The sequence below is a fragment of the Nesoenas mayeri genome (genome assembly GCF_963082525.1).
Source record: "Nesoenas mayeri genome assembly, chromosome: 4".
Classification (NCBI taxonomy): domain Eukaryota; kingdom Metazoa; phylum Chordata; class Aves; order Columbiformes; family Columbidae; genus Nesoenas; species Nesoenas mayeri.
In genome coordinates, this window is record NC_137540.1 from 73071297 (window position 1) to 73143385 (window position 72089).

General features: G+C 37.6%; 1 long non-coding RNA gene across 1 annotated transcript; it reads right to left on the reverse strand.

Moving 5' to 3' along the window:
- Nucleotides 1-15640: 15640 nt before the first annotated feature.
- Nucleotides 15641-55945, reverse strand: LOC308039781. The gene is made up of 4 exons (XR_013922061.1): nucleotides 55843-55945; nucleotides 32544-32874; nucleotides 16214-16311; nucleotides 15641-15760 (listed from the first exon to the last, which is right to left on the reverse strand). It is a non-coding gene; the product is annotated as an uncharacterized lncRNA (long non-coding RNA).
- Nucleotides 55946-72089: the final 16144 nt, after the last annotated feature.

Below are 72089 nucleotides of genomic sequence, written 5' to 3' on the forward strand. Positions count from 1 at the left end.
TGATGTGATTTGAATCACATTTTTATTTTTTTTCCTGCTGGCTTTCCTAGACCTTTTTTTCCCCCAAGTTATCTCACTGGTGACCCTGTTGTACGTGGAGGTTGTATAATGCATGCTATACACCTGTACACAAGATAAATTCATTCGGTATGTGACAAAGTTATTGTAGAACAACCCCCAGCTGGAGTGAGATTTTTCCAGTGTGCTCTTCTGAATTTTAACTTTGCTCCCATGGAAGCACAGGGAAGGTTTGCCTTTAGCATTAGAGAGGCTAGAACAGTTAAAAACAAGGGAGTTGTTTTAATAATTAAGCGGCTGATTTTTCCAAGTGTTCTGAAGTCATTTTAGACTGCTATGTGGAGGTCAAGAGAAAATGTATCAACAGCCATAAGCCTTAAAAAAGGGTACTCATTAAAAAAATCACAATTTAAGTGTGTACGAGTACATGAAGTAAGCGCACAAGCTAAGTTTTGAAAGTGCAGCATTGTGTAATGGTGCAACACATGTGCATAAAATCATAACACTTCATCACGCCCACATTTTCTTTCATCAGATAAATCGGTGCTCTGTTTGAAAATCTATATAGTACAACTGTAAGTGCATGCAAATTACATTCTTATATGCCAAATCTCACTAGATTTCTGAGTGAAGTGGCACCTAAGTCAGAATAATTTTGGTTGCAAGAGACCCTCAGGATCATCCAGTCCAACCATAACATAACTTTGGCACTAAACCATGTCCCGAAGAACCTCATCTAAATGTCTTTCAAACATCTTCAGTGACTCCACCACTGCCCTGGGCAGCCTATTGCAATGCCTGACAACCCTTTCCGTGAATAATTTTTTCCTAATATCCAATCTAAATCTCCCTGGCGAAACTCGAGGCCGTTTCCTATTGTCTTACCACTTGTTACTTGGGAGAAGAGATGAACACCCTCCATGCTCCAACCTCCTTTCAGGCAGTTGTAGACAGCGATAAGGTCTCCCCTCAGGCTCATTTTCTTAAGGCTAAACAGCCCCAGTTCCCTCAGCTGCTCCTCGTATGAGTCCTATGAGGTGTTGGCACAGCTTTACACACCACCATGGCTAATTCCTTTATAAAAGGGAGACTTGTCCTGGCAACCATCACTGAGATACATACAAGCAAAAGAGGATCCCACTGTGCTTAGTGTTTCCTGTTGGTTATTTCTGGAAGACTTCTTGCAACTGATAAAATATTTTTTTTTTATTCTGATTTCTGAGAGGATTGATTGTTCTCTCACCATTTTTAGAGAGTCATGGCCATGAAGTATGTGTGCTTCCACATGAAAGAGATAATTGAGCAAATTTCTGAAACGTAGATGTTAATACACATCAGAGGTGTAAAAATGAATCTAACCCTATGCGACTCCTATGATGTACACAAGAAATCTATGGCAAAGGTGGATGGTGAGCTTTAGTCATTCATGCCTGTCTGACAGTCCTTTTTCTCCTCTGTACCGGGGAGGCTTCTGAACACACTCAAAGTGATCAGGACATGCCTTTAATGCCTAATATCAAATAAATGCCCTCTAATTTACCACAAAGAGCAGTGCAGCAGACCATTGTAGGATGCACACAGATTTGGAGAGCATGGTTGTGTTTCACACAAGCACAGCAGATACAAGCATGTTTTGCTACCTTTAAGTTTACCAAGCACCTCGGTGCTCTTGGGAGCTTACTCTGTAGAGCTCTTTAAAATAAACCTCTTTACCCTTCCTGTGATAAGCTTGGCTTGTGCTTCAGAAAGAGGATGCACCCATTGTTATTTCATTCACATCATCCAGCAGCCATCAGGTACTAAAGGACTTCTGACTCCTATCGACCCAGACATCCTTTGAGCTGACAACTAGAGGTTAAACGCTTCTTATCCTACCAGCATACAATTAACAGGGATTAACTAGTACCTGTGCCTCTCTTCCGACCCAGGCACACACACAAAACAAAAAGAATTTGGTAGTGAGTGAAAATAACCGAAATCCTGTTGACACATCTCGCTTATTTGACCCTTTAAGCTAACAGGCATTTAGTTTCAGTGGGACTTCAAAATCGACACTGAATAGGATTCCCAGTGAGTTAAATTCCTTGGCAGGTAACCAGATGATGCACTATATGTCTAGTAAACCCATTTCCACACTACATTAGGGATTTATCAAGGCAAGCTGAATCAATTCTCTACAAAAACGAAGGAATCTTGAGACAATTTTGTGTCTGTGCCTTCAGTTGTTCTTCTGTCCCTGGTTAAGATTTATAATTTGGCAGCCTATTTCTTCGAGCTGGTATTGAGTTCAAAATGTACCTTTCTTCCATAGTAAAAAAAAAATAATAATAAAAAAAAATTCCTCTTTTTTTGTTAAACAATGACTATAGAATCACTATGCTTTATAGCTCAACTGAATTGAAGCACTAAATTGCTATATATGTAATTCAAAGCTGTATGCTGTAGCTCTGCAAACTAATCTGAAAGTACCTCCAGATCATTGTTTGTCAGAAATAGCACTTTATGTCTTTACATTTTCTTCTGAAAGCAGCGCTATTCTGTATTATAAGACACGGTGACAAAGTAAGATTTAGTATTCATATCTTAATAGATTTTATGCTTTTTCAAAGTCATGTAGATTGCATTACTTTCACATAGTAATATAAGAAAGGAAAAGAAAGGCATCCTATACATGAGTTAGTGAATGTGTTTTTTAAATGTGGGGTTTGCTAGTATTTGTTGCAATTTCAGGTACTTAGCTTGACCATTTTCATAGTATTTTGCTGACCAGAAAATTCCCACGTTCGCTTTATTGAGAAGTATGTCTTGAAATCTTGCTTGAAAAAGGTGTTTCTGCTTTACCGTTTGTTAGTTTTCAGAATTTTCCAGAGAATGAGCAAATATTTCTTGTTTTGGTTTTTTTTGTTTGTTTTTTTAATGGTATGTGAGCACATGTCTGTGTGTGAAGCTGTTTTGTTTCTGAGGGAAACAGTTTTGTGAGACTAGACGAGGAATTTGATCTTCAGGTCACTCATAGTATCATATGCAAGTATCCTCCATGCCTCTAATAGAGTATCAACATTTTCTTAATTTTGTTGGAAGGGAAAGGGGGAATGAAAGGGCAAGGGAACGGGAAGAGTGTTAGAGGGCAGAGCTTGTAGATCACAGAATTTCCAGGAATCCTTCAGATCTGGGATCACTTTACCCCATCCTACTCTGCCCCAATAGTGACTCCAAATCCCTTTTCTTAATGGTTCAAATTTTTTTAAGGTTCTGAAATAGCTACACAGATGTGCTGTGCCTTGCTACCCTAAGAAATTGTTCATTTTGTGTGATGCTTGAAAACATTTTATAAGAAGTTTCTAAACTGTTAATACATAATGAATAGATTAGAAAAGTTTTCTAAATGAATTTTTGTAATCTTAACAGAAATATGCACGCACTTTGGATTGTGTTCCATAGCAATTAATGGATCTGATTTATTAGAGGAAACTATTCCGTAATTAACCCCATATCCATTATATGAAGTTATAGAATATGTATGAATGTATGAAAAGGTGCATATTGCATGGTGCTTTGGACTACAGGGAGGTACATATCCCAGAATTAGAGGGTACTGACAGAAGCACTTCGTGGAAAGGAAATGATCAGCACTGCTCTGAAATGTACTGAACATTGGAGCAGTAATTCTTACATTTTGTTGTGGCTTTTTTTTATTTTTTCCCCTGGCTTTGACAATCTGTCCCATAATTCAGGCAAAGATATAATATGTGGCAGAATCAAATGCTCTTTTACAAACTGCTGTAGGGTTTGCCTTTTCTATCTTCAAGTATCCAACCAGGCTCTTTAGTTTTTCTAAATCTTCACAGTTCCAAAATATTCTTTTTTACTTTGACCTAAAATATGTTCAATCCTCAGCTTTAAAATTGGAAAAAAAACAAAACAAAACAAAATAAAACAAAACAACTAACCAAATTATGGGCTTCTGAGAAGATCACCATGATTTTGAGTCAGCAATGCTGACAAGTACCTCTTTTATGCACACTTAATTGACGACTATGACCCTGCTGTATGTGATTGAAAAGTTAAAATTACACTGTACAGCTTGATTCTTCTTTGCTTCTTTTGACATTGCTTGGTCAGATACGAGACCTTAAAAGCTACAGAAGCTTCAAAGGCTATTGCAGTGGAACCCACCTGCCAGTTATGATAATCTCTAAGGAAGGAGACTCCACAACCTCCTTCATATGGTTGGATATCTCATATATAATAGTTTCTATCCTTACCTAATGACTACCACATGAGATCTTCTAAATATGTATACATTTAGAGTATATCACAAAACAAAGAATATATCTTTTTGTTAAACGTTACTGATTTGAAATATTGCTCTAATGTTTTCTTTTCAGTAGTCTGTGTAGGAGTCCTTCAAATTCATTTACTTCAAGCACAGCATTCGTTATTGTAAGCACATTTTTCAGATTTGAATTTAGTTCTGATTTATTGTCTGCTGTTTGTTTTCCTTGTTGCCTGGGTTATTGCCTGTACAAGTAAATGTCTTCAGGATACTTCATCATTGCTGAGAATCTGTGATAAGATACTAAAAATGTCCTTTCCAGACTGACTGCTAGATGCATTAGGTATTGCATATATTGTGACTTATTCTTTCAGAAGTAATGAACAAGCTGTTCATCCTTTTGTATGTAATGCAGATAATTAGGTCCTTTATTAACCATTATTTCCTGTGGAGAAGTATCTATGTGTCCTTTTAATTTAGAAAAGAACCTGCTTTTCAAAAACTGCTTGGCCTCTCTAGTTAGTAACACAGGTCTTTGAAAGGACCTCATCTTGAGCTTTATCTCTTTAAAACAGGTTAAGATTTTCTTTTTTGCATCAAGATGCTCCATATTCATAGAGGAGACCAGGCATTGTTGTGTATTACCTCAGCTACTTAGCTGACATCAACCCTTTCACCTTTCTTGATCTCCTTGCTTTAAATTCATCAGGGTTAAGAAATGTCTTACCTCCTTTAAGAATTTACCTCAGAGTAGATATTGTAGCATAGACGCACATCTTTAGATAGCAGTTTTGTTGTAAAAGTACGGGAAGGGGTTCCTCAGTTTTCTTATTTATTATATTTTCTCGTTTCTTACATGCCCTTCAACCTGAAACTTTTTGCAGTCATACTCTATCAGTAAACATTTAGTTCTCTTCTGTCTCCCTGTATCTCTGTATGTAACTCTTTCTTCCATTTCTTCATTACTACTTACTAGTTCTCAAAAGCTGCATCCAGAACTGGAGATCTCATGTCTGAGATGAGGAAATGGAAGTCTTATTTAATAGAAAGTAAGTTATCTTCTTTTTGTTTATTTTCTAATTTAAATCCATCTGGATAGTACAGACTGAAGATTTAACCCAGAATTTAATGCTGGGTTTCTGCTCTGCAGAACAGAGCTGTAAATAATGGAGCAAACAAGAAGGAAGGAGGGAGGAAAAAAAAAATCCTTCCAGCATTTTTGCTGATTTATCACTGTATTATCTTTTGTCTAAATGAAGAAGGGAAAGAAAAGGAAAGGAAAGAGAACATACCTGCTTGTCACTGAATCCACCTGTCCTGTACATCCTTCAGCAAAACTTCCAGACTTGGGGGCTCAAAATCTGCAACTTTTGCAGAAAACAAGTCATTTAGCAAAGGGAGTCTCTACTGAAGGTCCTCCAGCCTCTGCTGCTCCTTCTCTAATCTACTAACAACACAGAAACCTAGAAAGAAATCATTGCAGACTGTATCCTTCAAGTACTCTCCATCACAAAGAGGTAGCTTTTGCAGTTTGTCAAGCCAAATATAAACGAGGATGATTACCTTACAGATCGAACCTTACGCAAAGGAACCTAAAGTCTCTCCTATGTCACTTTATGCACATTTGAACTGGAATCCCTCTTACCAGACTCTTAATGCTGTTATCGTAGAATCATAGAATCATTGCGGTTGGAAGAGACCCTCAGGATCATTGAGTCCAACTGTAACCTAACCTGACTCTAGTACTAAACCATGTCCCTAAGAACCTCATCTAAACACCTTTTAAACTCCTCCAGGGATGGTGACTCCACCACTGCCCTGGGCAGCCTGTTCCAATGCCCAACAACCCTTTCTGGGAAGAATTTTTTCCTAATATCTAATCTAAACCTTCCCTGGTGCAACCGGAGGCCATTTCTTCTTGTCCTATCACTTGGAAGAAGAGACCACCCCCCCCATGCTACAACCTCCTTTCAGGCAGTTGTAGACAGTGATAAGGTCTCCCCTCAGTCTCCTGTTTTCTAGGCTAAACACCCCCAGTTCCCTCAACCACTCCTCATCAGACTTGTGCTCCAGCCCCCTCATCTGCTTCGTCACCTCCTCTGCACTCTCTCTAGTACCTCAATGTCCTTCTTATGATGAGAGGCCCAAAACTGTTAACAGTTTCAACTAATTTATTTCAGGAAAATGTTATCTTTTAGCACCATTGTCATAAAAGATCACTTAACTCTAGGTTGATAAAAAGGAATCATCATAAAAATCCTCATTAAAAAAAAACACAAAAAACATCTAAGATAAAGGCTTGTCACTAAGAATTGAGCCCACATTCCTCCCCTTCTTACCATCCTTCCTAAACTTTTGGGATTCCATACAGGTCAGATTTAGGCAAAGATGTAGCTTCTGTACTTGGATTTACCTTCTTACATGCCAACACTGTTATCTCTATATATTGTGGAAGTAAAATGTGTGTGCATGTAATGTAAAACAACATTAAATTGTAAAATTACCTTTTCTTTTTTTTTTTTTCAAAATGTGGTTCAGTGTTAATATATTTATAGAAAAAAAAAAAGTCTTATTGTGCAGTATTTCTTCTGTTTAGGGTATCTTCCAAGAAGATTGTCTGGAAGACTTTTGGTTGCTTTTAGCTAATTTGCTGTTTTCTGGTATGCTAAGGAGAATCTACTGGAACAATTTATCAGGTGAAGAAAGCAGCAGTCAGGAAGTTTTGTCTGTAGCTGCATACTAAGGAAAGGCTAACAGCTGTCAATTAGTTTTGTATTTTGTAGTTCATTCCACTTGGAGTAAATGGTGTCTGCCTCATTTGGGGCTGTTGCCTTCAGGATCTTAGAGGGCATTGTGGTGATTCTCCACTCAGTCCAGAATTCAGAACTATTAGCAAGCTTAGCAAAACCTTAATGACTTAAGTGGTCTAAGTGGAAAACAATGAAAATAACATGGTGGTTTGAATGATCTCATCCTAAAGCATTTTTGTTTCTGTCCACTGAAGCATATGGAGTCCTGATGGAACTGAATTGAACTGTAACGTCTGTTTTGAAACCACCTTTTATTGATTCTACCCTCACACCATCACCTCTGAGAACATAAAAATATATTGTACTGTTCCGATTTTCTTGCATTACTTTCCATTTTCCAGAATGTGTTTATTTCTTTATTTCACATTGTTCCTCTGCATCCGAAGCCCTAAATGTCCAGTTTGTGTTCTATGAAATCTTATTTAAGGGCTTTAGTTTGTATTCCTGAATATAACTTAAATTTATTGCTTGTTTAAGAGGACTGGTGAAGAGATGACAGAGCATAACATTTTATTCTCTTCTTTCCTTCAAAGTTGCTCCCTAGTCATGGCCTTCTCATTTGTGTTGCTCATAATGATCTGAAACTGGTCATCCGAACAGGATTCAGTTTTTAAGGCTTTTTTCCTTCCTACTAAAATGGCAATAAAGGGATATGGAGCAGGGTGAAAAAGTACTGGATATTGACTCTTTTAAATATGAATATCCATAGAAGATTGTGTATTTATTTAATAGTATTATTGCTGCTATTGCAGTAATAAAGGCTATGCAAGATGTTTCCAGGTGGTAATTTTGTTTGTTCATCCATTCAGATTGCTCCAGAATGGTAATTTTTCCTCCTCAACCCATTTTGCGAGAGATATTAAAATGGCCTCAAGCATATTTCATCAGAATCACTGAAGCTTTGATTTTTTTTAATATCCTTGATTTATCCTTTAGAATTCCCTGTGACCACTGAGATTTGGCAAAAAAATTTGTATTTTTCTTTGTAGTCCTCATTATGAGTTTGTGTTACTCAGTAAAACTAATGGTTAATTTTTGTCCTTTATATTCTTCTTCCATCAAGTTTACCCACTGTGTTGTATGTGATGCCATGTTATGTGATTAATCATGTGAGAAAAGAAACAAAAGGATATATATATGTATTTGTATAAATATATTTATGAGTGTATGTTCCGACATGTCTGGATTTGAGTTAGAAGTGACCTTTTTGCCTTGTCAATTAGAAAGCGTGGATTTCTGTTATCCTGGAGCCAGGGTGCTTTCAAAATTCAGCACTTGATTATGTGGTTTGTTGTTTATTGCACCTTTTTGTCCTCCTTTCTGTGCAGACACAGAATTGAAATAAATCCCAGGTTTCAAAGATGGAGCAAAAAGTGTAACGCTTTTACACTATTTCTCATTCATAAAGCTGACCAGTTGCTTGCCAGTACTTGTATTTGTTTGGATTTCTTGTGATGACATTTATATTTAATTTTACTGGCTGATGCAACTCATTGCTTGCCAGTACTTGCATGTGTTTGGACTTGTGATTAAATTTATTTTTAATTTGAAAGTCACTTTATTTTACAGAAGGGGCAAAAAAAAGAGCACTGTGTGTAACTCCATGGTGTCTTGCACCTCCATGCATCATTTATACAGGTGCAAAAAGAAGGTAGAAGGCTTCTGTTCTCAGCTTTTGTGGTTTCATTCCTGTAAAGATGCAGAATCTCCTTCAGAATAAAAATCAGCTGGCAAATGAGAGCCATTCTGAGTTAACCAGAAAATACATATCATTCTTTGCAAAAGCTCAGAAGTTTGTGTTTGGCTCCCCAAGGAGAAATTTTATCTAAACAAAAGCAGTATTGGTATATCTTGAGGTGAATTTTCCATTAACAATAAATATATTCTTCCTTCCTAAGCTCCCTACATAATAAATGGAGATGCACTTACCCTGCTCAACCTGATTTGTGTTTGCCAGCAGTTCAAATATTCATCTTGCTTTGGTTCTACTAGTACTTGTGATATGAAAAGTCTGTATCAAAATTGGCAGTGAGCTTTTAACCCCTTTTCGCCATTGTCTGTCAGACACTCCCTTAATTATCGCTGCAGGTGGAACTGGAATGTCTCTCACTCAGTATTAAAACCTTCACTCTTGTTTGCATCTTGAATTAAATCAGCCCTAAAAGTGATGCTGTGATTTAACTGAAATTGTTGCTCAAGTGCAGACAAAACAACTTTCTGCTGTACATTATTATCTCAGGGTGAAAGTGATATTGCAGAGAAGTAGCAGAATGGATCTGGACTGACTAAAACCCCTAGAAGAAGCCCAGACATGGGCTAAAAGAGTTTATTTCTCTTTTTTTTGGCCTCTAAACCACAGATGGATGTAATTCTTGTTCTGCGTAACAGCTGCATATACAGCAATCCTTCAACGTGCCTTGTTGAGACTTTTTTATCCCTCCTATTTTTCATTGTTACTATCTTACTATCCTTTACAGGTTGCAAGCAGGAGGCATAAGGAAAAAGGGGGATGTCTTTCTCCAAGGGAAATGAGATAATTGTGTAAGAGGTCTTAGACCAATGAAGACAAACTTCATGAAATAAAGAAGTCCATTGAACAGCTCTCAGGAACCCAAATCTTTAGTCTAGTTTCTATAAGCCCATGCAAATATTTTAAATGAAAGTATCAATTAATATTTTATTGGAAGGTGCCGTGCCCACATAAAGTTAGTGGGAATTCACCTTTTCTTTCAGAAGGTTTCATAAACAATCTGCTGTATTTGAATTACCCAGTGACTCAAATTCCTATGGAGCTGGACTTCATCTTCCCTTTCTTCTCTTGCTTTTGTGTGGACCAGCTGCCCTTGAGCTGCATTTAAACTAATCAAGGCAAATTGGCCTTTGGTCTGTGCTGTAGATACCCCTGTCCTTTAGGGAAGGCAGTGGCAGGTGGGGATGAATACAACTCTGTCTAATGTACGGTTTCTTGTTTTGCTCAGGCTTGTAGCCCCATATCTGCAAACTAGAGAGTAAATCAAGTAATTCTTTAAATATGTCAAAACGTTGCATGAAAGGAGAGAGACTGTTCTGAGTACCTTCGTTGTTCTTGCTTCCATTTGCAAGCTAATGCCTAGTACCTAAATCTGTCTTAATTAAGGATGTTTCCATTGAGGTGGAGAATGCCTTTCATCTGTATATCCATTAATCACATCCTCATTAACTTAACTAGTATAAGGATGTTTGCCTCAAACACATTAGTGCAATTTTTATGCTACTGTCTGCAGTCATTAAAAGGGGATTGTTTTCCCTACCCATAGTGGATAAACCACTAAGTGTGGAAACGTTAACGGCTAGAAAGGGTATATGGGATAAGTTGTAATCTCTAGAAATTTTTAGAGCGTTTTACATGCTGTCACAAACTAAGAGCCAGGAAGCAGTTTGATAAATAAATGTGACAAATGGAAAAAGCAAACAAAATAAATAATAATGCTTTAAATTATTAGACTATTAAACCAGTTAGAGCCAGTGTGACATCCTGCACAACATAGGCCATAGGAATTGGGAAGTAATTAATTTCTCTGGGCAACTAGCTACAACTGAAATTGGTTATTATTTTATATTTCTGTGTTCAGTCTTACTTTAAAAAAATCATTTAAAATGAATGAAGAATCCACCATAGCACAGATCAAATTTTTCAGTTGTTCACTATTAAATTATCTTTCCTATTAAAAATAGAGATTTTTATTCCTCACCTAAATGAAATTAGCTACAACTTTCATTCATTAAACCTTATCGTAGGAAATGCTTTGAAAGGGATTTCAACAGATTGTCTGGTCCATCCTTCGGCTTCCTGGCAGAATCAAATACAAGTTTCCCTTGCTTCAGGGCAGGATTAACTCTATCTAAACCATTCTTAACTGGAGTTTGTCTAAACTGTTCTTGAAAGACTCAAATGATGCTGATTTCATAATCTCCCCAATACATCTGTTTCAGTACTTAACTATACTTATTTTTAGAAGTCTTTCTCCGGAGGTCTACCTTGAATCTCTGTTTCAGAACTATAAGCCCCTTATTAGTTGTTCTTTGCATTGTGAATAAGGAAAACAGATTAGTTCTTTTTTCTTCCAGTAGACTGATGTAGTTGAAGACTGAACTTGCTCTTCCCCCCACGACGTTCAGCTTTTATGTACTAGAGTTAAATTCCATATACTGTAAACTTTTTGTCAAGTTCTTCATTCTGTAATCGTGATTCTGGTCTTATTTGGAATCTCTCCATATTTCCATTGTTAGTGGTGGTCAGCAGACTTGATTCTCTTATCTACAAATGAATATGGCTCTCATTCTTAGTATTTTTTAATGCATGTGGTGCTAACATCAGCCTTTTGAATTGTAGTACTGTGCTTAAATTGACTTAATTAGCCAAAGAGAAAGTCTCATGTCCTATAAAACTGGTTTGTGCTTAATGGACATACGTAAAATCTGGTTTTCAAAGAACTGAATTCAGTTTCACCTGCTTCAAAAGAGGGGCAGTACTATTTTGGCTTAGGTCAATCATAGAAAGATACAAGATCCAGGTTCTCAGGGAACTATTATACTTTGTTCATGATCTTGGAGGTTGGAAACTTATTTCTTCCCCTACAATATAAGAGAAACTTACACCAAGTTGCCATCAACTTTTTAGAAATGAGTGCTAAGTTCTTCACTAAAAACAATGTGCAGGTAGACTTATAGAAACTTAGAAGTGCCATAAATCTCTAGAAAGCTTATAAAATGGACCACCATCCTGCCCTTTTTTAGCATCTGAATACAGTAATTCCAAAGATGTGCAACATTTTCAGTTTATGGTCACATATAAACTGGCAGAGGACAGGCACATTTTTGGAAATAACTATTTCTAAGGTGAGATTAACCTTACCTGATACTTTAAATAATGCTAGGAGAGGTGAAGGTGGGGGAGAGAAAGCTTTGGGAATTCCTTCTTTAGAACACTTGCAATTTGTGTAGGTGTCTTCGGATGTTCTTGCAAGCCTGTGGTTGCGATCAAGGCTTAGACTGAAGGCAGGGTCATAGAAGGAGCAGGAGCAGCAGTAGAAGAGAGTGTCTGAAGTCATATGAATAAGGTAGTAGTATTTTTAAGATGTTCCAGTGAATCAAGATATTAAGCTTAGGAAGGAAAATGAAGTGTCTGTATCAAAAAGAAGGATAGATGTGATATTTGGAAGTTGCTATGGAAAAGAGCACTCACATCATCCACAAAAGTGGGTATCTAGGTAACACCTCCAGACAGAGCTATAAAAATGTTTCTTCTACCTTCCTCCTTCTACCTCAAAGAGATACACTTATCTCAGGCCATCAAATACCTTTCCTTTCCTATATAAACTATGACAAACTTAAAACCAGTAGCACAGTGTGCTAAAGTCTCAGGGACTTAAATTCTGCTGAAAAGGAGACAAAGAGAAATCAAGGGTGGCTCAGATTCTTCTAGTAGCAGGAAATTTGTGTAGATGAAAATGCACAAATGAAACAAATCTATTGATGTGAACACCCTATTTCAGGGACAGTACCTTGAATGTCGCATTTTCACTCTGCTTGCTGTTTTATCTCCTCCTACAGCTAAAAACTTTTACCTAAACTTCTCTCTTTTTACCTCCAGGCCTCTTCTTCCAGTGCTCATCATTTGAGACTGAATAATTCCCTCCTTTTATTTATATCCTTACCTTGAAGATATTTATAGACTGAGATCATGTTGCCCCTGAGCTTTTGCTCTTCCAGACTCCATAAATTTTTCTTCCTTACCTTCTGTCTTATAATCTTCTAATTCTTGTATTAGTTTTTTCCCTCATTTTGTATTTCCCTACATTTCTTCTGTTCTTTCCAAACAGTGGAAAAATATGCTCCCAAACTATAGTTCTGATGTTTTTTTCTGTTATTGTGGCATTCTGTTTTTTTTTAATTCTTTAATCTAAATAATTGTAAGCAATTATTGTTATGCTCTTCCTCTTTGAAAATAAGTAAATAGCTGATGCCAAATTTATTAAAGCTGTCTATAATTATACAAGAGGACAACATAATTTAGTGTGCATGAAACAGAACTCTTCAAAGTTCTTTTTTTTTTTAATCTGGTCATGTATAATGAAGTTCTCAGTTATGAAGCCTCCTGAAATCTCTATGATGAGAGCTGCTTCCAGGAAAACAACTCTACAGGTCCTTCCTAGTTCATGCTCCTGTATTCATGTCATGAAGGTCTCCAAAAAGGTAGATAAATACAAGTTATTAGGATCTTTGCAAGGCTAATCAGATGCAAATATTTAATCTTTATTACACAGAAAATGACATCCACTTATCTAATGGTCTCTTCTGGCTTTAAATTCAGTAAATGGTATCAAATCCCTTGTGCGAACACTACCAGAGTGAATTGAACAGTTTAAGTAAAATTTTTCACCTTCTAAGGTTATGATAGAAAAATTGGTGTTCCTCTTGTTTGTTTAAGGGCTAGTGAGAAATTGATGAGTCTCCAGCAGCTACCGCTTTGAAGTCTTAAACATTTAGCTCAAAGAGCAATATTTCATTTTTATAATGTTGTTTACCCCTGACTGTACAGGCTGAAATCTTATTGTCAGGCCAAGGAAAATCAACTTGCTGTGAGATTTAGGAGATTTTAAAAACACATAAGTAAATAAAACCTTGACTAAAACAAATTGAATATTGAGAATGCATATATAAACAGTACTGTTAACAGATTTGGGTTTAAAAATATTATTTGGAAACTCAGTAGAGTTGGAACAGAAAACTTGTAAATGCTTATTCATTATTGGGATCCCAACCTGAGATTAAAGCTGTTTGAATTAGACTTAAATTTAACATTTCTGAGATCACAAATGAAACACCACCTCTTAAGGGCTACATAAGGGTAACACAGAAATGCCATGAGAAATGTTCTGTCCTATGTAGGGAACATTTCAGGAGGTCCCACAGTCTTCTAATATCCTAATACACTCTGTGCATTAACAGATTACAATAAAGCTGATTTTAAAGCATAATGTGAAGAGTACAGTGGATAGGTAAAGAAGTAGTGCATTGGAGACCTAGGTTCTCCTGTCACCACTGCATGTCAGGAATCTTTGAGCGATGTCGGTGTCATTTTACCTCAGTTTACTGTAAGTTAAAAGACTCATGATGACCTTTACAAAACCTTAACAACTGGCTAGAGCTGGCAGTTAATATATTCGAACCAGGAAGCACTATTATCACTATTTGTTTATATAGGTGTGAAAATGTTTAACTAGAACAAATAATAGCCAAGAACTTCACTTACACTCCTCTTTCAGGAAGTGCCTCAAGTCTGCTAGGTAGACTTAAACAGAAAAATCAGTTCAAGTTGTTGCCCAGGAACTGAATACCATGTTTTGGGCTTGATCCTGGACCCCTTTGGATCTGCAAGAAATACCCAATATTAGTATTGATGGGAGACAGGAATATGGAACAAGGAGTATAAAGAAAACACTGAATGAGTGGTTGAGTACAGAACACTGCTACAGATCAAACCAGTCATCTGTTTATGAGATTTAGTTTTATTTGTAAGGTAAATTCTGATAGATGGCCTGTCAGGTTGATAAGGTTACTTCTGTAACTTTATTTTACCCATAATGTATTCCTGCAGTTTGGAATATGATTGAGAACTTCTGAGTGTAAACCTCTTGGAAGACAGTGAAGGGTGAAAGCATATGGAAAGGTGTAAGTTGTTTAATGGGTGAAATACAGTGTGGGAACTCAGGAGACCTGATGCATTTCTAATTCTGGCACAGTTCTGCTTCATCAGTTTCAGAGTGACACTTCATTTATCGGTACTTCAAGTACCCATTCACATACAGAAATAATAATCCTCACATCAGTCAAATCTTTCTCCCTTTTCTTTTCGTATTACAAAAACATGACAGCAGGACTATGTCTCAAGAAGTGTTTGTACCTCATCTATCACAGACAGTCAAATAATATCAGGTTGGAAGGCACCACAAGGATCATCTGGTCCAACCTTCGCGAAGCACAGTCTAGACAAGATCATCCAACTGAACCTTGAAAGTGTCCAATGTTGGGGAATCCACCACTTACCTGGGGAGATTCTTCCAATGGCTGATTTTTCTCATAGTGAAAATTTCCCCTAGGTGTCCAGTAAGAATCTATAGGAGTAACTTGTACCCGTTACCCCTCATCTTTTCGATGGGACTCCTTATAAAAAGGGAGTCTGCAAAAGGGGCTCCTTCAAACACTTCTGCAAGTACAAATTAATTAATATATTCCCCGCAGTTTTCTGGAAGTGATCTTAATTACAACATTTTTCAGAAACCTCCATATTTTTCATTGATGTAAGTACAATCAAGCCGTAAGAACAGGAAAAGAGAAAGAAAACAGGGACACTTTAGAAAAAGACATTGAAAACCTTAGTGTGTTAGATGAAGGCAGCTTTACTTAGGAAACTCGAGTGAAAAGCTTTGTGACAAGAAAAGGACTTTAGCAGGATACTTTAATTTCTTTTTCCTTGTTTGGTGGTACTTTTTCTTGAGGGTTTAATTACCAGGTTGATTAGAAGGAAGGAATTTGTGTTCATAATTGGTACTTATAAAAATCATCTTTTCCTTCTTGGTCTCCAAATGAAAGATGGTCTCTGATGTCAATTTAACTATGAAGAATTGAATAAGAGAGCAAAATATACTACCTGGAAGTGGAATTTTTATAGTATACAGAACACATATTAAAAGTCAACTTAAATGTATTTGTTATGGTCAACAGAACCAAAGTTTTTATTAATTATTATTTTGTATTTACACAGTTAGAAAACTTTATGTTAATTATGAAAATGGCATATTAGTACTCTGTATAGCAGTGTGGTAATCAGCTTTCAGGATTCAATGATAGTGTGCAGCTACTCTTTAGTGATATGGAGTCTTCTGTAAAGGAGAGTTTATTTCTTAAAAAGCAGCTTTCAATATGTAAATGGAAAAAGTCCCCTCTATATCAGATGGGATGTGCTTACTGCTGATAGTTACATACAGTTTTTTTCTTCATTAAACAAAGACAGGTGGGTTAGAAAACAGCAGAGCTTCTGAGGAAAGGAACAGAGATACATCCTTACCCAGAACACGTACAATATGTTCAGCAATCTTGGAACAAACTCTGAGGTTTTAAGATAACAGTGACTCAGTCAGAGCAGTCCAGATCATTCCAAAATTCCTGAAAGAGCAGAAAACAGAATAATGTAGTTTTTTCTATACCAGTCAATTGTTATCGCCACACTCAGCTTAAGGGACTTTTTCCTCTCTGCTATGCAACTCACAGCTAATTTTTCTTCAAAAGACTATGGTCATTGACCAAAAGAAGCAGTCATTATGATTTCAGAGACATCCATGAAAATCACAAAATCTGAGCCCAGAATGTAGTTTAGATTGAGAGACTGACTTTTATTGGGCTTGATGGTTCATGCTTTCTCCTTACCTTACTCTTTAACTAAATGAATTTGGTGAGTCAGTGTTTTCCTCTGTTTGACACAATGAGATTTTGTTAGAACCCTTGATCTGTTTCGTCCTCACCCTCTCATTTCTCTGCATACTGATTGCCTGTTCTTTGTGTGCAACCGCTGTTTTTTCTTCCTTTTCTCTCTTCTTTGTCTTTGCCTTGGATATTGCCTTTTTCTCCATATTTCTTCATGTTTCTCTTTCCCCGTCTCATCTTTAAACTGGGTCTGTAATGTTATTCAGTTGTTACTCTGTTCCCTGCTGTGCCAAAATTTCCACTTCTTAAGAAAACAATGGCCCGCTTCTGCTGGCAACCATTGATTTCATGTATACAGAAGAGAAACTCCACTTTCTGCACAGTACAGAAGCTGCTGCTTTCTACCACTGTGGGACAACTGCTGTAATATTATCTTCAATAGCACAACGCTGCCTGAGTCTGTCCAGTGGTAGACACTGATCGGGAATTTTTATTTTATACTTCGGAGGAGCCCTCAGGCAACTATACCAGCTGAAGCAGGACAAGAATAAGAATATGGACTGCCCAGGGAGCATTCCTCCTCTGCTCTCATTTATGAGAAAGTGTCATCTCTCTTGCCTGGTCTTGTTTCTGAGTCGCAGGTTGGTGAGATAAAGACTCACAGTAGTGGTTCATGGCCTGTAACAGTTCAGAGACAATCTGGGTTCCTTGATGGGTGGGAGAGGCAATCCTGTGATTCACAATGTGGAAAAGCCAGAAATCAAATGCTTTTTCTTTGGCATAGTTCTTACAGGAAAAGCCTGCTTCAAGATATCTCTGCATACCGGTAAGGTTAGGAAAAGGGGCAGCCAGGAGTGAGAGAACAGATTAGGGACTAACAAGGGAAGCTGAACATGCTCAACTCTGTAGGGTGCTGAGAGAGTTGGCTAATGGGCTTGGGAGAAAACTCTCCCTCATGTATGACAAAAACATAGCAATCAGAGAAGGAAAAATATGTTAACATTGCATTCATTTTATTTAAAAAGCCAAGAAAGAAACATGGAAGAGAATAAGCTGATTGAAAACAGTAAACACATTTTCCAAGGACAACACAGGCTTGACTAACCTGGTCTGCTTCTGTGATCAAGTGACTGGCTATATGGACAAGTATCTTCACATCATATTTATATGCATGTGTATGTGTGTTTGTGCATGTGTTTCAACACTACATTTGTAGTCCTATACATCTTAGATGACTATGAAGTCACAGGCTGGAAAAGTAGTTGCATACAGTTTTATTTAGGTGATGTTTGAAAGCTTATTTAGTTGGGTGTATTTATTTTGCTTGTTGTTGCCTTAGGCCTGGCTGGAGTGTTGATTAGTATGTTCATTTCTATAAAGCTTTTGCTAAAACGTTAATCAAAGTATACCTCATGGAAATAGTGACCAACAGTTGAACAAGTTAAGATGAGTATATTGATGAAGCAAGGAGAGCAGCACCACAGCTAGATGGAGACAATAAGTGATATATACAGCTATGGGACACCAGATCTTCCAATGACCATGAAATAGATCTTTGTGAACTTCTCAGCCCAATTACAGTACAGAATTGTACTGATCACTGTAGTAAATGAAGTCAGAGATTTTGTATATTCTGAATTGATCTAGCAGTCATAGTTTTCTGCCAGTGAGTTCTTACACGTATATACAGCTACGTTAACATTTTGTGCCTATTAGCATGATCAAACAGGTTAAATTTGTACTACTAAAGTAAACTTAGAAACAGTGGTTTTGGTTCTATGACTAGTGCTGGCATCTTTGGATATCACATGAACTGGTGCTTTAGGATGGTGCCAGAATGATGATACATACACATTAACAGCAGAAAGGTCCAACAGCTGATGAATACAACAGCAGCTGCTGAGTCTGTCATAGGCTCATTTAACATGTCAAGTGCCACCTGCCCCTAGAAATAATCACTGGCCCGCAGGCAAAGTGGAGGAGAGTGTTGTGCATTCCCATTGCTCAGGGCCAGTCTCTGTAGAGAAGACTGACTCTTCAAATCCACTACTTCATTGTGTGGGCTGAATTTCCTGTGGGTTCCATATGGTGCCACATGGACCCTAAGATATCATGCTTCTTTCCTTAAGAGTTTTTAATCAAAGTGCCCAAGATCATATTAAGTGTATGTTGCTGTTCAGTAGCACAGGGCTTTCAGGTGTGACATCAAGGCTACCATGTAGCATGAGGGAATTGGAGGCATCTTAAGGCACAAGTTAGATTTTGGAGACAACGTAACCTGTTGTAGCGTATATCCATACTCTTCCTGAAGCACAATGTGTGGGAAACTATTTTCTCTGCTCTGTCTAGGTTTACTCTTGGAGAAAATTAGCTGGTTTCTCAAGAAAATTGCCATCTAAGCTACTCAAGTGATCAGGAAACCAGAACTCATGAATGAAATGTTGAGTAAATTTGCCCAGTGACAGTGTACACATAGCTGTGAGCAAATCTTTTAGGGGAGAACAGATTTGAACCTTGCCTTATTTTTCTATTACAGTTGGACAACTTTGTTAATGCAAAACATTTGGCTTTAGATTCTTTCCTGAGACCAGTAAATCACCCAAACCCATTAGTTAACACAGAGTTCAGAATTTGTTTCTTTGGGCAAAAAACATTATGAAATTCCCTTTATCAAAAAAAAAGTGTTCAGAAGTGAGTAGAATAGCATTCACCTGCAGGACTCCTTATTACAGGGTAGCCAGGTGTTCTCAGTTGTGTCCCATAAGCCGTGCCCTTGGTCAAATCCTTTAAAGCAGAATGCCATGCTTTTGTCATGGCTTGACAGTGTAATATCCAGAAGCCTAACTGAATGAAGAAATGTAAGTTGGGGTGTTCATACAAGAGTAAGTTACATATTGCTGTGGTTTGTTACCGAGTTAAATCAGTTGCTAATTGAGGAAGGGAAGTGCTATAGGTGGTGATTCTGCTCAGTGTGTTCCAAATTATGGATTGATGTTTCTTAAAAAGTCTCACCCTTGGCCATGTTTTATTTAACTGGAATTACCCACAGGTGTGGCTGCAGTCAGCATAGCCTGTGGGACTATGCTGAAGCACAAAATGTGACCAGTACTTGATGTGACCACATTATAAGTTTCTCCATCTGTCAACTTGTTTCCTTCCTTACTGCCTCTGCTATTTTTAAAGCTTTCTATATGGTCTTTGCTGCAGAATATGTTCAAAATTTTTATATCCCTAGTAAAGAAGATAGATAATGTTTCACTGGCATCAGCAGTATAACTGACCCATATTGGTTCGGTGGCACTCAGTATTTACATGATAATTTATTTAAAGGATCTTGCTGTAATTTGTGTAGGAAATAAGTATTGTAATCCTTAATGGCTGATGAAAATCAGGTGCCCAAAGTCTGGTAGCAGTTGTTCATAGTAAAAAAATAAAAGCCAGCTCATTTCTCTAGAGCCTTAGTCCTCGCTCACTTGGATGTACTGCATATACTGTAATTACTTTAATCCGTGCTTTATAGTACAGTGTACTATACTTAGCACTAGAGCCATATACATTAATAAACATATTTTTATTCTCTGTTTATCTGAATTTACATCCTCATTTATTACAAATATACTCATGGGACTATTCCTTACACAGGTGTCTAACTGGTTATGATTTTGTGTTAGCACACTATAGTATCTGCACATTATAGTAAGACAGTACTAAGCATAACTGATGATAAGGATTCTTCCATTTCCTTTCTCATCACAGTCCTCTATAACAGATGTTATATTGTCATTAATTTTATACAAGTTTTCTATGTACAAGTTATCTATCTAACTTGTAGGAAAGCAATCTGGGCTCTTTTCAGAGCTGTTTCCAGGGATGGGATTATTTGGGTTGGTAAGGTGAATTAATTCCATTGTAAAATAAGTGTATAAAGCACGTTGATAGATGATTTGATGGCTGAAGCTTGATACAAAAAAGTCTATATGTTGACTTTGATATTATAATCACATATATATGGACCTGATCAATAGTATAAACAACACACCTAACTTATAGAGGGTAAAGTTCTATTGAGAAGAATCTCATCCTCATATTAAACAGGGGTGAATTTCTATCTGGAAGAGCATATATATTTTTCCCACATATAGAAGGAGCCTGAGAATGTAAATGAAACTAAATATTTAAAATAGTCTAGGTGAACACCACCCTGGCTGTCTAGTATGAAAAGGAAGACTTTGGAATAAGGAAATCATGAAATATTTTATCACTGCCTTCATATGGTTTATTGCATCCTGAGGATGCACTGAATCTTTATATAAAGGTCTCATCTCACTTTCACTCTTATTTAGAATTTCCTCAGTTACATTCTATTTTTCCTCCACAATTATGTCCAAGGCAGAATTTACTGATTTTGTACATTTTTCTGGGGGCTTCTCTATGTCATCCCTATCAGACACTGTGATCAGACTGCAGAAACTCTGGAAATCATTGATCTAGATGCTACATATATAGCAATCAACTTTCCCCCAAAAAAGGAAACTTCAAGCATTCCCTATCAAAGGTTACCTAAGGGGGAAGTACTGTAGGATTTTGAACTAATCTTGTTCTTTTGGCAGAAAAGGTGTGAACTGGCTAAAAGCAGATCTGTTGTAGTTCCAATCTAAAATACACTCACTTTTTGCTGCTCCTGTAAGAAGAAAGCTGAGGGCATGTCAGAGTAAGCCTGTTCCTCCTTTTCTTACAGCTGTACAACAGAGATCACCTCCTCCATCATTTAAAACATCTTTCTCCATGCAACCTTATTCACATCAATTCTCTGGGCAAGCATGAAAACTGTCTACCCTGATCCTCCCACTATAAGTCTTCCAGAATCCTCTGCCTTAAGAAGATCCTTTGATTCTCAGAGCTGTTGATGTGTCCAACTGTCTTGCTAACATCATTTAATATTTCACAAATTTCCCCCCTTTTTTTCTTCTGCTTCTCCCTTTTCTGTCCTTTATCACAATTATTGGATTTTGTTCTATCTCCTGTGCTTGACTAAAAAGAAACAGTTGGTGAGGTATTCCCCAGGGGTCAATCTGCATGTCGTTCTTCAAAGTTTGCATTGTCAGAGCCCTCTTCACCTTCTGTTTCTGAGTTGTCAGAGATTCTGTTGGGAATTTTGGGTCACAGTGACAACACGGCAGGTGCCTTCAGAGACTGTGAGAACATTCCCAGCTAAAATGTTCAAGGCAAGCATGTTGCTCCCAGGCAGATGATGCATCACAGGTGAAGAGTCCCCATTTTTGTTGGCTTTATCTTTTGTGGGCTGTTCACAGAGATGAAGTAACAACAAGCAGTATAGAGATGGAAAGCGAAAAAGAGAAGTGTCATCTCATATGAATGCATCTCCCTTTGGGTTTTGTTTGTTGGTAGTTACAACAGTGGTGATCAGTGCAGGTTAACTAGTGCTAACTCAAGGCTGTGTAAGGTATATCTGGTTAAGCCTGTGTGATTGCTTTTATCCCAGAAGAAACCTTAACTGAACATAGTATGGAATTTAAGGCTCTTCTCCTTCTACTCACATATTGGATGATTTGATCACTGTGGAATTTAGCCAAGAATGGGCTTCTCTGTGGCCTGGGGAGAATTGCCCAGGTACTACATTCCTAAAACTAGTTCCTTCCAGAAGGTTTAACCCAGCTACATTGAGGAAGTTTACTCTGTACAATGGGAACAGAGACATTCACATCCCTAATCATGTGCTAACCCAAGACTAGGAGGCATCAGCAGCCACGATGTGGGTATGTCTAAGTTTCTGTGAAATCTCTATATTTGCAATATTATACCAGATTCAACAGAGAGACTAAGTACCAGATACAGTATCATGTTAATGTGGCTAACAGATGCTAGACCCAACTTGCCCGTTGCAGCAATGTGCTTGGTGAAAAATAACAGTTTGAGCATTTGGAACCTTGGGAGTTTCTCTATTGTGCAGTGCGGAAATGCCTTTTGATACTTAGCATATAACTTAAACTGAATAGTGCATCTTCTGCATTCATGGGGTTTTCTTTAGAAATTACCTTCTGGAATGGTATATGACATTCGAATAGGCGTGTAAGATAAGGTTTTTGTGAGATAAATGGTCTGGTCCAAGTGGTAGTTTTAACTTTTAATACAGGTCCAAAACAGTCCTACTTAGGCAGTCTGTTGGATGGACGAATAAATGTGCTTTTTCACTTCCCTAGCCAAAACCTTCTTGGCCAATATTCAGAAGGCGAGTCTACTCTATTCTAATATCTCTCCCTTTTTATATGTAACATTACTGTACATAGCACCACTGCATCTACTTTTACAGAAATCTTTATGATTCTGCAGATCCACTGGAAACACTAAGTAACAAGAGAATAGCAACACATAGGGCACAAGTTGATTGAAATACTCTTTGGATTTAGTTGTTGAACAATGGAAAAATATCAGTGATGGTCAAGTAGCATATTGCTTTTTCTTTTATTTGTGTACCTCTTATTGTGTTTCAAGTTGCAACCATAAAAGCAAAGGATTCACCATTGCATCATCCCTTCAATATCTGAAATGAAATTGTTAACTGTAGAAATACCCATTTTTCCTGGTGTCACATTTACATAAATATAGAGTGGAGCATCCTGAGAAACTTTGATTCTCAACTGGTTGACAACACCCATACAAAGTGCTATCAGCAGGTTCAAGTGTGTTGTGGTACTGAATTCTGCTCAAGGAAATATGCTTGGATATGTGTTCCTTTCTCAGTACTAAGACCAAAGCCTCTTGTAAAATGAAGCAGTGCTCCAGGGGAGAGTTCCCTGGGATGATTATGATCTTTCATGGCATATTCTTGCTCTCAGATCTAACTGTGGATGGTGAAAACTGGCAAATGTTCGATGTTCTGAATCTCATGGTTGCTTAGATGTGCAGGGTGTTGAAAAAAAACCTGACTGCACCACCACCACCTTCTCCTACAGCTTCTAAAATGGTGAAAGGGAGAAGAAAAGAACCAACCAACCAACCAAAAAAACAAAAACAACAAAAACATGGGGAAAATGCATAAAGAGAACAGTCCCATGTCATTTTGTGTTTATTTGTCCTAGTTATATGTAAAGATGCTGTTTGAGTGATACAAGAATCTGGAGATGTCAAGAAAATTTCTGAATTTTCAATATCTGTTAATACAAAGACCCAGAATTTTCCTTAAATAGCTCCAGGGGCAGGAAAGACATTGATTTTATAGAAATAGGAAAAGAAGCAATGCCATGAAATAAGGCAATATTCTATGCACAAAGTCTCATGACCAAAACAATGAGCAAACCGAAACCTCAGTGGCTTCTGAAGGTCATAATATGAACCCCATTTATTTTCCTTGTAACATACAGAAACAGCAGGACTACAAACCTTGTACTACAATTGAAATTAAGATAAATTTTTTGAGAAGAAGCCTGTTGAGGATAGCTTTCCTATTATGAAAAATGTTATTCTATTTACCAGTTGGCTTTGCTTATTGATATTTGTTGGTATACCAATCACCTTTATTATTAGTTACATTACTTTTCTGTCATTGTATCTGATAGGTAGAATGAAAAATTTAAATGGGAAGTATATTCAGATTAAAAGTGAAGACATTTAAACCTTGGAAAAGCAACCAATTTAAACAGCAGGTTCTCTGTGTCCCACTTATCTTCTTATTAAAATGTTATTGAATTCAGATATGTATTTTAGACACACCCAAGCAGCATTTCTGCATTGAGTTCAATAGAGGCACAAAGTTGTTTGTAACACATAAGTGATTAAAATAAATCATAAAATTATTTCCTATGGCCTGTGTACCCCTGGAGACATAGGAACTCCAAACAATATCTGTATTCCCTGTTTCAAATACTTTCATACAGAATAAATTCCATCCATTTGAGGTTATAAATTGATAAATAAAACGTTGTCTCTTGTTGCTTTCCTTTGCATAATTCAACTTCATGCTCTGATTCTTTGTCATTCTTCACAAAACCTCCTTTTGTAATAAACTAAGTATTAAAAACTTAATTCTCATATATGAGATATTTAGAATGTATTTTATAATGTATTTCATCACAAACTCCTGTTAGTATTTGTCACACATAGTGACCATTTTCACAGTTCAGCAGTGTGTTAAAGAATGTGTCAAACTTTAAACTCTCAAAGAGACCCAGAATAGATGGGCATGAACTTGAATTTCATGCAGAATCAGGATCATAATCATGTTTACATTAAATGAAGTTATGCTCTCACCTCTTCTGCTATATAGGCATTAATCATCCATGAAATCTTTCCATTTACCTCAGAATATGCTTCCACATAAGTATCTTGCAGCAATTCATAAGATGCTGTTTGTACTGCTTACTCATAAATTCAAGGTAATTTCTTTGATCAGTAATAGCTTCTTTACACAGTTTCTGCCTTCAATTTAACTGAGATTGATTACATTTGCAATGGGTCTGCTTGACTGACCAATTGCTTTTCATATTGTTTACAATATTTTCATGTTTTTAGACTTGATGGGTTCCTCCTTATCACTCATCTGCATTTACAAACTTTCATCTGATATGTGCCATATAATGTCTGACTGGAAAATGGCACCACAACAATTCCAGTTTGTATGTACAAAGCATAAAAATCTGTCAATACTTTAAATTATGCCAAGTATTTGATAACCAAGGAATGTTTAACTTGGTTTTCAAAAATTTCTCTAGGCTAAAATGTCTTCTTTGGTAGTTCACATGAGAAGCATATTGTTTTGATTGTTTTAATTTATATTTATTTAATATCTGAGAAATCAGAATTCAAATGGAGAGTGACTAACTGAAGTCACCAAATTAACCAGTCGTGAATTAGAAATTCTTTTGATGGAAATGAACATATGAACATGACCTTTGATGTTTACTGTAATACACACCTACTTGAAAGCAGTAAGAATTAGAACTATTTGGGGAAGCAGTTGAACGGTGCTTTTCTGGACATCTGTCTCTCAAGTATTAATTCCTACACACGTCATCAAGAGAAGCCATTTAGACAAATGCATAAATTGGATGGAATATTCCTTTTCCATAAGTATCATAACTCCAAGTGCCTCCTTGATAGATTTATTTATAGAGAGCTCCCCATCACTTCTCCTTCTGCGTGAACAGAAGAAAAAATAGAAATTAGTAATCACCCTCTTTAATATGGGGTTAAGAGTCAGCTGAAAGAACATGATTTCTAACAAAATCTCTCTGACTGTAAGTCAAACGGAATAGAACTTGATATCATAGTCTAAAAATTACTACAAGCCTTGCTACTTTCTGTTTCTCATATGAGATGCCCTCATTAACTTCACTGTCACAAAGATACATAGCGTACAATTCATATCTCTGTAGCTATATTAAATATTTATATGTGGAATGTCTTCTCTTCCTCTCTTGTTTTAATTTCAGGTACTTAGTTAATCACCTGCATATATGTCTAGCATAGTGCTTCTAGCACAGTTTTAAGGAGTTTTGAAGCTAAAAAGGATGATTCCAGTCCTGTTCCAGTAGTTGTGAACAGCCACCAATGTGACTATACCACCCTTAGAACATCTGTCCTGGTGCCTGATAACTGAATTTCTCTGTCTCCCATTTCCCTTCTGAGGCTACTCTTGAAAAGATCACTGTAAAATATTTAGTGCCATGTCTGAGCAACACAGGATTTTTTCTAACCACAGTGCTAAGGCACAGAAATCACTCAGATACTATGTTGGTAACTCAAGCATCCAAAAGATTGCAGGGAAACATAAAAAATTCACAAAAGTGAATATACTAGGGTTTTAATATTCTTTTTTTCTGAATTATAGTTATCAAATATAAAAGCTATCTTTGAATACAAAAACGCAAATTCAGTTCACAAAACCACCACAAAGCTTCCCTACAAAGAGTCAACATCAAAGTTCAGCTTTGAAAGTTTAACTCTAGTCGCAGACGCCAAAACTCCTAGTAAGACTCCTGTTCAGCCTGGAGAAAAGGAGTCTGAGGGGAGACCTTGTTGCTGTCTACAACTACCTGAAAGGAGGTTGGAGCATGGAGGGTGTTGGTCTCCTCTCCCAAGCACCAAGTGACAGGACAAGAGGAAATGGCCTCAAGTTGTGCCAGGGGAAGTTTAGATTGGATATAGGAAAAGAAATTCTTCATGGAAATGGCTGTCAGGCATTGGAACAGGCTGCCCAGGGAAGTGGTGGAGTCACCATCCCTGGAGGTGTTTAAAAGGCATTTAGATGAGGTTCTTAGGGACATGGTTTAGTGCTAATCAGGTTGGGTTATGGTTGGGCTCGCTGAACCCGACGGTCTCTTCCGACTGAAATGATTCTATAAGATCTACAGTCTAATTCCACATATGAAGATTCCAAACAGGCGAAACCTTTAGCAAAAGAGGCCCTGCCAGGAGCGGAGCTGAAATTGAAATGTTATATTCTCTTGTCAGACAGTGGCCAGTGGGTCTGCCAGACTTTATGTTTGCCGTTACTGAAAGAGCAGAGGTGTTTAATGGTTACGTTTTAGCATCCTGTCACATATTGCATGAACACAAATGATCAAGCTGAACATAGGTACGGAATTCTAAAGAGGATGAAAGTACTGATTGACATAGGATAAGAAAATGCTGACATGCTATATTCAATCAATGCTTGGGAAAATGAGCACTGAATGTGTGCCAGGGCACTGCACTGATACTGTTGGTTTGGGTAGTAGCAAGGTAATGAACTATTTATTTTTGCTTATCTCCTATGGCTTGTGTTCATTTCCTGATATTTTCATGAAATTCCTTCATTGTAATTTACTGTTAGACTATTCATTGTTTGAAACTTTATTCCCTGAAAGAAGTAAAACTTAATTATGTTGATATTGATCAATTCTACTTAGTAGTTTAATTGCGCCTGAACCTGTGTTTGCATTCAATAAAGGATTAAGTCAAGACTGGCTTCCAGGATGGTCTCTAGAACTATTGAGGCACCAAACAGCCATTTGGCATATGTAGAGATTCCTACACTTTTCCTGTATGTGGTAGTTGTCTCTATTAAATTTGTTACATTTTTGCTATTTTTATTTTGTCTGACTTGTATTAGCTCCACGGCCACTTTTCACTTGACTAGAAGGCCGGCAGCATATTTTCCTTACCATGATAAGGACATATAACCAGACAGATACTGCTGTGAGGTTTCCTATATCTTGAAATTGTGTCTTGTGAATTCATTTATTTATTACTTCTATGTTGACCACCTCAGTAAGCTAATCTGTCCTTTTCACACCACTTACAGACATGGATTGTAATACCTCAGCAATGTAAACAACAGGCACAGTAAGAAATAGTCAAATTGTTGGTTTTCCTTAACTCTAATGAACTATTTCAATTTAAAGTAAATTGAGAATGAGCCTTGTTCCTTTGTCTAACCATAGCACTGAAAGTCAGAAACTGTTAATCCTGTTCTGAGCCTTTCTATTATTGATTATGCGTTATACAGCCTCAGACAAATTCATTTGGCCTGTTTGTGTCTCAGTTTCTTTCTGCATAACTAAGATAACAAAATGTAATGAAAATGTAGGAGTGTTAAAAATTAGTTACTGATTATTTGCCAAGATGTGTGAAAATGTACAGAAATACGAGAATGAAAACCAGCCATCTTCAAAATAAGTCAAAAGAGAAAAAAATTATTTTGTATGGTTTCACCCAAGAAAGTGGGAAAGACAATAATACTGATGAGAAACCCAACAAAAGAAAGAGAAATGAATTTCCAAAAACATGGCCATTGCATGTAACACAAAAAAACTTCATCAGGTTGAAACAGAAAAGATTACTGAGCATCCTGGCAAACTGTATCTGGAGGCACATGACATACACATCTGAAATACAAACTTACAGGGTTTTTAAAATCAGGCTTATTGGAATTATTAATATTTTGCTGTCTCTATCTATTTTAGAAACACCAAACTGTGTAGGCATCTTTGGGAGTCTAACCACAAATGCTTTTTTTATTGTAATTAGTGTATTGGATCCACTCCACACATTTCTCTTACTAAGTTTGCAGATTACACCAAATTGGGTGGGAGTGTTGATCTGCTGGAGGGTAGGAAGGCTCTACAGAGGGATCTGGACCAGCTGGATCATTGGGCTGAGGCCAATTGTATGAGGTTCAGCAAGGTCAAGTGATGGGTCCTGCACTTGAGTCATAATAACCCCAGGCAGCACTACAGGCACAGGCGAGAGTGGCTGGAAAGTGCCTGGCAGAGAGGGATCTGGAGGTGTTGATTTGTGAGCCAGCGTGTGCCCATGTGGTCAGAAAGACCAACAGCATCTTGGCTTGTATCAGAAATAGTGTGGCCAGCAGGACTAGAGGAGTGATTGTGCCACTGTACTCGGCACTGGGGAGGCCCCACCTTGAATCCTGTGTTCAGTTTTGGGCCCCTCATCATAAGAAGGACATTGAGGTACTACAGAGAGTGCAGAGGAGGCAATGAAGCTGGTGAGGTGCCTGGAGCACAAGTGTGATGAAGAGCAGTTGAGGGAACTGGGGCTGTTCAGCCTGGAGAAAAGGAGGCTGAGGGGAGACCTTATCGCTGCCTGCAACTGCCTGAAAGGAGGTTGGAGCATGGAGGGTGTTGGTCTCCTCTCCCAAGTAGCAAGTGATAGAAGGAGAGGAAATGGCCTCAAGTTGTGCTGCAGGAGGTTTTAGATTGGATATTGGGAAAAAAATTCTTCCCAGGAAGAACTGTCAGGCATTGGAACAGGCTGCCCAGGGCAGTGGTAGAGTCACCATCCCTGGAGGTGTTTGAAAGGCATTTAGATGAGGTTCTTAGGGACACGGTTTAGTGCTAGAGTCAGGTTATGGTTGGACTTGATAATCCTGAGGGTCTCTTACAACTGAAATGATTCTATGATTCGATACAATTTTTGTTTCCATTTTCATTTTAACTTTCAGTTGGAAAGAGGAGTTGCATGACATTAATTGAGGTTTGAGAAATGCTTACATATTTCTGTTTCTTTTGAAACTCTTTGGATCTGGAGAGACACTTTTAAAGACACACTTTCTAACTAGATTTATAACAATAACAAGCACACAAAAGAGTTGATGGTGGTTTTGCTGTTAAGGTCAGTTAATTTTTACTGGAAACTGAGTTCTTAATTTGACAAAAGGCAACATTGGTTTAAATAAGGGTTCAGGAGTTCTTGATTCAGCTCATACTTTTCATACAGCTGTCTGCAATTTCCTTAGTCAATTTAACTGTTCTGTGCCTAAATATTGGTCTATAAAATGTAACTTGGTTATACTCTATGCATGTATGCAGGTAATATTTCCAGACATAAATAGAATATATGTGTATATGTACAAATATATATGTGCAAATCACAAATTCCAGCACAAGCGCTGGAATTCAGTGACTGAATGCATGTTGCTGTGTATTGTTGCAACATGTTGCATGTTTCTCTGTATGCCAAAACACACACTAGAACAAGAGAATTTCTGGTTTGATGGGGAGGAAAAAATTCTTCACCTTGAAGAATTAGCCCTGGAAAAGAGCCCCAGAAATACACAGCTTGCAGTTTTGCATTTAGACTTGGGCATTTCTTCTCCAACAGTATAACTGGTTCCACGCTGTTGTAGAGCTACTGTTGTACCTGTGTTTAAAATATACTCATTCTAATTCATCAAAATTCTCTGCTTCACAATCCTTAAAGTAAGCTGATTCTTCCATGGACACAGGAGTGTGCAGAGGAGAGATAGTGAACCATAAAATCAGGATCAGATGTCTTGGAGGTTCACAGTCACCAAAATGTCTGTGTAGCAAAGACTACATAGGGATGCTCAGACTAATGCAAAGAAAACTGTGACATTTTTCTCAATGAAAGATTTTGATGCAGCTTGAAAAGATGGATTTCATTTTAACATGTACTTATGTTTTAAAAAGTGGGGAAAAATAACCCCAACAAACGAATTTGTCTAAGAGTGTGCATATGATGGAAGTGGGTTGAAAAAATAATCCCATTTGTTTGATAGCTGAATAATATTTTATATTAACCTAAGTACGTAAGTGATATTTTTGTTCAACACAAGTTGTGGTGTTTTTTGTTTGGTTTGTTGTTTTGTTTGTGTTTTGGTTTGTTTGTTTGTTTTTTTTTCCTATAAATTGAGTCAGCAAACTGGAAAATGAGTCCTCATGCCCACTCTTTAATTTGATGTTCTCACCATGCAAAGACTATTTAAATCCCTCATTGAAACACCTCTCTGCTGTGTTGTAACTAGACCATCACCTGCTGATGATCGTTACAGGTTTGCATGTCACAGGCATTTAAAATCTTGGCTCATGTTCTAGAACTTGAACTAGCTGCCTGTGCTAATCAATAGTGAAACATTTACAATACCCGTTTCTGCTCAATGTAATAGCCAGGGTAGTCATAGGAAGAAAGTCAGTCTTGACCTTTCTAATGGATTACTCACAATAACAAAAGGAATAGGACAATCTTTAAGTGGGCGACCATAGATTTCACATTTACACAATTTGACTGAAATATATGTATTCATTAACTGAAAGGGAAAATGTGGAGATTTAATAACAATAAGGTATATTTAAAGAACTTTTTGACTTCATCTAAACTCTGGCCAAATCACTTTGGAAGACTAGCTTTTCATAGTAAAAATTTCATATGTTGCTACCCAAGTGCAAAATAGGATGATAAGTTAAAAACTAAGTGAACTCATACAAGACTGTAATACTAAATAATGTACACTGTAATGTTTAAATCTGTAAGTCTTCATGATTGCATACTGTTTGTGCTAGAGATGGTTTGATACTCTCATGGTGGGTATAAAGTAGCTCAAACCATACACATTTTGAGTATAATTGTTAGCAAGGCAACAGCAAAACTTCAGGAGAAATGCTTTGGAATAAGACATCTAGGGAAATACGTATTCAGAAAGATATAGACATAAATGTAAGTTTGAATATCATATTCCTCCGTATCTGGGAGAAAATCATGCTGATAATACTGGAGATAGTAGATGAAGTGGGAGAATTACACCAGGATGAGATACTAAACAAATTGGAACAACGTATTTAAGCAGAAATATTCTAATTGCTTACTGCAGTTTTATGTTATTGGAAAGAGTCTGGTCATTTCAGCACCAGACCTAGCACATAAAATTTTATTGGAGATTTTTATACAGCTGGTGTTAAAAAGGGAGAGAATTTATTGAAACCAATGAAGTATACTCTTCTGGATAGCTTTTTTTTCCCCTCATATACACCAGTTTTACATCATTGTAATTCCACAGATGTCAGTGAGGTTATTCTTGATTTCCACTAGGATAGAAGAAGGAAGAATCTTGCCCCTTCCTTTCCTGTCTGTATTTTTATATAGCTGCAGAAGTCTTGCTACTTAAAAAGCCATGATGGAAAAGAACAGTGTAAGGATTTTTATTATTATTATTATTCTCACATAAAAACAACAACAAAAAAATCAATTAGGGTTTTTTTATTACTTTTTTTTTTTTTTTCCTTGTTTGGCTTTTTAGTTTTTTTCTGTTCAGGGCTAAAATGGGACAAGAGACCTTCCTAAAGCAAGAAAAAATGATAATGTACGTATCTTAACATAGTGCTAAAATGCAGAATAGGTCTCCCGAGTTGTGGAGGGTTTAGTTGCTTAGAAATAATTGTTATATATCTAACTGATTTAATTAGTTTGTGCCTTAGTATCAGGCTGTGATATAGATGTAATATTTAACAACAAGATTCAGGAACTTTATTGGATGCCCTCTGTTAAACACCTTTATAACATCACATTACCCACTGATTGTTGGATATTATCCAAGAATAGGAGAAAGAAAGACTGCAAGATTGCAAGAACATCTGAACTACCCTAAACAAGTCAGCATCCAAAACGCTTACACTCATTCCACACTCTTTTAACCCTTTTAAGACCAGCACTTTACTTACCTGCAGATATAAAGAAAAAAAATCTATGACAGCTTGTTCTGTCCACAGTGGATATGAACAATTTTATTCCTTTCAACTTTGCAGCTCTTCTTTGCATGTTCGTTGTATTTGAAAATCAATACTGTGACTCTTGAAAGTTTTCTATTCTTTAGGGATTCTGTAAAAGCTTTCCTAGGTCATGTTTTCTAGTCCTTCAGTTATTCTCATTGAGGCTCTCTGAATTCTCCATCAGCAGTACAATCAGTCAGCAGAATTGAAAGTCGTAGTCTGAGTGAGATTTTAGCAGTTCTTTAAGGCTGGAAGGGATATTTGCAAATATTCATCGTAAAACCTAAGACATCAGACAGACACTGTTGTTTTATATTCATTTTCTAATCAACTAAAATATTCACTTCCTAATGATCTCTCTTCTCCCTCCCCTCTTCTCCAAGCAGAAAAAACGTTTGCATTGATTTTACCTACTTCCAAAATTTACATGTGATCCGTTATTAAAAGATCTGCCATTTTCTGAGAAGGCAGAGCCAGGCACTTAGGGGACTTGGTTTCAAGCCCAGACTGTTACACACCCAGAGGTTCATTTTCTCTGTGTTCCCTGAGGACTTTTGAATAGTGGCAGTTCTGAACTAAATTTTTGAATCAGTAGCTCCCTCCTTAAACCACTGTATCTGCTACTACTTCTTCTAACCAAAGATCCCACAGACATGAAAGTCCTGTCATCTTGCTCTGAACAAAAATCAAAGGATGACTGACATAGAAAAGATTAAGTATCATGGCCTTAAGTCACTGTTTCCCTATCAAGCATCTTCCCATATCAACATCTTACCAAAAAGATTTCTGTGCTGAATTTGAGATGTACAATTATTCTTCATAGATGGCCACACTAGTATTTCTTTAGATAGATTAAATTTCTTAAAATGTCTGTGTTTATTTTGAGCTGACACCACATTCCTATGGCACTGATTTCCCTGCAATGACTGGCAAAAATGACATTGACATTCCAGCCCTGCAGAAAAGAACGAATTTCTTTTTTTTTCTGTGCTCCTTTTGTGATACAGCTTCCCCACCAGTGCCTGAATAATAGGTGAAGCTGTGCAAATTCAGTGAATCTGCAAAGAAGCAGTGACTGCTGTATTGTACATTGAAACTACTACTAGGGCTAGCTTTCCTGTCTGAACCTGGCTCCAGACTTTATCTTCACTTTGTTTATAGCCATGAAGGACCCAACATTCAAATGCTGAATTCTCAGTACCCAAGCAAAGGCAATATTAATTTCATTTTGCTTCCCTGTGCTCACACAATGTCATGGAAAAGAATAACAGTATCAATTTACATTAATAAACATTTCTGCAGTAGCAAATTATCGCATTCATCAGATTAATGTCCCATATTTATAGATCTATCAAGAACACTTCTTAATCAACAGTGGGGAAGCCCAAACCTCGCAGCACTGAGGGCTGGATTAGGATTTGTCAAGAGTTTAAGGCCTGCTCAGAATTCACGTATTATTTATGTAATATGTTTAAACAAAACAGACATACATAACTATGATATTTACTTTGATTTGTTCCTTACCTGACATCTGAATGGTAACTATTAGAGTTTCATATCCAGCTACAGGAGTTGGACGTGGGGATCCTTGTGGGTCCCTTCCAACTCAGGACATTCTATGATTGAACAGTTTGCAGGATGGGAGCAGGCAAATGCTGATGTTCAGAGCACTGGCTCTGACCCAACAATATGTGTAGTTTTCAAATGAGATTTATTGATTAAAATGGAAAATTGTAGTGTGTTTGCTACTACTAGATTCTGTATTTCTTCATGTATTCAAATTCATTTCTGCCTTGGATTTTCCTGCTGTCCTCAATGAATTTGCCACCCTTTAAAAGACCTAATGCGACACCAAAATGGGACTTCAAGTAACAGAGCATTTGAAAGGAGAAAAAGAGGAATCCAAGAGCACTTCATCTTATCTTCCCTGGACACCCACATTCAGAGTGGATAAATTGTTCTCTGAAGATGTCTGTTTTTACCATAGTTATGAAGCTGGTTTAGAATATTAGATTAGACAACTCAGGAAGTCTCTGAGCTAGAAGAGAGCACACAGCAAACTGGTATCTTTTCTTGCAGTGATTCTCATTAGGAATCCATTTTGGCCACTGACAAGAGACAAGTTGCTGAATTAGGCAGATCATTGGTCTGACACGATAAGCATCTTAAGTCCTTATCAACTTTTAAATGGCAGAAAGTTGCTGTTACAATTTGAATATTTAGGTAGGGAATACCAGAGAAATTATCTGAAACTTCAAATAAACTAGTTCTGCCAGGAACTGATCCTTTTTCTTGACTGATAGGAGTTTCACTGGAATGGTTTGGATGGGAATAGAAAAATAACATTAAAGGCTTCTATCTGAAAAGGTTTGTACTCACTAGGCTCAAATCTCCTTGGAAGTGATCTGCAACTCAAACTCTTCTTATGTACTAAGTGTGAAGGAAATGTAGTAAGTGTGTTATGTATGAGAACAGGCACAGACTGAAGCATAGAAGGTTCCATCTGAATATGAGGAAAAACTTCTTCACTCTGAGGGTGCTAGAGCACTAGAACAGGCTGCCCAGAGAGGCTGTGGAGTCTCCTTCTCTGGAGACATTCAAACCTGCCTGGACACATTCCTGTGTGATCTGCTCTGGTGAACCTGCTTTAGCAGGTGGGTTGGACTGGATGATCTCCAGAAGTCCCTTCCAACCCCAACCATTCTGTGATTCTGTAACCCTTGTGTGACTGTGTTTGTACTGCACATTAAAATGGCAATACCCAAATGCTATTCTATAAAATTTCCATCTTTTCCAGGGAAATTTCCTTCTTTAATTAGTCTTTTTTACTCAAGTGACTTTCCTTACTCTCATATTCAAATAACTAGAAACCATGTTACAAATTACATGCTGCTATGTATCTAGAAGTCATCCATCTATGATGACACAATTCACGAGTCAGCATGACTGCACTACGTTGTGGGGCTGTTATGCTGTTGCACTGCACTTTGAAAACCTACCTACATCATACCTACTTGCATTTCTGCAAGTGAATTTCCTCTATGAAGAGGAAGATATTTCGTGGGAGAGGTTCTCCTCCCTGTGTACTCTGCCCTGGGGAGACCACACCTGCAATATTGTGTACAGTTGTGGCCCCTCAGTTCCAGGAGGACAAGGAACTGCTGGAGAGAGTCCAGCGCAGCCACCAAGATGCTGAAGGGAGTGGAGCATCTCCCGTGTGAGGAAAGGCTGAGGGAGCTGGAGCTCTGGAGCTGGAGAAGAGGAAATTGAGGGGTGACTCATTCCTGGGGATCAATATGGAAAGGGTGAGTGTCAGGAGGATGGAGGCAGGCTCCTCTCCATGACAACCAATGGTAGGACAAGGGGTAATGGGTTCAAACTGGAACACAAGAGGTTCCACTTAAATATGAGAAGAAACTTCTTCTCAGTGAGGGTGCCAGAGCCTGGAACAGGCTGCCCAGGGAGGTTGTGGAGTTTCCTTCTCTGCAGACATTCAAACCCACCTGGACACCTTCCTGTGTAACCTCATCTGGGTGTTCCTGCTCCATGGGGGGATTGCACTGGATGAGCTTTTGAGGTCCTTTCCAATCCCTGACATTCTGTGTTCCTGTGATATGCTCCTGGTCATGTTGCCTGATTGAATTTACTCAGAACTGTGGCACCACAGACTTCCTCCTGCATCCCATTAACACTTCGTCATTTCAGACTGCCAGGACCTATTGTCAGTAACAATCTTGTTTGAAAGGGGTATAGCATGTAACATCATTACCTCAGTAATCATATATTTTCTTAGGTTGTCTGCCTGCAAGTATCTGCCCATTGATTTCTCTTCATCAGTGTATCTACCCTTAGCAACAACCTTCCTACTTCCATGGGCTCAGGATAGCCAGTGCTTCCACCTTCCCTTCATTAATTACATAGTATTAATCCCTAGTGGCATGGCAATCAATTCTGTGTATGTAAATATATCTGTACTCTATTACTCTGCCTATGAAACATAAGCTTTCTCTCCTTCATCCCAGTGTTCTGCAGCCACAAGCAGTAAACAGAACAAAAATGCAAATGTGGCTCCTTGTGTTTGCAAACTGCACTGGTCTGTGGAGCTGGGAGCTGATGGAAAAATCTGGCTGGATGAGTCTGAACAAAACTCTCAACTGTGGTCAATATCTGTGGATTTTGATGAACCAGTTTCCTATGTTAGTCAAAGGCATTTTTAGAGGAGTTTGTGTGGGAAAAAAGAGGAGTTTCACACAATGAGTAAGATCAAAAGTGTATTAGTTATTTACCATTGCTGTGTATTGAGTGCTAAGGATCTTAACAATAATTAATTGCAGGAAGGATGCTATTGAACAATCCTTCTCCCCCTTCTCCACCCCCTCCATATGCAGATATACTTAAAGGAGATACAGTTAGGATAATATATCTACCTATAGATTATAGTGTCATCTGTGTCAGGCACAGCACAAGCAGGAATGCTACATGAGAGGGGACAAGGCAAGAGTGACCACAGCCCAGGAGGTGCCTTCACCGACCAAGGTGCAGCCCCACAGCATCTGAACATAGGGTGCTGGTAACAAGGTCTACTGACAATCTCAGAAAGACAAGCTGAAGAACCAAGTTGCAGACCCATCCAATCACCTGTACTCCCGTTTCTGTCACTGACACTGTTATTGCTGTCTCCCTGGAACACAGAAATACGAAGAACAGACCTCAACCAATTTACTTTTCATAATTTTTGCTCTCTTCTTGTCTTAGGACATCTAAATCAACTCTTTAGTTTTCATACTTTGGATGATGTAGCTCATCTAGACACTTAGGTTGCGCCCACCATTAGCATAATACTGTTGTCTTCAGGTTTCTGATTCTCCATAGGATGATAATAAGGACTCGAGTACGTGCAACTGTTCTCTTGTTCACTTCAATGAGCATTATATAAGCAGATTGCTTTTGGCAACAGGTTAGCCTCTTTTCCAAAGCAAAACTAAAACCAGCTTTTCACACAAACCCAGGAAAACCTTTCCTGTCACTGAGCCATATTTAGGATTTTTTGTGTCAGAGTCATTCTCTGTTCTAAAAATTGGTGATGCAAGTAGCTATTAAACTGTTCTCTTTTTCTGCCTATTCCCTTTAACTGTCAGCTTGTCACTAGATGAGAATAAGTCCTTGATTCCAGTCATTGGTATATTTGTATTAGAGCAAACCACTTGTGTAGACAAGGAGAACCATATTCTCTCTCAATGGAACTTGTTCTTGCTTAAAAATAAGATCGAGTCTATCATCCTGAATCATTTTGAAGGCTTACTGAGCTGCAAACACTGGCGGCAGAAATGCAAATGAGATCAAAGCCTAAGAACTGTGTCTATTATCAATTGCCATTTGTCATCTCAATTCCAGGCAGGTGTATTGAATAATTTGTCTTGCCATTTTCTTTGTTTATGACTACAGAACAGTGTATGTTCTGTGTTGTGTCCTTCACTTCTGGTCCCTGAGGGCATACTTTGTCTATTCTGAGACTGTGCTGAGGCAAAACCAGATTATCCACCATTTTATAAGGCATATTAATTTATTTGGAAGGAATTGTTGTTAGACAGTCAAGAAGAGAATTTCTGTATCCTCCTGAAATGGACTGTCAGGGCATTGGACTCTATGGTTCCCCAAAAACTCAGGACTCAAATGTAGACTTGATCTTTTCCTTCCAAAGACAAGGGTAAGAATTCTCTCAGAGGTGATTGGTATAATTATTTTTATTTTATATCATTGATGCTGTATTTGATCAAAAGTAAAATTGGAGAAAAATTGGGAAAACAATAAAATTTAATGCAGATTGTAGAAGCTGTAACCCTTTATTTAAGAAGCCACATATATGCCTGCAAAACTGCTTTTTCAGGATGCGAACATCATTTTGGTGATATACAACTCCATTATGGCTCCTGACTCTTGTCTTGTGGCACCAGATAAAGTTTAATTTGATTCTAAGTTTAGCCAAAGTTCTAACTAATGAATGTGTCTTGGACAGTTCCTTGGTACACCCAGCATACTTATTTACATTTTATTTCCTTACTTCAAAACAGAATCTACTTTGTTAATCAGACTGTAAAACATTTATCAAGGCATCTTCTTCATTGTCGGATAATTATTTCTGGATCGTTTTGCAGTGGCTGAGAATCAAGTTCAAGTAAATTTACCTTCTGTTTCTCTGTCAATATTAAACAAATCAAGTAAGTTTTTTATAATCTTTCTAGGGGAGAAATATTCCAAGACACATACTCTCATTTTTCTCTTCTTTTAAAATAATATCTCACAGTGAAGCTGAAATGTCAGTGACTTGTTTATGGACAAAAGTAATATATACAGAATGTTTAATATGGGATAAATCTGCTATTCAAATGGCTGCTGCAATCAATAGATCTCCTTGGATATCACGCTTGGCACAGCGGCCTAATCTGAATTTTATGTCAGACTCACTATTAGAAATTGAGTAACTTAGTTTCTGAAAAATTGAAACATTGGAAAGACAGACGGCATTCTGTGGTGTTTATAAAAAGTCACATTTGTCATCACATTTTGTCTTTTGTAGTGTTTTTCACCTCTGCAAGATGAAAACAAATTAAGCAGTGGTAGTTTGTAATACTTTTAAAAATGACAAAAATGGCACAATGTAATAGACAGTCAACTTCCAAATCTGTATTGAATTAAGCTTAATATATCCCTGATACAGCCCTGGGATCATGCAGGAAAATTAGATGTCAGCGGTTTTACTACTTAAAATAGTCATCACTTTCTTTTTCCCCACTTTTCAAAGCTTAGTGTCTCCCCTTTAATTTCACCCTTCTCAACACAAAGGGCTTCTGTGAAACCTTTTAACATTGCCCTCTGCCAGCCCTGGAGCTCTGCTGGAGCCAGTGCCATTTATACCAGCTGAGGATTCATTCCAACAACCCTTTGGGGAGTTTCCTCAGCATTGTCACCAGACCCCATACTCAGAGCTGTGACTGCCTGGCTCTCCTCTTCAGTTCTTGCAGTGAGCTCAGCTGTTTTTGTTCCACCACATTAACCGTTTACCCAATTTGACTGGGATACAATTGCTTAATGCTGAGTGTTGTGTATCTCCTTCCTTTCAAATGCCCAGATCCTCTTGTATTCCTTAATAGTACCAGGGGACACTCCATTGTATTCAGATGGCAAATCAAGCCAACAGGACTAAAATGCTGTAACCAGATGAAGAGCCACAATTCCAGTGTGTTAAAAGCAAACTGTGCAATGGTCCAGGGGACAAACACTGGGGATATCAAGAACCTATGCTGCTAGAAGATGAAGTCTCAATAAATATTAAACACATTGTTCTGCTCCTGTCCCTGTTAGAGCACAGTAAATTGACTTACCCAGTCCTGGAAATGGTCAAGGCCAGGCTGAATGGGGCTCTGAGCAGCCTGATCTGGGTGAAGATGTCCCTGCTCATGGCAGGGGCTTGGACTAGATGAGCTTTGAAGACTCCTTGCAACCCAAACCATTCTATGATTCCATGATTATAATGAGGAGAAGCCAGTAAAAACCCAGAAAAGCCACACTGTAATTGTCAGGATGCAGGAATTGTAAAAGAATCCAAGAAACAACAACAAAAACTTTTGTGAACTTCTAAATGTCAGTGGTGCACACGGTAGATATTTCAAGTGCACTTAATTATAACACATCCGTGAATTGGCAATGGAAAAATCCAATTCCAGCAGCAGAGATGACTTGCAGCTGCAGATAGCAGAGGGATGTGAATACAGAGAGCACTTATATGATGAAGGCAAGACCAGCAATCAGTTGTGTGCTTCAGAGCAATGAAGCACAATCAATCTGACAACAGGGCCCCATTGTTAACTGTGACTTTCTGTTGACAGGAGTTGCACAATGGAAGGGCCCTGCAAAAGACCAGCATTGCCCCAAGCCCAATCACAGTTTTTTCCGTGTTTTTCGTTTGTTTGTTTGTTTTTTACCCTTTCCCCCCTTTGCTTCATAGCTGAGATTTCCTCATTAGGAGGCAATTCTTCAGCATAGTTCTAAGTTTCCTTACCTTGCTTATATTTTGTTCTGCCTTCACATCAGTATTTCAAGTCACAAAGGTTTCAGTGAGAGCTATGACTGATAGCCAATGAAGCAGGTGCAAGTCTACAACATGCAATGTTACAATGCTGTTTGGGGGCACTATATGTTGGTCAGATCAGCATGCAGTGAAGCAGAAGTGTACTTTTCCTAGGTTCTTTTTATGTCTGAGTTAAACAACACAAAGATCACTAATCAGTTATATCAAGAAGAAAATGCTCTTTTTTTCTTTGTCAATGAGCAATTTTTCTACCAAAAGTTTCTCCCATACACAAACTAATATTAACATTCTAGGGGACAACTAGCTCTTTTCATCTGAGCTAGTTCTTCAGAATAGTCCAGTCCTGTCCCTAATCATTGCATAATTTGTATTTTCTAAAGCCTTTGGAGTGTGCCTTTTCTTTTTCTGAAAGACCCATCATTTGGAAGTTTCTTAAAACCACACTGTTTTTTAAGTTCTCTCCCATCCTGAGCAACGATGGTTATCTGACTGATACCAGCCTTTTCTTACAAATAGCCTTGACAGGTTTACATTAGTCCTGATTCCATTTTCCCAGCACATAGAGGCATCCCAAACATTTAGAGAGGATAATAATTAACTGCTACCCCCTGAACTGAGCATTTTACTGTACAATTTAAGCATGGATAGCAATACAAAGAAAGACTTGACAGAGAGAGAGTAAGCACATAACAACCAGGGAAATGGTTACAAGAAGTTGATATCATGAAGACAAGGTCACGGTCCTTATTATATGGACTGTGCAATAACTTAAATTCTTCCCTCACTGAAGTCAGTGGCAAAAATCCAGTCCTGAATTGCAGCAAGGTGCAATGTGAAAAAATGTGTATGAAAAAGGCAGTGCTCTCCTGAAGAAAAAAAAAGGATATATGAAAAAGGAAGGTACTTTCTGATCTGATAAACTTCGACATCTGCTTTAGGCTCAGTCATCTTGCAGTGGTGCTGGTAGCAATGCTGAATGCAAAGTAAGTGAGAATTAACTATTCACTGTTACAGCAAGAACCTGAACACGTTTGCCTGCACTCTGTGTCTGTCTACAGATGAGAAAGAGGGATTCAGCTTCTCTTTCCTCTTGAGGAGCCTAAAGATCTCTTAAAGTCTTCATGCATCTTCTCTGAAAAAACATCCTTTCATAAGCGAGCGTAGAAAAATGAGGTACAGCAAGCTGGAGAGATACCTTATTTATTGTAAAACAACCCACAAGTTCTGAGGCAGAAAGCTGCGGCAGTTTGCTTTGTTCGATGCATTGTGGCAATCAGGCAGCTTATTTTCTGACCTTCAGAGATCTGGCTCCATAGGAAAAGGAAACTAAAAGCGATATAAATCTATGTAAGGATGTGATTTCAATGAATCTTGTGTGTCATGATACAGAGGCAGTAGAAGCCATGCAAAATGCAGAAGCACTTTGATCCATCCATCAGGAAGGATCAGAAATAGCAATGCTCTTCCCTGTATAAATATCCATGTATATCTCAAAACTAATCCGACTGAGCATAGAAAGGTGTCCCAAATTAAAGGATCTGATGACTAATAATCTCTTTATAATGGTAGCTGAATAGTATAAAATGCAAAGCAAAAAATAAATCTCATTTTTAAAACCTTAGATTAAAAATAAAATCTGGGAGGATACACAAGGAGGTATTTCCGTATGTGTCCTGTTTTATACTCTGTCCCTAGACATCTGCTGTCTGTCACTGAATAGAAGACAAATGGCCGTTTGTTTTAACCCAGTGAAACATTCCTCCATTTCTCCTTTGGATTCAGATCATTATTTTTTCTTTAAATCATGGCTGAAAATTAATAATTTCACTTACAGTGATTTCAATCATTCTGCTCTGTGTGCCATTACAAGGACCAAACTTCAGAAATCTGTATTTATTGGTTGAACATACAAGGACTTTGTTGCATTTGTATTGAACCGAATAATTGCTTTGGGCATAAAAGGAGAAAAAACCCAGATATTTTCACTTAGAAAATTGTTTTACTCTAACCTGTCATCTGTATTTTAATATTGCCTTCTTTTTTGTCTTGCAAATCATATCTAATTTTTTTTTTCCCTTACTATTTTAAACTGTCAGAGAAAACTTGAATTTACTTTGTTCAGCTAAGTGAGATTATGCTAAGTAAAATCATGGAATCGTCACGTAAATAAAAGAAGCTATTGCCATGTTACATATATTATTGGTACAACTGGGTAGTTTGCATTAGTCTTCTTATAATGGGCACCTGAACATGGCTTGTATAGATTGAAGGAAAATTGAAATTCCTCAGGAATGATTGGTGCACCATAGATCAGTTAGAGGTCATAATGTTATTTAGTATTTTATGGTGAATAAATCAGATGTTCACTTCAAAATCCCCCTTTTATATGAGCTGTAATACATCCAGTTCTTTATGGCAAAGGAGTGAATTTTTATGAACTGAAACTGAACCACATTATCCCGTAAAGTAATGGGGCAGCTACACATATAATGAATAGGACATCGCTCCCCTATTTTGTATTCTCGGTGTCACGCTGAGAACACAACAAGTCTGAACCAAGGAGATTGCTTCTCCCTGTGCCAACAACAGGACACTTGCAGCAGCGAAGGTGGGAGTCTTCAGATCTACTTTAAACATCTAGATTAAGATGATTGTTTAGATTCTCCATAAAAGGAGAAGCTTCACAATGTTCTAAATAAAATCCAATCTAGGAGTAAAGCAAGAAACCACAAAAATAAATGTGCACTGGACAAACTTTCTAAAGAGAGGCAGGTAAAATAGATATTTACTGGCACTCAGGCAAGTTTGCTATGAATGAATATTGAGGTGGTGAAGGAATAGAATCATAGAATTGTTAACATTTCACATGGAAAGTCTTGGTCTTGAGCACATGGCCAAGATCTTTGAATCTGGCTCTTGCTGTATGGCTCAAGCTTTTCTGCTATGTTGTGTGATTAATATGCTTTGTTTTTGATAGGTGTAACTATTAAAATATTCTATGAATACAATATATTCCAGGCCAGTTATAAGTGACTCACAAAAGCAGAGGAGTCACATTACACAGCTTAGTTCATCAGACACTTCAGCTGCTACAGGCATTCAGCCACAGCCATTAGCTAAATGCAGAGCAACATGTGGATAACGAGGAGTTTGTATATATACAAAGTTGTTTGCTTGTTTCTTAGAATTATCTCATTATTCTCCAGCTGAAATAGGTAGGAAAGGTGAGAAGAATTTTCTTAATAACTGACGCTAGATTCTTACCCCATTTTTTTATCAAAAGAAGAAAAAATATTAATGAATACATTTAATTTTTATGAGTAAAATAGTATTACATAGGATCAGGGATAATTTGTTCACTTCTGAGATTTAAAGCATTTTTTTGACTGATTCTTAAATAAATTTTGGTACATGTTGGAAGGATGCTCTGAACATCTTGATTAATTGTCATGTGCCCATTCCAGCCTCTTATCCTTGAAAAGAATGAACATATAATTACCTTCATTAGCAATAGAACAGCTGATTGTTGCTTCAAACATGCATTTTGTTGACATTTCTTTTTCCTGAATTTGCAGCTCTGAAGTGACAGGAAGTCCATGGTACAATTGTTCTGATGAAAAACTTCTTTCATATTAAGAACAAAGAGGTTTTTTTTCATAACTTAGTCTAATAGTAGCTAAGGGTGGAGACTAAGGGGGTGATTCATTTATCTTAAATTTCAGCTGTCTGAAATTTAGGTGTCTCATCTAAAGGAACTGTCTAGGTATCCTGTCGAGGGAATGGAAACAGATAAACAACTCCAGAAGGCAATACATCTTATCTGGGCTGAAAAACATCTTAGAATGGGCCTATTTCTCACTCCACGCACTCAAAATGCCAAGGCATCCAGTTAGACTTTGTGTTTAACTGGTCTTCAAAGAAAGTTACATTATTTTAGAAAACTGTAAATCTTTCGCTTTCAAGGATTTAGCAGGTAATACCTAAGGAAACGCTTTGGGAAAAAAATGTGGCTGCTGTGAGATTTATCACTGAGCTTTTCAAGTTTAATACTATGTCAATGCTGGGGTTTAAAACAAACAAACAAACAAGATATTCTATAGATCATGTATTACTTTCAGTGTAGGCCTGAACTTGAGGCGCTGTGAAAAGCAGATTAGAAATACATGTTTTGATCTTCTTTTATTACCTGAATTTAAACTAAATTGTTAATGCTACTTCAGCTTTGAAGAGGTTTAAATATCATTGGTGTAGACAAAGCCTTGCATGGGTTTTAAATGAAAGTTTTTATATTTAAAAAATCTTACTCTTTTTTTTTTTTTCCTATTCCTACTGGCTGTATGTTAGAGAATCCATCTATTAATAATATCTGTTCTTCCTTTCTACCCTATGGGAGATAACAGGAAATAATCACATTTTTTCAGAATCTTGGAGAAAATAGGAGCACTAAAGGGCTAAAAATTTGTTTCGGAGAAACAGTGCATTCAATATAAATTTGTTGCTATGCGTTTTTCTAAAAAAATGTTAGTGATTTGTGGTTTTATTACTATTACTGCTGCACCTGTTTTGCTTGTAACTGTTTATGAGCTAATGTTTCAGGTGTCATCTCTGCTTATTCCCAAATCAATCAAAAACTTGAGAATAAAAAAACCTCAGTCAATGAGCATAAATATGATACAAGCAAATCAGTCAAAACAAGAAAGCCGTAATAAAATCAAATGTACAGCAAATATATTTTTCTTAATTGGTTACTAATATTTTTCCTTAATGGATTTTTCTTTTTTTTTCCTTATTTTAGAGCATTAGTGATGTGGCTCAGCATGAATTTTGAGTCTTGATTTACAGATCTTAGTGTTATTTAATCTCTTCAGTCTAGGTATAGGTCTAGACTGTAGGATATAGGTATTGATAGAGCTTCCTACATTAGTAATACCTATAAAAAATTCATGGGAAACATTACCATTCAGATAGTACTCATGACTTCCCCAAGAAATTAGGTCCGATAGGGTTACAAGAAAGGAACTAATGAGCAGCTGACCTTGTAACAGAGAATATGGTTGAACCTTATTTATCAATAGCATAGAGGATTTAAAAAAATATGTGAAGATTACCACAGAAAGAGGGCATCAACAGTCTCTGGCAGATATTTTGAAGTGCCTGAAAAGGCATAACAAATTATTTTTGACTAACAAGAGGTTATAAAAGAGTGACTCATGGGATGGAGAGCAGGGGAAGAAAAGAACTGCAAAAATAATTTTCAGCCTAACATGAGTGAGGACAGCACAAGTACCCAAGAATGACTAGAATACAAACTTTCCTATGTATTAATAGATCTATAAGATCTGATTAAAACTCTCCTAGCTGTAACTTATGTAATTTGTAGGCATAGAGCTAATTGGACATAACCTGTAGATTTTGATAATAAAGTCACACCTTAGATGACACAATCTGTCCCAGTATTTGTACTTTGAAGTGGTGTGGTAATCTGTAATAGCCCCTGTGAAAGAGATTACCCTGCCAAACTCCTTTGAGGACCAGATGGTAAGTGGACTAAATGTTTTCCCTTCATTAGTTGAGCCCAACTGGTAAAAGTCACTGGCCCTTAGCTGTCTGCAGTGTGGATACCAACTGCATTTTGCAGCCACTTTTGGGTATATTTTTTTAGTCACCTCTGTCTACGAAGTGAGAATTCACAGTTCAACTGAGTCACCTCTACAGCACCAACAGTACTTAACCCCTGAACTCCAGCTACTTGAGCAGCCTGACTTTTGCTGGAGTTTAACTCTCCCAAGGCAGATTTGCTAGAGTATTACATATAATTGACAGAAATGATGATAAACAGGAAAAGAATGGCTTTTTTTTTTTCTTCAGTACCTGGCTGCAATGTTCTTTGGTGAACAGTGTTGTGGGAGTTCCTGAGAAATCTGTTAGAGCCCAATCAGGTCCCCAACAAATTCAATGATTTGAGCTGGTGAGGTTAGTTGATGAAAAAACATAGAAAACAATTTTCAGTTAGGACCCTAAAAGCATCAAAGATATTAGTGAATTATTTTGTAGTCAGAATATGAGCTGCTTATATGGAAAATTAACTCTATCCCAGCCAAAACCGGGCCCCTGGTTTAAGATTCTGTGCTTGGTTTTAAGATTGTTTTTGTGGTTTAGAGGATCTGATTTAACAAATCTCATCTGTCAGTCTTCATGCAGCCTTGAAAGTTTCAGTCTAACAGAACATCTGAAAAGAAACAGTGCTATACATTGAAAATAGTGTTGGCAGTTTGATAGAGGCAGATACAGAGAGATCTTTATTTCATGAGTAGCCTAAGGGAGCACAAGTTGCTGGAACTTCTGTTTTAACGGGGCCTGGAGGAAGAGCAAATTGCAGCGACTTAGATTCCTCTGATGTTACCCTCTGTGCCTAAATATAGATCCAGCCTTTAATATAGTGATGCCTGTTCCATGCAGAGTTGTGAGTGCTAATTGTCTGACATGATGTCCAAACGCAACACCGAGCAAACATCTATGGTGCTGTATCAGTGCTCTTCTGCACACTGCCGGGGGGTTTCTGTGGTCGCAGGCAGACAGCTACAGACCTCAGCGGCTGTAATAAAGGGTCATATCTGAAGCACGAATGTTGGAAATGGAGGTGTAACAAATCTTGGGTCACTGTGGTTTGTACCATAAAGTCATCAAATCACAGAATAGTTTGGTTTGGAAGGGACCTTCAAAGCTCAACCAGTCCCACCCCTGCCATGAGCAGGGACATCTTCACCAGCTCAGGTTGCTCAGAGCCCCATTCTGCCTGGCCTGGGATGTCTCCAGGGATGGGGCATCCACCATCTCTCTGGGCAACCTGGGCCAGGGCTCCACCACCCTCAGTGTAAAAATTTTCTTCCTCATATCCAGCCTGAATGTCCCCTCTTTAAAACCATCACCCCTTCTCCTATCACAAAAGGCCCTGCTCAAAAGTCTGTCCCCATCTTCCTTATTGGCCCCTTTTAAGTATAGAAAAGCTGTAATAAGGTCTCCCCGGAGCTTCTCTTCTTCAGGCTGAACACCCCAACTCTTTCAGCCTTTCCACATAGGAGAGGTGTTCCAGCCTCCATCCCGGTGTCCTGGAGCAGAATTTTGTAGATAGCTCTGTCTTTCTGATAGGTACCTCTTCCACCATAAGAGGGGGACGTCTCCCTTGATCTTCCCAGTTTCTGCTTCTCTCTGACTCGCTGCTGATCTCCCAACTCTATCGCCAGCCTTGCTGCAACTTCAGTGTTTGTTGGATCCTTCCATGAAGTTGCTAGCATACATGAAAACAATGCAGTTGTTCGGTTTGTTTGGTTTTGTTTTCGGTTTGTTGTTTTGTGATTTTTGGTTTTTTCCCTGGATTTAGTTTCTGCTAAACTAGTGGTATAAAACACAAAGCAGCTCGTAGAAGGTTTCAAAGTGTACCAATACCTGCTGGGAGCAAGAGTTCGTGGGTAGAGGGATCGATAAGAAGGAACTTCCAGTTGTGGTGACAAAGTTACTACACTGGCTCACTGTGTTGCGTGGAACAATATTTGTAATGCCATGCACTTACTGCGGTATATGTTGCTCAGGAAGTAAGTTGTGGTTTATAGCATGCTTTTTCTAGGAAGGACGGACTCTTTCCAGCTTTAGTTTGAGTAGGACAGCTAGTGCTGATAACCACTTCAGGCAACAAAATGAGAATGTGAACCAGAAGACACAGAACTAACGGCCATAGAGGAGTGAGACATCTGAGCTCAATGCTGGGTAGGTTAAATTTATCAGTTTAGTTACAGCAGCACAGATTTTAGTTCAGTTTAGAAAGCAATTCTGAAGTTCAGGATGGCTCAGTAGAGGCTGATTGCAAAATACCACCCCCACGTTATTAACTGGATGAGAGCTACTTTTAGAACCTGTATTGGTTGTCTCTACTTTTTACTGCAAGGGTTTCTCTGACCATGTCACAGGCATCTCTTTGAAATGTTAGGTCAAAATTCAAGAAAAGACCCAGAATTGAAACTGTGTGTCATTTTGTAGAATCATAGAACCATTTTGGTTGGAAGAGACCCTCAGGATCACCAAGTCCCACCATAACCTAACTCTAGCACTAAACCATGTCCCTAAGAACCTTGTCTAAATGCCTTTTAAACCTCCGCACAGATGGTGACTTCGCCACTGCCCTGGGCAGCCTGTTCCAATGCCTGACATCTCTTTCCATTAATAATTTTTTTTTCCTAACATCCCATCTAAACCTCCCCTGGTGCAACTTAAGGCCATTTTGTCTTGTCCTATCACTTGCTACTTGGGAGAAGAGACCAACACCCTCCATGCTACAACCTCCTTCCAAGTAGTTGTAGACAGCGATAAGGTCTCCCCCTCACCCTTCTTTTCCCCAGGCTAAACAGCCCCAGTTCCCTTAACTGCTCCTCATCACACTTGTGCTTCAGACCCCTCACCAGCTTCATTGCCTCCTCTGCACTCTCTCTAGTACCTCAATGTCCTTCTTATGATGAGGGGCCCAAAACTGAACACAGGATTCAAGGTGGGGCCTCCCTACTGGCACGATCACTTCTCTAGTCCTGCTGGCCACACTATTCCTAATACAAGCCCGGATCCACCTGGGCACCCGCTGGCTCATGTTCAGCCGCTGTCAGTCAACACCCCCAGATCCCTCTTTGCCAGGCACTTTCCAGCCACTCTTCCCCAAGCCTGTAGCGCTGCCTGGGGTCTTGTGACCCAAGTGCAGAACCTAGCACTTGGCCTTGTTGAACCTCAGACTACTGATCTCAACGCAATGATCTGGTCCAGATCCTTCTGTAGAGCCTTCCTACCCTCCAGAAGATCAACACTCCCACCCATACCGAGCTCTAGGGAACACCACTCATGACTGGCCACCAACTGGATTTGGTTCCGTTCACCACAACTCTATGGGTCTGGCCATCCAACCAGTTCTTTATCTATCGCAGATTATACCCACCCAGGCCATGAGCTGCTGGCTTCTCCAGGAGAACATTTACAGCTCCCTCATGTACTAGTTGGGTTACCTTTTCATAGAAGGAGATCAAGTTGGTCAAACAGGACCTGCCTTTCATAAACCTGTGTTGACTGGGCCTGATCACATGGTTATCTTGTATGCACCTTAGTCAGGGTTGTGAATTCTGCTTTCAACCAATACTTAAATTTGAGACATTTTACAACTCATAACCCATCCAGGGACCTTGTGCTCAGCTTTTGGGATAGGTATTTTGCCCTACTACTCTTAAAAGACAGATGTATTTTTTTTTATTATTGTTTTTAAAGGGCTAGGCTCTAGAAACAATGCCTAAATTTAATAGCTAGAGTTGGAAATAATTTCATAACTTGTCTTTCAAACACCTGCCAACAGAGAATTGCTCTCTACAGTATATTACATTTTTAACTGTCAACATCAGACTCAGTGTCAGGCAAACTGTGACACTAACTAGTCTCTAAGTGTGAACTGGAATCCAACCAAGGAAATTCTTAGATGAGGCTTCAAACTCACATCATAGCTCTATCCACTCATTTATTATTTACAAAAACAGTCTGTAATGTTTTAGTTTGCTAAACTGAACTGATAGCTTTCAGCACTTCTGGAATAAATCCATACAGGGCTCAGTTCCCAGTTGGGCACAAAAGGTTTATTTGATTAACATTTCCAAAGTTCTTGGTCCACCTCTTGTATTATTTAAGAAACATTCTTAAGATAATGATATTTGGAGAACCTTTTAGGCAGGCTGCTCCTGTAGGTTGATGGACATACTCACTTTCTTCTTATACTGTCATGCCTTGAGAAATTTGGCAGCAGAATCATAATAAGAAAAGATGAAGAACAGCTTGTAAACTAAAGAGGAGTGTTCATTGGGGAAACCAGGGTACATCTTTCAGTCTTCTCTACATGTTTTGAGCTGCTTCTTTCTCCATCTTTATCAGGCAACAACTGAGCCAGATAATGTATATAGGAAGATCTTGGTTGTACTTATGTTGTACTGCCAAAGGAGAAATATTTAAACTTCTAGACAACTATTTCAAAGCTGGATGACAAAGTAAAATTCTGCCTTTTTGGGCCTTGGAAAAATGACACCTTTGCCTAGTTCTTAATACTGTTCTTGATAATATGCCACATTTCATTGGCTTCTTTGGGTGCTTTTACACCTGGATCCACCCGTTTTAGAAAACTTCTGTTCAAAGGTTGGCATCATGTATGCATGGTTCACATTATTGTTCTGTAGATTAATTTCCTTACTTCTATCTATGTAAAAGCACTCCTGCCATTTTCTCATGATTCACTCATTTTTTTGAGGTCTTTTTGTAGTCCCTGACCCTCAGTGAGACTTTTGGTTACCAGGAAGAGATTAGAAGCATCTGAAGATGTAAACATATAATTTTCCTTATATTTCTCTCTATCAGTGAGTTTGTTTAGTTGAACAAAACCATTTTCAGCACTTGTTCTTCTTGGAACCCTTCCCCCATTTCCTAGTTTAAATATTATTCCATGACCTTGCATGGATCCATTTGGATTACATGTAACTCTTCTTTCTGGTACAGGTTCTTAAAATCCCAGAAAGTTCCCTAGTTCTTAGCAAATTTAGATTTCTCTTCTCTGCACCTACACCTCATTGCTGCCTTAAGATTCTGCATCTCTGCTTGCCCTGAGGTTTCATGTTTGACAGTATTATGGATAATGCTATTGTGGAGATAGTAGTGGCTTAAATATAGGTCTCGGAACTGAATTCATCTTTTTTTCTGCAACTGGTGCCAGCACAACCCTCAGACACGGGCTTCTACACTGCATATCTATACAACTTACCTTCTGAGGTCTAAAATTCCACCTTTCCCATGCAACAGCAGTTAAGTTGCGGTGTGGTTCTCTCACAGGCCACCAACGCAGCTGTCTGTCCAGTGAATAACCGAATCTCCCATTCTTGCTGCCTGTGGTTTCCTATCCCTGAGAATCCACAGCAGCAACATCCAAGGTGGGAGACATCAGCAAATCTCTTCTGAGATACTACGCCCACTTTTTCAGCTCAGTGCCCTCATTCCCTGAGATATAATGGGCTGCTGTTTTCAAGGTTCACCAGCTTGTATCTATGAGACAAATTTTACAACAGGAAACCTTTTCCTTCAGCTGTGCAGATAATGTTTCAACTATCAGTTGGCTGTGATGTGCTGCTAATGCTGTATGTGATACTTTGCAAGATCAATTCATCTTTCTCTCTGACAGATTGCATAGATTTCAGAAATGAGTTTTGTCTATCTCTATTTTAGGAAGTGTACAGCTTGCTTTAAGTGCCACCCCAAAATAGTATTTGCTCATATGCATATGTTTACCTGTCTGCCTCACGTTTTCCATCTCTATACATGTTGTGCAGTAGCTGTGGTACTTAAAATAATGCAGGTAAAGCTGATGTCTGGGGGATTAATTCTTCATATAATTGCGCTCACAGATATAAGGTTAAAAAATTGTCAGCACTAAGCAACAAGAATTACAATTAGCTCTATCAACAGAGAGCTCACTGTATGAACTTCTGTAGCATCCAGTGTGCTACTAGTTTTTGTGTTATTTTCCTGACTGGTTCTGATGAATAATAAAAGAACCTTAAAGATTTCTGAACTGAGAAAATAAACCCTACATATGAAAAAATAGACTGCTTTACAGTGTGTCAATTTAAAATCTATTGCTTATGCACAGATTTCATATTATTTGTGAGTTTGATGTGTGAGATACTGGGTACACGCAAGAAAAATATATAATCTATTAGTGTACAATTTGAATATGAAGTCAAGAGTCCAATAGAGTCCAACCTTGTGACTCATTTTCATGATGTACTCTCAGGCTCTTTTAGAGATGATGGAGACAAATAGGCAAGTGCAGGATGTAATTAATCCTCCTGTTCACATCCAGATATGGGATTGCATCATGTAAATAAAGCATAGATAGAAAGCACATGTTGAAATAATGCTATCAGGGTCAGATGTTACTTTGTATATGCTGATTGAATGTGGTATGTACTCGATTCATATATATTCACGTACATTCATGTATATAGTTTTCATTTAGATTGTTGGATTATTTTTGGTAAGTTAATTTCCACTGGTTATAATTAGCTTTTTATTACAAATGATACAAAGGCATCAAATATACTATGGAGTCTTGTCCTACAGATAAAAATTTAAGCAGCTGGTGGATTCTATAATATTCACTTTGGATGTGTTGCAATGTAAAATAAAAATAATTTCCATAGTCAAAGGGTTGGGATGTAAAAGATGTTGTGTTCCTCATCTTGGAATAGTTAGGGTAACTATGTCATTTTATCTCACATCTCTCTTAATGTTAAAAAAACCTGTATGGACTGAGGAGTTCAGATCTCTGTGTTCTCACATAGAGGAGAGAGTCCAAATAAACTGTCAACATAGCCTTGTAGCCCTGAACCACACAGTTTATGAAGACTGGGAAGAGGCCAAAGGATGTAAAAGCCAAGGATTGGTAGCTAAGACCAAGGTTAGCTTGCCTAAAGTGAGTGAGGGCATGTAATGGAGAGAGGTCTCAGTTCCAGAATATATAGTATCTCCACATGGTAGTGCAAGACCAAAAAGGAACAAAAGATTTCTGCAAATACCCATATTAATATACTTCTTACAGTTTTAAAACTGGATTGATTGCTAGTCCAGTCCATATTATCAACATACAGTGATACTGATATGCCCTGTGACTATTCACTCTTACAGGTAGCTATTACTGATAAAGCCAATTGTTGCAAAAAAAAAGATTTTAGAATAATTTTTAGGTAAATTTCCACCTCTTGGAAGTCTGAGGCTCCTGACTTTGCAGCACGACAGAGTAACATTCTAACTTATTAGTAGCAAGAAGATTTCCAAATATAAAAATATCTTCTATTGTGCTGGTGGGTTTTCCATACATGCACAGCATGCTTTTATATGGAGAAAACTTCAATTATAGATTAAGAGAATGAAAATACAGAAAAGAACGCAAGTTAAATTCTCAGACATGGGCTACACTTCAAATTCAAACAAAATGGCAATGGAATTGGTCCTTAGAAAAACTAATCAAACAATTATACTTACTGGAAGTCTTAATTGACTCTGTGCATCTTTTAAAATTGCAAACCTTATCTCTTATATTGTCTTCCTCTATTTGGTAAGTAGGCTAGCAATTAAAAGATACATATGTTTCCTTTACATTTTTTTAGTGGGTTGCTGAAAAAATGTTACATGTGGCAATTGCTCTCCATTCAATTTTTTAAAGCCATGTTTTACTAAATAGATTATTTTGATTTCTCTTTGAAAAGAGGAAAAATACAACAAAATTGTCATCCTGAGTTGGAACAAATCATAATTAGTGCTGTGTGGATGAAATCAGGCTTTGCTAATCCAATGAAAGGCTTCTCTAATAGAGATTTAAAACAAGACAGAAAATCCAGCCTTTCCTTCTTAATATGGCACTTCTCTCCTGTCCCTCTCAATATTTAAGCTCTTCATACAAGGTTAAAATCTTAAGAATCTGGACTCCTTCTAGGCGTATAAATATCTTTACATGGAGTTACTTTCTAGTGGAAAATGTGTGGAATCTAGTGGAAGAAGTGTCAAAATACAAATCTAGTAATTCCCATTCTGTCACCACCAGTTGTCAGTCCAAGACAGCTCACCATCTAAGATATGGATATTATCAAATCCTGTGCTTCAATTTTTTTTCCTTAGTCAAAACTTTAAAATATAAGTAAACACAGACCATTTACAACCTTGATGCTGACTTTTGCTCAGTGATCTCAGCACATGCACCTTCTTACCTCAGCCTGTGGGATCCAAAGAATTGGGTATTCAAAGAACTGTTATTTGAGGGAAGAAACTGTATAAATTCCTGTGTTTCGGGAATGTTCATTGTCATTAGAAATACCTTTAATACAAATGGAAATACGCTATCAAACTGTGGCTACATCATATCTGCTGCTAAGCAGCCAGGCCTTGAGCACCAGTAGACCAATGGGTGGCATGGACAGAAGCATATGAACATATGTACATGTACAAGATACTTGACACTTTCTGTGTGGATGTGATTAGTGTGCGTGTGCTATAGACTACACAACAATTTTGTCAGATCACATTGGAAAAAATTTCCAGCTCCTGTGGACAAATAGTTTTGGAAGTGAAAGATGGCATGGATTGGAAAATCCTAATTTAAAACTAGCCTTACCAATTTTTTATTTATTTCTTTTTACAGTTGGTCCAGTAATGCACAGGATAATAATTGTGGATTGGATTAAGTCTATAGATTAAGATACATACAGTTAGTCTATGTAGGTGTCTACATGTGAGTTAGACATCTAGGTTCCCATTGCGGTCAAATGGAGTTAAGTCACTAGATCCTTAGAGTCCCTAGATTACATCCTCTTTGACTCTAACAGGAGCATAAACATGTAGATGTTTACATGAAAATGCCTAATTTGACACGGTTTAATCTTTAAACAATATCATATAACATACTGAGACTTAGAGTCCTCATTCCAAATTCATGGAAAATGCGCATTCCTCTTGAATGATGTAACACTTCTAAATATCAGGCTATCCTGTTAATGTTCAGGAACACACTTCTCAATGAACAAAATGAATTCTGCATCCATAATTTTGTAAAGAGCTCCTGTGCATATGCAAATGAGCATGTATAGGCAAATAGAGGAAAGTGATATCTCTTGAATATTTAATAGCTGTGTCTATCTCTCCTAGTGTCTAAACTGGTCCCGTGTGTGGACTTACACATTGGTGTGTTGTACTAACTGCTTGATTATTAATACTCTCTCTGACATAGTTTAGGCTGCTTCTCATTCTCCCAAACTACATATGATCACAGTCACAGAATCATAGAATGGCCTGAATTGGAGTGGACCTAGAAGGATCATTGAGTTTGACTCCTGTCCCTGCATAGGACCACCCCAAAATTCACAGCATGTATCTGAGGGCATTGTCCAAACGCTTCTTGAATATTGTCAGTCGGGTGGGTAGCACAGACCTGCTCTCAAATAGTAGCTAAAGGAACCTCTTCTGTAGGGAACGAGTGTTCAGCTGTGTGAATACTGTGACTCTCCCTGTTAGGGCCAGAGAACAGATAGAAAAGGCACTCATTTTACTTACCAATATAGATGTAGCTAGTAAGTATTTAACCTCCCCTTTTCTCTCCTTTTTCACCCAGAATCTTTCAGACTAGGTGTACCATTCATACAAGGTCTGAATTTCTATGGTATCAGAGCAAACAAGAAATCAGCTATAGACCACCTTTATACCATATGTTAAATATTTAAGGAACAATGCAACATACCTTAAGCCATTAAAGCTACAGTAGTAGTTGGTTCTGAGACTGAACAGCATTTGAAGCAACTTCAAAAAAGGGCAGACCCCAAACAAGTGCATTATCTATTGTGGAGCTCATCTGCATGTCAGAAGTCTGTCTCCTCCAGCTGCACCATGCTGATAAGCCTGAAGAAGTCTAAAAAAATGAAGAAGCCTACTGCTTTTCTATTTGCTTTTTAATACAGTTAATTTAGAGAACATTTTAACAGTTTTTGATCAGAGTTATAAACCAGGGATGATAGGAAGTTAATCAATATGAATATACTTCTCTCTATAATGGCAGTTTCTTTCAGAGAGGAAAAATATTTGGTTAACACAATCAGGACACTCTTCATTTTTATGCAAGTGTGAACACATATAGAACACACACATGGAAATAATTTAGTGTGTATATGAAAGACTTACTAAATATAGATATACTGGAGTTCTTAATCCAAGTTGATGAGACAAAAATGTATTTAGAAAGATTTCTGTTAAATACAAGTTAAACACTTAACCTTAAGTGTGCTTGATATTACATTAAAGTTTTAAAAACTGGTGTTTTCAGACTGTCAGTCAAAAAGCAGAGAAAAGGGTGGATAATCTCTATGGTTGAAAAGGTTAAGGAGAGAAATGCTTGCAAATCTTTTCCTACGTTGATTCTTTTTTTTCTGCTTTAAAATGGCAGAAATGAATAAATAAACACAAAGCCACTAAAAAGTAAATTTCTGAGGAACAGATTTTCAGGCTATATTATTAAGGCCAAAAGATTAGAATCATAGAATAGTTTGGATTAGCAACATCCTAGAAAAGTAAGTAACAGTTATAGCTGTCAGCAAAAAGATATTTCAGGGTATGAAAGCCTCAGGCTTTTTGGTGTAAACTGACCACCAAGAGATAGAAGGAAGAGGAGTTATGCCTTTATACATTTATTCCATAATAATATTAATTATAATTTTTTTCTGAACTTTTCTTTGGATTTGAACTTGATGGACCCAGTCTGAGTTCAGAGAGCTAGTCTTATACACTATCAGCTCTAAAGATATGTGGTACAACTTTTGATTTGATTATCACTGTGTATTAAGTTAGATCATCATCTTCAGCATTGTCAGAAATACCAATTTGAAAAGGGTTCCTTTTTTTGAAGAGTGTGTTCTACAAATAGTGTATTTTATCTTAGTCTTCTTATCCAAGCAGTCCCTGAGCCCTTTCCTGGTGACTGGGAAGACCCATACACAGTTATCAAAATTATAGAATCATAGAATTATTTCAGTTGGAAGAGACCCTCAGGATCATCGAGTCCAACCATAACCTAACCTAACCTAACTCTAGCACTAAACCATGTCCCTAAGAACCTCGTCTAAATGACTTTTAAACCCCTCCAGAGGTGGTGACTCCACCACTGCCTTGAGCAGCCTGTTCCAATGCCTGACAACCCTTTCTGTGAACAATTTTTTCCTAATATCCAATCTAAACCTCCCGCGGCACAACTTGAGGCCATTTCCTCTCCTCCTATCACTCACTACTTAGGAGAAGAGACCAACACCCTCCATGCTCCAACCTCCTTTCAGGTAGTTGCAGACAGCGATCAGGTCTCCCCTTAGCCTCCTTTTCTCCAGGCTGAACAGCCCCAGTTCCCTCAACTGTTCCTGATCAGACTTGTGCTCCAGACCCCTCACCAGCTTCATCGACCTAATCAGGCATGCCAGTGACAACCTTTGCATATTCAGAAGGTTCACGCATTCAGGAATCTTTAGAGTAACTGTACATACTCAGACTGTCTGATCACATTCATGGTAGGTCTGTCCACATCCCTGCTTGGGCAAAAAGCTTCCAGGAATAATAACAAGAAAGGAAGACTGCTGCTAGCAGAGCTGGTTGCTCGACCTGTTCTGTGTTGCCCTCTTTTCCAGATGGTTCTCAGACTGAGGGAAACACATGGCTCTGATTGCAGTATGATTGTCTTCTGTCCCAAAAGCATTTCTGTCCTTTGTACCTGACCATGTGAAGTGATAGAGATCACAAAATCACAGAATGGATGGAGTTAGAAGAGACCTCTGGAGATCATCCAGTCCAACCCATCTGCTAAAGCAGTTCCACCAGAACAGATCAAACAGGAATGTGTCCAGGTGGGTTTGAATGTCTGCAGAGAAGGAGACTCCGCAGCCTCTCTGGGTGGCCTGTTCCAGGGCTCTGGCATCTCAGAGTAAAGAAGTTTCTCCTCATATTCAGCTGGACCCTTCTATGCTTCTGTCTTTTGTCGTCTGCAAAACAGTGGTAGCTATTGTCCTGGCTTCAAGGCATAATATTGGAGGCTGACTTTAAAGGTTTCTAAGGAGGAAAGGCCACTTGGATTGTGCTACAGCAATTAATGTAATTTCAGGCCTCTCATGAACCTCAGGCTGTAAATTAAGGAAGGTCCCTGCACTACTGATGCCCCTTTGGCTTACTGACACTTTAGGAACTGCTAGTTCTTGAACTATCCCAGCTCTCTACTAACACTGTAGTACTGATTTGCTTACCTACTTATGAAAGCTAGACTGTTCATATTTTTAAACTGTCACATATATTTTTAGTTCTGGCAGCTGAGTATTCTTCCAAATGACTTCCAGAAGAGTGTGACCCTTAGAAAAGGCCAGAGAACACTTTCAACAGGCAGTTGGGATGCTGCTCCTTTGATTTGGAGTCTGAAGAGTTCACGAGCCCAGACATGGACTGTACCATGACTGTTGCTCTGAATAACCAAAGACAAGTCCCAAGGATGTTTAATTTTCTATTGCAGATGTGGCCACTATACAACACTGATCAAACAGAACAGAATAGGAAAAATTGTCTGCCAGCTTGAAGCTAAATGATCCAAACCATGACTCTTTTTTAATATGTATTGAATCACTCCCTCATACAATGTGTCATGATCTTCTTATGGTTTTCATCTTCTCTCATACAGTTTTTCAGAAGTTAATTATTCTACCTATATAATCAGTATGCACACAAATTCCAGGCTGTAGCATCCACATCTATACAGTTCATGTTTTTTTTATATTGCAAATTGGTGTAATTTTTAGTCTGCTTTGTGCTATGCCTTCCTGACTGGAGCTCTCTTTCTATTTGAGCTGTATACCACATTGTAAAAAAAAAAAAAAAAAAAAAAGAAAGAAAGAAAGAAACAAACCAGAAAATAATCAAGAGTCATCTTTTATAAATATAACATTTCAAATAAAATAGTATTTACCAGTATTTAGGTCTTAATTGTTCTCTCAGCATTAACACTGCCCACTATCAGTTATACTTCCCTCAAGATTTATTAGTGCTAATACTGTTATCCATTTCTCCTGGACCATGGACCAAGGAGCTTCATGTCCCAGTTATGCAAAGAATTATGTGTTTACATTTTTTTGTATCAGCAGCTATGCAGTTGACTTATTTTACAGCACTGAGTTGTAAGGCAGACGAGGAAATGACAAGGGAACAATGTACAAGAGACTCGTATTCAGTTTAGTCCTCAAGTGTGAGATTATCCTACAGACATTAGTGGAGAGAATTCATTGTGTAATGAACGTCCTGAAACAAACTTCCCTTGCCTCTGTATCCACTTGCGTATAATGTTATTACATAATCTTGTTAATAAGTACATGAAGTTCCCTTTTAAATTATTTACATTTTAAAATCAAACACTTCTGCTGTGGGACTTCTCTGGGAACTCACAGCTTCAGTGACTAGAAAGGTTTTTGTTTCAAAGTGAATGCAGTCACCATCAGTTTATTAATTTCTGTGCCAACACTGTTGTTTAATTTCTTTCCATATTTTTTACAGTATGTGGTTTTGTAAACCGTGTTTTGCAGAAAACCTGTGTTCTACTAAAGCAAACAAAGCAAATTCTGTTTATATCTCAGACTCTGTTTCATGGTCATTTTAGTATTTCTTGCCTACCTGTATCTCAGCGGACAGAGGATGTCAAGAAATAGGTGAGGGGAAAATGCTGCAAGAATCAAGGCAGGGGCTGCTAATGAACAGATTGAGAACCATGGAAAATTATGTGTGGAGATGTTAAGGGGATAATAACACCCAGAATACGGGGCCCCGTGATCAAGATGATTTTGATGATATAGGGCAGGGGTGCCAAGCTCATTTTCACAGGGAACCACATCAGCCAAATAGAATTTTAGGACTGTATAAATGTAAGAGTAGTAGTAGTATAAATGTAACTACTTCTACATTTATACAGTCCTAAAATTACATTTGGCCCTTTGAAGACAGCTGTGAAGCTGATGTGGCCCCTGGTGAAAATGATATTGGGGAAGGATACAAAAGCAGGAGATGTAGGATAATATTTCAGTTGTTTTAGCAAATAAAGTCAGTGTGAAGGAAGAAAAAGAGAGCTCATAGCCAGAATCCTTCAGCCACTAAAAACAGGAGAAAAAAGAAATAGAGGATCTACTGACAGGAGAGAGCTCTGCTGAGGGAACTGAAGCAAACATCATAGTACATGCAGGAGTAACAAAAGAAGCAGGATGGAGAGTATGTATCGTCAAAATAAGTCAGATAAAAATTTATAATATTATTCACTTAAAATTGTCCATCTTTGTATAAGAGGGATTAAGAAATGGGTTTCTGAGACTTTATGGGGAGAAGAGTGTATAAGAGCCTGTGTAAGGTGATGCAGAATCAAAGTAAACTCCCTCCCCAGCGCTGAAATAAAACACTGGCAAAGTAAATATGTTCAGCAGCAAATACAGGTGTGTGACTCTGTCCAAACTGTGCTTTGCACTGAGCAGTAAATTAGTTCCCAACCAGCACCAGAGCAGATACAAAATAAACACAGCAGCATCCTTATTTATTTATTTCTTTTAAACTCTGAGCAAAGCACTAAAAATTCAGAGCAACACTGAGTGATAAGCATCACTCCCTCGATAAATGATGGGCCCGTTGCTAATGGCAACAGCTCTGTTCCTAAAGTTAGCTGGGCTCTTATGGTGGCAAATTCAGTGTCCTCACGTCACTTGCAGGATTTAGCTCATCAGTTTTGCCAACTCCTGCAGCCATTCAACAGCATTTAAGCATAAACTTTTCCTTTCTCTTTGAATGGTATTTATCAAAGAAAAATACAGTTATAGCTAAATTCTGATTTACATTATAGTATCCTGAATATATAAATATATTCAATATTTATTCTTATGATTGTGTCATCCCATTTAATCCCAAATTACTGGGTTTTTTTGTTTTAAATAATTGTCTACAATACTGTAGGACAGATCCTTTAATTCCAGATGAAGCTTGATGGAAGTAGTTCATCCAAATTATGGGACACGACTAAAAAGGGGACATAGGACTAAATCATGTGTTGATTTGGGTTTCAAACTGTAATAAGCAAGTGATGTGACGTGAGAGGCAAGCATTGCATTAGTTTATAGTTGCAATTTTGCAAATAGATACACACTAAACCCAATCTCTGAGGTAAATGAGATGAAAATTAATCTCTGGTCCTGATTTGTGAGCCTTCTAATTGCTTTCAAAGATCCTTTCATCAAATTCAATGAGGAAAACAGAAGTATTTGCATGGGAACCTTTTATAGAGAATTCAGAATCAGTTTTGGAAACGTCTACTCTTAGTTTGGACTTTGGTTTTGAATTCCAATGATTTAGAAAATTGTGAGTTATAAATGGCATGTCTAAATTGGTGTATTAAACAATGATTAATATTGCCTTTAAAAAATTAATTTCAAATAGAATTTTCATTTTTTTAAATGAAATATGCATTTCAAACAAGAATTTTTCCTCATAATTACAAAATTGTGGAAAAAGTTTTCAGCCACGTGTTGATGACAGAAAAGGTAGCTGGGGAAACTGTTTAAGTATTAGTTCATAACCTCTACATTATTGCACTTGGAACTCCATAAACTAAACAGATAAAATAAAAATTATTACTTTTCCTCTTCTATGGCTTTTCAAAGGTCAGCATAATTATCTAAAGTCAACAGTGACTGTCCCACAATTAAAATAATTACGGTCACAACCTGAAGCCCCAAAGAGAATCAGGAGCTGGTCGTGTAATGCACTGTAAAGCACAGTACATAGGGATATCTACTTAGGGCTGTATATGACCTAAACTGGTTTCAGAAAAAAATAAATTGATGGGCTTGATAACTCTAGGTTGGACCTGTCTGTTCCATTTTGTGCAGTTTTCTATCATAGTCATTGAAACAGCGTCTGGGATTCAGTTTTGTAACGATATTTAGGCACCCACTTCAAGTTGGTTATTCTGAGTGTTAGACACGTAAATGATGGCTGGCAGGAAGGCAAAAAAAATGACTCTTTTTTTGCTGGTTTGCTGTTGACAAGGGATGATGAGTTTTTATGCTGGTTTTACACAGGCTGAGATGTCAGCACCAAGAGACAAAAGAGCTGATCAATCGGGTCATGGATGCTACCAAAGCTTCACAAAGTTTACACCTCTTTTCTCTGAAACACTTTGTGGTTGTTACTGCATGTGCAGCACACTTCCCTGCCACGTAAATAGAAATCTGCTTCCTGTAATGCTTTACAAGCATTATTTGCAGCCATAAAATACAAATAAAAGCATAAAATATTGAGGAAGATATAATTTTATAGTACATTAAAAATAAAAAAAAAATTAACAGGCGTGACAGGTTAACATTTTACAAGCATCAAAGAAGGAGGTGAATTATGGCATTATCGGCAGCAGAACAAGCTATATCTCGCGATTAGCCCTGGAGTACTTTATTTTTCCAACCCATTTCTAATTAGAGTCTTGAAATGAGATCCTATTAGCAGACCCCTAAATTACAGGCAGCCAAATGGGGACTCAATCCAAATACTTCTAGTGTAGTACACAACTGTGAGCCCAGCACACTGTGTCCTGAATACAAAGCATTTGAATTGTACATGTACAGAAGGATTATATGGAAAAGTGGGAGTGCAAGTGGCCTTTGTGGTTATATTTTACAATGGGGGAATTTTGTGCATAGGGCCAAGAAAACTCAGAGGTCTTTTCCAGAAAAAAAGAAGTGAATTTCTACATCAGAATACTTAAGAACTAAGATTCTCAAGATCAAGAACTGGAAAAATCACAGACTAAATCAGGAAAGGAAAAGAGAAGGGGAGAGGGAAAAGGGAAAATGAAAATGAAAAAGAAAAGGAAAGGGGAAAGATTGGCTAACAGGCAAAAAAAGCCAAAAACTTTCTTGTGTCCACAAGCATGTAATAAAATTCATGAAGCCTTATATTTTTAAAATATGGAACAGTATCCCGTTGTAAGCAAAAGGCAGTGTATCCTGGATTAATCTTTCTTTTATTGACATATTCCATAGGGTGTAAAGATGCATATGTATGCAGATGAGAAAAAAAGAAATCATCCGTCTTTAGATTACGTCAAACATTACTACAGATTCATAATATCTATTTGATATGTATGACTTAAGTTTAAAATTAAAAAGTATGTAAAAATAATTATATAAATAATCTAAAATATTGAATGAACAAAGTCGAATTCTAGTTAGACTGTGGCTAAGGTTTGCTTTTAGCATTTTTATTCTCTAGCCAAACCCACTTGAAGTTAAACAAGTTTCTTGAGTTGCCACTGAGTGAACCCACCAGTAAAAGGTAAAGGAGTTGATTAGGTAATTCCTGAAATGATATCCTTTGAGGACAGTAAATATAAATACACAAATAGAGATTCTGATCCAGGGTAATTATTTTAGGAACCTAAGGCAGATTAATTATTAGTTTCTTAGCAGAGGACACAGGAAGGAAAGCAGTCATCTGAAATCAGCAGCACAGGTTGTCTATGTTGTTGGTGAAGCGAGATCCGTACTTCTGTAGGATTCCAGGGGCTCTTTGCTCTGCCTGGTATTTTTACAGTCAATTAATTTACTGGTGCCTCTAAGAATATGTAGTTCATGAAGGGCAAGTCAATGGCTGTGTCTTTTGTCTTATCATCCAAGAAACAAAATAAAAAATACACTTTAAGAGCAACCAGAAACGTGAGAATATAAAGTAAGGGAAAAATTGAGGGGAAATTTCCATGAACATTTTATTAACAAAGTGGTCATTTCAGTACTGGAACAGAGATGGGAAATGGCTCCTCAACCAATTCAGTATTTCTGACATCTGTGCTTGCTAGATCTAGACAGAAGGTAGAAGAAGGTTTCTGCTTTAAGAGGTATCAACACAATTGTAACAGATTGTGCTCTTTGTCATAATTGTGGTTACAGTGATAAGCTATATGCTCTGAAACTGACAGAGACAGAAACAAATTGCAACAAAGAGAAGCTTTTGATGCTTATTTCATAGGCAGAAATTATAAAATATATGAAAAGGTCAAATGTAAAAGGAGGTATCAGGTCCAAGAGGAAGCAACTTTTATTACCATGGTCAGTTTAACTGAACATTGCAAATATGAAAAGATAAAAGGAGGCCTACTAGGGAGGAGGGTAATTGCTGCTATCAGAGACACTGATCTATGGGCACAATTTCAGTTACATCAAGATCTCACTCAGCACAAAAAAAAAATATGAAAAAGTAGTAATATAACTCCTCTTTCTTTTTTTTTTTTTTTTTTAGTAGCATAAAGGAAGAACCTCTGACAATATTGATTGAATAAAGAATGAAGACACAAATAAGGAAAGAGTTCTATTGAATTTACTACACTAAGAATTGAAAGACCAAAAAATTTCGGTAGTGCAGGGAGATGGAAAATCTGGGGAAGATGTAGTAACACAGAAACTACAGCTGACAACCGTGTTTAGCAGAAGAAAGAGGATGTAGCTCAAACCAGAAGGCAGAACATTGTACTGCAACATGCCAGTTTGCCAGAATAATAAAAACGATCCAAGGAATTTTAGCTTTAGGTAGCAGTGAATCCAGAATGTTGAAATTCTTAACCAAAAGTGGTCATCATAATTTCAAGAATAATTTGTAGTCAATCTAATAATGGATATTTGTAAAAGCAAATGAAAATATATACAGGAGTAGTCGTATGTAATGCAACATAGGATGCTTGTAGTCAGTATCCAGACAAACTGGAGAAAAATATAGTCCTTGGAAAAATATAGTGCAAAGACTGATACTTTCTCGCTAGGTGGCCAGTAAAACAAGATCAAGGATGCATCAGTAGCAAAAAGCCAAATCACTGAAGAGTTGTAGCCGCATGGCTTTGTGGGAATAGAAGCATTTCTGAGAGAATATAAATCTTGCGACATCAACAATTCTAACATCAGTCTTTGATCTCTGTATTTTCTTACTAGAAAAGGTAAGAAAATAATAAATAAGAATGGAAGGTATTAGAGGTATTTAACAGATAAAAGTACTTAAGGACTAATGCAATGAAAATCTCAAAGCTCAGCAGAAAATTACCATATGTATGTGGAAAAAAACCCAAGCTGCTTATATTAGCTTGTTTACCATAAACCAAATATTCTCAAAGTTATGTACTTTGAAAGTCCTCTTGGCCTTTCTCTTCCTTGGCTTTTTCATAAAGAATCTAAGCATTAACCGTATTCATCATTATATTTGGAAGGGACTGTGTCAGCTGGCTCCCAGTCAGCATCACTCTAGCAACAGAAAAGTTCTGAAAAGGAAATCTCAGATGGTGCCAGGGTTGCTTGGCATCCTTTACCATGCAGAAGATGTGTTGGTTTATGACAGAAATAAAACTGAGCATGATTAATTTCGAGATACTTTAAACCGTGCTCTGAATGGGGCTACTACCTGTGAAAAGGAGCAGATAAAACATGTGCTGTTTGATATTAAGAAATATGAAGTTCTGCTGAACCATCACATTTCTGCAGTTCCAGAAAAAGCTCAGCAAAGTTTGTGAATGTGGCATCGTTGCAATGGTCAAAAGCACTAGATTTGGACAGCATGTAACAAAGCCATTTAACATAATTAAAGGAGAATGGATACACATAGCTCTTTAGCACAAATTCTTTATTGTAGCTGTCATTCAGAGGTAAAGACAAGGGATGCACAGTTGCTGATATGTATATATATATCAATTTCCCCATCAAAGTAAACCTGTCTAGAGACAAATAAACACACCCTGTTATATTCAAATAAACAATATCCGCAGAAATAAGAACATGTTGTGTTCCCATGTATAGGCTGCTCAGAAAGGCACAAGGACTTGCAAAAGGCCTGGTCTTCACGTATTCGGCTAGTTTTATAACACCAAAACAGATTGTAGCATCTCTAACATACTGGATTCATGTTCAACAACTGACCTTTGCTTTTAGATTCAAACACACTGATAAGAAATGGTGCTTTCTTTTAATCTTTGATAGCAGCAACTATTCTTACGGAAGATCTTTGTTAAACAAAAACTCATGTAAAAGAACAGGCTTTTGAGGAAGATGCCTAAGTAAACAGATGTTAACATTGACCTGACAGAAATTATCTTCTGTCAATCAACAGAAATGTAAAACGTTTGTTGTTTTAATTAATTATTTATTCAATAGAAATAAAGTTTATTTATTGCTGGCAAAGAAGAAAGAGCCAAGGGGATGAAACAGATGAATTGCCACAGTAGTAAACGAAAGCTGACTTTCAGATATCTGACACTGGGATTATGGAATTACAGTAGTTTTAATCCTTTGAGACTTCAGAATAGCTGCTCGTCAAAATCCTGAAGAGAGGCAAGAGCACAAACAAGGGCGTAGCATGAATACAGGAGTTTGTAGGGTTTGACTGGGATGATTCAAACCTAAGGAACAGCTGTGAAGAACATAGCATGGGAGGGAAAATAAGCAAGCAAGAACATCCAAACCTCACTCCCCCTTCCCCCAGAAACAGTTGCTAAAATCATTAATCTCTACAAAGCTACCTGACAGACAGAAACAGCTAAAGCTAATACTTGCTAGGTATGAAATTCCTAAGCTCTTCATAGAAGACTCTGGCCCTTATATTAACACCTCTGATGTGTGTCTTCCATTTGCCAAAAATGTTGATTTGTTTTTTTTAATGCTTATAGCAGAAGTCATGCTACTTACTCAGAAATGAGAAGGTACAGTGGTGCAAATGTGGTAGAACATTAAGAAGTTATCTATACAATAATTATGATGTATTGATCACTTGCATCTGGATTCTCTCCAGTAGAATGATGGGAAGCACGATGAGAGTGACTCTACCTGAAGCACTCATTAATCTTAAAACTCAGAAGCCCAACCAGAAGTAACTACTAGAGCAAAATCCTAAAATTTAAGCTTGGCAACTGTAATGATCTAGTGTACAAAAAAGGGAAAGCCACTTCTTGAAAAAAGGATCTTCTTTTTTTTATTCTTAAAAATCTTCTGGTGCTCTTTGTCAGAGCTCCTACTCATGATGACTGCAACACATTTCTTAAAAGAATGAAGTGCTACATTAATATTTCTAGCTGCAGTAGAGAGAAAATAGATAACTTATAATGGTGACATGAGTTAAAAGCAAGGAGGGATGTCCTCCCTGAGTCCCTTTCCCAGTCTCGAGGAGCTGCACATAAAAGCATCAGGAGAACTGGTCCAGCTTAATCCAGGTTCACAATTCAGTTCAGATTTAATCCTATGGACTAGATGAGAAGACTTATAAATCAGTAGAGAAAGCTTTGAGTCATTTGGAAATGTTTCAGATTCTTGATTTAAAGAGACAGGACATATTTTAACATGCTGGAAAAAATTTTCTCAGTTTACTTCACAGGTGTGTCAGTTAATATTATTAGTGAGTTGTACCAGGCATTAATTCCCTTATAAATGAATTTGCTTAGGATTTTCTGATATAAAATAGCTGTTCAAAAAACCTGTCATTTGTTAAAGTAAATGGAACAGTATGCATTTGAATTTAGAACAGCATACAAAATGTCAATCATTGAAATTAGACATATTGCATTCAGAATTTTATGCATGAAAATAAACAGTTCTGAGGCTGTGGATGATATAAAATATTCCCCTGTGTACTCATACAGGAAGATTTTTGTGATTTAAATACAGTGTTTCATCTTTGTCTCTCTATTTTGTTTAAGTATCGTATTCAGACTCCTTATGTGTTAAAATGTGTGTTTCTACACTGGTTTATTAATATCACTGTGCTGTTTCTTGGGAATTTCCTCACAAAAACAGATACAAAATATACCTACTCAGAAGGTACTCATTTCTATTCTTTTTTATATAAGAAAGTTTATTTTATATCGTTTCCTTTAGCTTTTAGAGTGTGTAGGCGTAACTTTGCACTGCTGCAGGGAATTGAAGTGTATTTCCTTTGTAGATTTTGTAGCTGTTGGTTTTGTCTCTTTGGGAGCAAGAAGAAGCTAGAGATTTCTTCCGGAGAAGAAAGTTCTATTATAAATATTTGACACATAGCGAAAATGATTTGCTAAACCATTTCCTTGTTTGTTAAAAAGATGCATATATTTCACTAGCACCTGCAAATCCCAGTCCTGAGACAAAACCCAGCTATGTTTGGCAGTAAGGAAGATCCTTTTTGCTGTCTTTCGTGGAACTGGTGTGAAGCATATTTAGTTATTGTGCTCCATGGCAATTTTGACATTTGCCAGCTAGCCTTTTGACAGCAAATGCCCTCTTATGGCTTGTGCAATAGCCTGGCCTGATAAGCTTTTATGCGTGAAGCCACCATATTTAAGAAGAAAATTTTTCTATATCCATCCACCCATCTACTCATCCTGTGTTACTTTCCCTGAAGACCAAAGCATAGGCCTTGGTGCCTGCTCTTCACTCCACAGACAGACCCTACGAACTTGCAGTTCTTGGGAAACTGCGTATTTAAACTGAGTGCAGAGCCACCTTTTTAATCTACTGGGCTCTAATTGCAGCTCCCTACTTCAAATACACAAAATCTCGCTGAGAGTGGTACTGTTTGTCAGGCATTGGAACAGGCTGCCCAAGGGCAGTGGTGGAATCACCATCCCTGGAGGGGTTTGAAAGACGTGGAGCTGAGGTTGTCAGGGACATGGTTTAGTGACAGTGTTGGGTTTACAGTTAGACTCAATGATCTTGAAGGCCTTTTTCAACTAAAATAGTTATGTGATTCAGACCATAAAGAAGGGTAAATTGGACTAATGTGGTACGAGACAGAGGCGAGTGGCTCATACTCTTGACACGGAGTACAGCTGATGCATTCCAGAGAAAAGCCAAGCTTAGGTGGCATGGCTGTCCCCCAGCACACCAGAGATCACCTGGACACAACGTGATGCTTCACCTGTCCTTTGCTCAAATCCTGGCATCCTACATCATCACTGTATCATATTTCCTTTTCTTAATCTTCTGCTTTTATGTATTTCAAAGTGCTCAGCCCAGGGTTCTTCTTTGCTTAGACTGATTTTTTGACACCTAATGAACACTTTTGCTATTTCTGTCTCCCTTTATAAAACCAGGGCCTAAAGTGCTACTGCCCCTGAATTTTCAACAAGCTGATGGTCCTTCTGGTCTGAATGTGTTATATTCTTACTGGTATCAATTTGGGGTACTCACACTACCAGGTCTTGTAGTTTCTCATTCTAAAGTATTTGTAGACTAACTGAAACTGAATAGCTACTACTTAAAACTGCAAGTGCCAGACTTGCTGAAGAAAAAAACTCTCTAGCTTCCTAAAGCTCCTTCCTCTATTTTGCTATAATTCAGTTTCTGTATTTACTATTTGAATAAATATATTCTTTATACTTTCAAAATTCAGTGTCTCATAGGTGGTGCTACAGAGGAATGAGTGTGAGTTATTATATTTTCCTAATATGGTAGGGGAAGATTTTTTATTTTCTTGACCTTGTTAGTTTAATAGTTTTATAGCCAGGAGATAAATAATTCCTCTGAAAAATGTCCTATAACTCTGAGAAAAGATAGCAAATTCTCATTTAAATTACTTACATTTTGCAGTTCAACTGGTTTCAAAAATTCGTTTTCCCTGAAGCAATCCAGGTGAAATTTAATTGGATCATTGTTTAATTGAAAGTGCAGAAATGGAACAATTGCAGAAATTGTTCAAAAAAATATATAAATATATTTATTTTGTCACAGCAAAGCCAGGGAGATGGATTTTCAAAAGACATCCTCTTCACATAACTCTTTCCTCTGTGCAAGTAAATGGAATAATTCACAATTAGAATTTATTAATGTCTTTGAAACCGCATCTCATTTTTCACCTCAGGTGTCTATATCAGAAACCAGTGTCAACAATAAGACAGCTACATAATCGTATCACACGTGAAACTGTTTTTCATATGCCTGCCCCTTAAGTACAGGCTGCTGTCTATATTGGTTGGTAAATATAACTGGAGAGATTGTAATGGATAAACTTTTGGGGACTCGCAATTTCTTTTACAAATACATGTGAATTTGCTATGTTTATAAGAGGCAGTTTATGACACAGTTTTTGTGTTTCCTAATCATAGTTAAATTTTATCCCCCTAAACTTGTTTGTTTGTTTGTTTGTTTGTTTCTGGCAGAATCCAAAGCTTAGAACCTTTATTTTCTTTAGAACTTATTAGGTGTCTGCTGTTGCAGCATTGGAGCATGTAATGCTTTTCAATGCAATTATCCTTATCATACCCTGTAAAACAGTATAAAACTAATAGCCCAAATTTATGGTTTTAATCTATAGTGAAAGAGTGTTTTGTGTTTATCTTCCAGTGAAATATATTTAGGCACCACAGCATGAATTTACTTCAAGTAAACACTTTAGACATGTCCTGTGGAACCTGTGCAGATGTGGGTCACCTTTCAAAAAAACAACTACAGGAGAGAACAGCATAAGATAAGGATCCCTTTCTTTCAGGGAGGCACCAAAACTAGAGGTGTTTTAGGTTTGAGTCCTCCCATTAAAGGTCATTGATTTCTTCCATCTTTCAAGTGTGTTCATTGGAAGAAATGAAAGGAAGAACCTCTTTCCTTTCTGGTGAATTTGTTACACTTTTTTAGGAAATCATTTAAAATTAATTAAACAAAACCAAACCAAACCAACCAACCAAGCAAAAACCCAAACCTAACCAACAACAACAAAAACCCCCAAACCAAACAACCCAAACCAAACAAACCCAAACCAAGCAACTAACCAAAAAAAAAAAACCCAGAAAACCAAAACGAAACACAAACAAAAACTAAACACACCTTAATATAAAATTAGTATTTTATGTTGAAACCATGTGTAGATTAGATGGGACATCTGAATACCTGTCTCCATTACACATAATTCTTAAGAACATATGGAGTCATTGGACATTTTAATGTTTCTGGCAAATGCATTTTAATTATTCTTTTTTTCTTTTTCCTTACTTATTTACTTTGTTGTGCTTTGCTGTCACCTTCACAGCTTCTGCAGTGATTTATCAAAAGGTCTCTCATCTGCTCAGCCATGCAGAATACTGATTCTGTGTTTAACTTGCTGGATGAATCACACAGGGCAAAAGTTTTTGTGCCTCTTGCATGAAAACTGACCTTATGCTGAGCTTATGATTCCTCCTTAACAGCCCTCAGGAGACAGGTTGCTGAGGGACATAAAATCCTGAAAAAGGAAAAAAAGATTGATGTTGCTGTAATGTATAGGGAAGAAGCTAATTAGAAAACAAAAGACTATGAAGACACACTGAGAGAGGAGGTTAGCATAGAAGTGATGGAGGAAGAACTTTGACTTGGAACGAAGTAAGGCAATTGAGGAAGAATGTGAATCCTAGCTACAAAACAGTAAAATTTAGGATGCTTATCTTTCTGGTACGGAAAGGGTTATCTAGTGCAAAAGGACAGCTTAATTTTCTTTTTCCAAGATAAAATGAAAGATTTAAAAAAAAAAAGAAAGTCTTAGTGGCATATACTAATAGAGATTTATTGTCGCTTTTAGGTTTACCATAGATGAATGCTTTTGATGTTTTTTGGAAGCCAGAGAATGTCTCATCATCAGATGCTGAGATTTTTTGGTACCTAAAATAACAGGTATGAAAATAACACCTGATACAGTACAGGCATCTTTCCCACTCCTATCATCCTAAAGGGTGGGGAAGAAGCAATATCATGACTCCAGCCACAATATGACTGCTCTCAAAAGCTCAAAAGCATTTAGCCTGC